This window comes from Bidens hawaiensis, unplaced genomic scaffold (genome assembly GCF_021521415.1).
Source record: "Bidens hawaiensis isolate Kalapana, Puna unplaced genomic scaffold, B.hawaiensis_p1.1 tig00016203_1, whole genome shotgun sequence".
In the NCBI taxonomy this organism is placed as follows: Eukaryota; Viridiplantae; Streptophyta; class Magnoliopsida; order Asterales; family Asteraceae; genus Bidens; species Bidens hawaiensis.
Genome location: NW_027492477.1, coordinates 84,528 through 141,604, shown reverse-complemented (window position 1 = coordinate 141,604; position 57,077 = coordinate 84,528). Strand labels below are relative to the sequence as shown.

The window sequence follows — 57,077 nt, the reverse complement described above, 5'->3', positions numbered from 1 at the left end:
GGGCTTTTACTAAAAAAAGGCTCCTAAAGATCCGATCCAAGGTTACAAAGATATTTGGGACGAAAATGTTGAGTTTTCCGAAAAAACAAGTGGTCGTTGGGAACAAATATGACGTTAGAATTTTGTTAATTGCGGACCATTGAGAACAAATATGATAAAAGATGGAATCATTATCAACAAATTCATTAGTTGAAACTAACAAAAAACAAAAAACAATAGCTAATATTAATAAAACCAATACACCTATATAATATCATCAAACTATCTCATAACTCATGGGCATTTATATATATAAAAAATGTATTTTGTATTATTTTAAAAAAAAAATCATTTTAAAGATTTCCCAATTCTTGTTTAGTGGTCCCATTGTGATGATCTTTTGGTACATATAACTTTGAAGATAGAAAACAGAATAAACATGTGTCAACACCATTCACAAGCCGATGATTTTAAATTGCAAACAAAGAATTAAAAGTAACAAAGAAGAACCTCCCATTTTATGAATCAAAGTCTAAATTGCAAACAACCAATGATTTTGTAATATTGTTCCATATATATTCTTTTACCATCCATGAACTTTGGGATTAGGTTCATTCCCCACTTTTCGCTAGTTCGAATACGAACAATGTATCGTTGATCAAGATTGACGGCTTTGGTCCTCTATGTAATCGAGAAAAGGTTGCCACCCTTTTGAACAATTAAACGTGTCTTTACGACTTTCTTATTGGATGAACAGGGATAAAACGAATAATACTATTGCACCGGCCTTCATACACCACATCGAGTTCAGTGAACGAAATACAAAACCATGCTAAAGGAACATTATCAAGAACAAATGCTTCCAAACTCCCACTAGCAAGAATTTTGATGGTTGAATTTTAGAAATAATGTTTATACAGTAAGATTTGTTCCTACAGTGTTTAACCGCGCTTTATGTTGTTGTCGAACAACTAATTATTCTTTCGACAACGAAATTTGTTTTTGTGAATATTGGACTCGTGTCAACCAGACCAACCCGAATTAATAACGGATTTTTGATATGGTCTAAATTATATATAACATTTTAAGTACTTTTGAGCCAGGTTTTATTGAATATTACTTATATGTGGCTAATATGTGAGTTTTAAATATTTCATGAGACAACGAGCTAATATAGAGTGTGTGAACTAAACTTTAGGTACTCTAATTTACATGATAGTTATTTATTAAATGCGTCGATATGGTTATAAAATATATTATATAAAAAATAGCTTTTATATATTGTTGGGTCTTGAGAAAACGAAGTGAAACTTTGGGGATTCTAGCATAGGTGGTTACTTGTCATTATCTGCATACAATCCGAGTCCTAAGTTAAGTCGTGTCTAGTTTTATTATTAGTTTAATCTTAGTTTTTAGTAAAACCACCCTTAATAAATATAAATTAAATAGTCGTGTCAATTAGTTGAGTCCAGATAACTATGTATTTTAAAGTCATGTGGGTTCGATAACCGGACTTACTTTGATGTACTAAAGTCGACCGGCACACTTGCCGGTTAGTAATTTTAGTTAAGTGAAGAGTCTATAATTATTACTTAGTGTCTAGATTAGCATAATTTTATAACTACTTTTAGCCATCAATTTTATAAAAAAAATAATAAATTGGATATAAAAAAAAAGTTGTTTAAGAAAACTTAACTAAAATCAAAACTCTCTAGCTTGTGGTCCGAACCAAGTAACACCCATGTCCTGATCTATGTATAACAATCATAGATGTGGGGCATTATGGCCTTGTGGGTTGGCCATGAAAGCTAAACTTGTTAAAAGTGATTTTAAATTTATTAATAATAATAATAATAAACAATACACTCCCTATAAAAATATCTTTAGTTTAATAAAAGGCTTTTTTTTAGTATTATATACTCGTGTATTTCAATAATGACTCGGTAGAAACCTTTAAACGAACACTTAGAAAACTTTACACCGAACCCTCATTAACCTTTCGACATCACTCCCGTAGAAATTTCTCTTAATGAACATCCGTTAAAAAACACTTAACGTCGTTAAGTTTTTTTTTCCGAATTTCAAACCGATGTATTAGGACTTTTGATCGGAAGAATAATACGAGTCGACTGGCGTAAAACTAATCTCGAAACGATGATCCAAACGACGAAACAATGTTTCAGTTTGGGTGTTTGAATTTCCAATTAACAAAAATCAAGTCATGTGAAACACCGTTTCAATATAAGTTTTACATCAGTTGACTTGTATCATTCTTCTGATCAAAAGTCTTAAAACATCGGTTTGAAATTCAGAAAAATAAACTTAACGACATTAAGTGTTTTTCAACGGATATTCATTAAGAGATAAATAGTCAAAAGGTTTGACCGTTGACAGAGATTTTTAAAGATGAAAATATTGTCGGCCAATACATAAAAAGTGTGATTAATTTATTTTTAATTTTTTTTAAATGAAAATCAATAGTTTAAGGCATGCAAGAATGACATGTTAACCTCTATGGTCAACATGCTACATGTAACATATATGTTTGACAATCTGTTGTTCATGATGGACCTCATGTGGGATGTTAAAAGACCCTCAGTCAGCAACTTGTTCTATTTTAATAATTTTCATGTGTTTAGTTAAATATAATGGTTATAACAAAGCATTTTAATTATCCACTTTAATTTTAGAAGCAATATTTTATAAAGCTTATACTATCATAATTGTTGAGCATTTCATACAACTTATATGAATTTGGACCCAATTTAACACTACTCAAAGAAATAATGGCTAAGGAGGAATGAGGAATGTACGTATCTATTATCACTGTATATCATCTATTTTAATAAGAGTAAATTGTGGTTTTCGTTCTTGTGGTTTGTTCAAACCTACAGTTTTAGTCTAATAGTTTCAAATTTGTGATTTTCGTCCATGTGGTTTCATTACAATTGCAATTAACCCCGTTAAGTCTGACCGTTAAACCTATCAGTGTGCCCCTCACGGGGCAGTTTTGTCATTCTTTTCCCCAAGCAAGCCCCCTCACGTCAGGGGTTGTGACGTATATGGGAAAAAAGGGACAAAATTGTCCCTCGCGTGAGGGGCACGCTGATTGGTTTAACAACCAGACTTAATAAGGTTAATGAATTCGGGCATAATTGCAAGTGAAATGAAATCACATGAACAAAAATCACAAATTTGAAACTATTGGATTAAAATCGTATATTTGGACAAACCAAAGAGACAAAATCCGCAGTTCACTCTTTCCATAATTCATGGATACGAGAGGAAAAAAAGACTTCAAACATTTTAGTTAATTTTAGTTCTTCGAACACATTGACCCGGCTCTGCCAGATTTAACACCAATATGTGTTTAATGAGCTAGGGGTGACAATTTTTATAAACACTTGAAAACACAAACAAAAATAATTAGGGCTTGTATCGATATATCTAACATGTTTGGGTTGAACCACTTTGGGTTGAACCACCCATTAACTATCTATCAACAAAAGGAATCCTTTATAACATAATTATAGATACATCACTTGCTATATTTATATAGATTCCGAATACGTCTAACTAAGCCAACCATAAATTCTTATAACTGATAATAGTCATTCGAGTTTCGTCTAAAACAGATCTAATAACACCCAATGTTCTAATTTTTGGTGATTCGACATTAGACACATGAAATGCCACAAAGGCACATATCAAAGAATGATTATGTGAGAAAAAGTGGGAGAAAAACAAAACATACAAACTTCATTAGTTTATATAAAGATGCTTTTTATATATAAAAAAGAACAACATTAAGTATTATATAGTCACATTAAAGTATTAAATCACGTTATAATATGTATTTCAATAATCAACAAATAGGTGGCATGCCGGCTGAACATGTGCATCTTTACTTGTGAACTACTACTTTTTTTTCATTTTTTTTTGTTTATGCATGGTAAAAGAAAAAAAGTTAATAAGTTAATAAGCTGTTTTCTAGTAATTATATCGTTAGTCAAGCTTGACTTGTAAGTAAATTTTTCAAACTTTTTTAATAATCATTTTATACATAACTAGTAATTTAATAGGGGCAAGTCAGTAAAACTTGGGTAATGATAAACTCAAGCGTTATCGATCGCAAGTGTTAAGGCGGTAAGTCGACGCGAATTTGTCTGATTTCGATTACGCGTGTTTATTGTACCGGAACTAAAACCAAAATAATAACAAAAAACAATAAAATTTGAGGTGGACCATCGGGTGGCGTCAGACGGTAAAACCCGAACGCTGTCGATATCTAGTGTTGAGGTGGCGAATCAACGCAATTTCGGTTGGTTTCTGTCACGTTCGTTACGTTACATGAACTAAACAAAAACAAAACAAAATTGGCATTTAGTCCGTTTTTGTTACGTTTGTTACGGTACTGGTACGGTAACTAATGACAGAACGATTTGAATCTCGAATTCGGTTGATTTTCGTCACGTTTGTTACAGTACCGGAATTAAAACAAAATTGACATTTGATCCGTTTTCGTTACGTTTGTTACGGTCCGAAACTAAAACAAACAAAAAATCGCCAATAAGTTGCCGCAAACTGGCCCAATCGAGACTTTGCGGCACCAAACTTCTTAATTGTATTATATAAATATAATAATTATAATCTTTTTGTATGTTTGTTTTGTAACAAATTATAAACGAGTAAATAACACACTTTAGATTATGATATCGTAGTTTGTTAAATAAGCTCATATACACTTCAGCTTGTGCTCGTTTAAACTCAACTAGATTCCATCTTTTAGCAAGTTGATATCAAGTAGCTCGTGAACATCTCAGCCTATTTACGCCCTTATTCGTAACCTCGCGTATCCATTTTATATACCCATAACATTAAACACCCAAAAAAACACACTAACTCTTTACAAATTTGTAATTAATTACACACATCAATATTACTCTCTTAACAAAATCACTCTACTTAACACCATAAGGGTCTCATGAACCCAAACAAGCTGCATTTACTAATAATATACAAATACAATAATCCTCTTCCCATAAGCTTCAACTAGAGGGCATTTTAGTCTTTTTTTTTCCTTTAGTTTGGTTCATCCAAAACAAACTCTACATACAAATTCTTGAGAGCTATAACAACTGTTGTTATTAACGGTCCCATTATCGCTCCCTGCATCGCCATATTCGACAGTTAAAAGTCGAAAAACATGTAATAGACAGGTTAGGAATTCGGATGGTTGACCGGGTCAACCCATTTCCGACTCGCCAACGCGTTATGATTTAGAATTTAAATTTTTTTTAAAAATTTCAAAATTTTAAGTTCGAGCTGCAGCCCGTTTACAACATTTGACCTCAACATCACACAGCTTAAAGATTTAATTTTTCAACACGATTCGTATAGACAGCAAAATGAACGGGCTCGGGGCAAACGCATGCAATTCTTTTGGTCAAAACATGTTTTAAGTCAATTGCAGAGTAACCTGTTAACACTTTTTGTTCATGATTACAAAAACTATTATTAAACATTAATAAAAAACTAAAATGATTTCTTGTAAAATATAGATTTTCGAGATTGAAAACATTTTCGAGTAACTTCTAACAAGTGACGGTTTGATTTGGCCCGTTACTAATAAAATACAACCGAAACCGATCCATTTAACTACCATGTACACAGGAAGTACGAAAGTAAGGGGTATATTAGTAAATTTACCTCGATAGCAGACGGGAACAAAGCGACCCCACCAATAATGCTGAGTCCGGTGAGATACGCACTATTGCCCGGTATGTCTTCTTGAATTTCACTCGAACCATATTCAATAAGAACAAAATGAATAACCGATAAGCAAACCGCAACAACATATTGACCTTCAAGCACCAACTCGACCGCCATGGGAATCGTCGAAATAAAATACGGAATAATCGGGAAAAACGGGCTAATAATCGCAAGCCCGGTCGACATATACAAAAAATGAATATCAAACAACCTAAACAATAACCAAGTAAGACACCCTTGAAAGAACGCGATCTCAACCGTGGCTAAAAGAACACCCGAAATCGCTTTATCGAGAACATCAACACAACGGGCCCGGGCCGATCATGAGATCGGGATCATAGACATAACCTGCTCAGTAACCCCACCTGAACCCGATGTTATAAGCGAGTACAAAACCCATGTGAAAACCATCATTTGTGAAACGAAGTTTAAAACACCCGCAGCACCCGAAACAACTGAATCAATGATCATAAACACGAGCTTACTACTACTACCGATAATCGATTTACTACTAACTAACATATTTTGAGCCACATTTTTTCCTTGAAAGGCAATTGCTTTTCCCCTTTCAATAATATCATCTCTACTAATCACAACTTCTTTAAACAACCCGCTAATCTCGGGATAAATCTCGGCCCATTCCCGATTAATAACCCGTTTCCTCAAATTTAGTATCTTTTCTGCATACGGGTTCGGTAAAGTCAACGCGGTCATATGAGCCGACGTGTTGGTAAACCTAGGCGAAACGATACTCTTAATCTCCTCAACAAACACCGTCAAGTTATACTGCATCGCTAAACTATCAATCTGTTCGTAAACCGTTTCACAAAACTGCGTCGTGTACCGGTCCAACATTCCCGACACATCATTCTCATCCATCCATTGCTTCAACCCGATCTTCTCCGCATAATTACTTTCCTCAACATGAGACTTAACCGTGTACACGACATGTTTCCCTTCCACCCCAACTTTATACGAAAAAAACAAAACCATCATCAACGACCCGACAATCATCCCAACAATCAATCCAATAGCCACAATCGTGTCGAGCCGTTTCCTAACGGGTCTAGTAAAAAACCCAGAATACGGGCTTCGTTTAAAACTCTTCTGCCTAAAAGACGAAACAAACGTCATCGTGGACTCCACATCACTAGAAGTAAACATAAACCCTAACCCCAACAAACAAATCCCCCCAAACCCACCAAAATGTTCATACACCATAACAAACACCCAGAACGACAACAACCAACGTAGGAGTATCGAGAACCTAGACCGTGACCTAGACCGTCTTCGTTTCATTTCGGGCTCAATTTTTTTATTCTTACGAATAACGAATTTTAAAAAAATGTCCTTGATTTCGACTAACGCTCCGAGGCAAACCTGAAACAAGGAAACGGGTACTGCGAGTACCGTTTCGGTGAGGCCTTGGTCTAGAGGCTCAGACCAAAACGAAACAAGGGTTTGTTGAATACCTTTAAGAGGAATTGAGCAGAGGACTGCCCATAATATTGGTCGAAGATATTGTTCGAGTAATTTATAAACACCGAAGAATATAAAGAAAGCGAATGCGAACCCGGCGTGTGCCATGGCTATGTATATAGCTAACCGGACTTGTGGGTCGCCGGAGATTGGTGGTGGGTCTTCGCCACCGCCGGTAGATGGTGATGGTGGCGACGGTGACTTTGACGGCGGCGGTGGTGGTTGGTGGTTTTGGGTTGAAGTGGAAGCTGATCGGAACATTTCTTGCCAAGGAGGCGTGGAAGAATTGTGTTTTGGATCTGTGTAGGTTACTACCTGCATAATAATAATAATAATAATAATAATAATATTAATTAGGGGTTTTGAAATTGAAATGAAACTAAAGTAGAAATTGATATTGCGGAATATTGATTGAACCACTGAAGGAATGAAAGACAATTGGTGGAGATAATGGTACACAATTACAACTGGTTGGCGTTTGCTAATGATGAGGGAACATTTTATGTAAGAGAAAATTGTTATAATAGCACATTTATAGAATGTGTTTTCAAGATTATCTTTACGTTCTAACTTTGTCTTTTTGGTATCTCGTCGTTGACGACATGATAGCAAATACCGACGATGCGTTACTGAAACAAATAGGATAACGACGCGTGGCTGGATCTCATGGCCGGCGACTTGTTAGGTATGACATAGGGTTGACGATGCGTTATGTTGCTAACATAGGGTCTGATCGATGCGTTATCCACAAACGCACCGTGGAACCCCTGCTTTAAACATATTTCGGCAACGTGTCGTTATTCTATTTGTTTTAGTAAAGCATCGTCGGTGTTCGCTATCATGTCGTCAACGACAAGATACCAAAGGGACAAAGTTAGAAACTTGAATTAGTGAGGATAATATTGGAAATACATTATATAAATGGGCTATTATGGGAATTTTCCCTTTATATAATTATATGACGGTAAAAAAAAAAAGAGACGTGGGGTCACATAATGGGATGTATTAAGTTAACATAGTTGAACTTCGGTGTCGGCAGATAGGAGAGTTCATATAGCAAGAAGTTGAATTTTTTTTTTATTTTTTTTGAAATGGAAACTTTTATAAACAAGCGAAATGCCAACAAACAAGCCACTTTCATAACTCGGAGAGAAGCCACCCACCAAAACAACACCAAAAAATTGCATGAATGAAAATTTACATCAGTTCAACCAAACTAACGATCTATTTTTAGTCCTATATTTGAACCAAAGAAAACCAAACGACTTAATATCTCTAATTAACTCTTGATTTTGTTGGCGATTTGGTTATATAGTGATTTTTGTGTAAATTTAAAAAATTCATATATTATTTTATAAATTTTTTATATTTAGAAAGTGGTTGTGATTGAAGGAAATAATAATGATAATGATAACTCAATATACCCCCTTACAAAGTTTTTAATATATCTTATATACCTAATAACTCAATAAAAGCAATTTAATAAATAAATGACCACATTATTCTGATTCAATAAGATGCGCTAAGTTGTTTACATAGTAGACCGTTCGATGCAATAAACATTCAAAGAGTTTGTGATTTTTTAAGAAATGACGAGATGATGTGGGCCCAAGTGTAGAAGACGAGGCCATGATGTTTCTGGAAGCCCAAGATCACGCTTCTAGAGGTGCTGCATGAAAATAGGCATAACTTGGGCTACGGACCTCCGTTTTAAGCGTGCTACCAGTCAAAACGACCGTTGGAACGTGGGCCACGTTGTGGTAACCGCTATAGGTGGGTTATACCATTTCCGAAATAAGCCTTCTAGATACACTTTTAGGCCACTTTTATGTTTTTGTGGCTTTTTGGGTTTTCTTTTGGGCTGTTGTTTGGCCTGTGGTTGTTTGTGTCGGCCAAAGCCCATTTTGGATGTTTATTTAATATGTTAACTTACTTTGTGACTAATTATTGATCAGAATTGAATAAAAGTAATTTGGCTTTTCAAATTCTTGCCTTTTGAGGTTTGGGAAAGATCTTCACAAGTATTTCAAGAATCAATGTGACTAGCCTTCGGTTTCTAATAGTTAGCTGCATCACAAGAGAGACAATTTGTTGTCATCAAAACTGGGAAACACCGCTCAAAAGTAAAATTATTAAATTCAAAATTTTAGAAAAAATAACAGCTGAACGATCAATTATTAAATTGTTATTAATGAATACGATGTTTATGATATTCTTAACTAATTTACAAAAACACATGATAATTTAACTATTTTGTAATTACATATATGATACTTTATGTTTTGCTTGGGTATATATAAATATTTATAATTTTTGTAAGTGTGTACACGAAACTAATCCTTACAAATATTATGATAACCCAACTATGAAAAACAAAACTTGAAAACCAAATGCACATAGTAATTAACCAAGTAATACCATGACAGAAATACATAAATTCAATACAGTTAACATAATACAACCATAGCCCGAAATCGATACAATGAACCAAACCCATATGTTATGAAACCCGAGATTCTTGTGTATTCTGCTTCCCTATGATAAACTTCATTTACTTCATGTATTTTTGAAGAAACTTGCGATGGAAGTCACTGCGGATGGTGTCATTTATGAAACGCTTTGGAGCCTTGGCTTCCCCGCGAGCCTGGTTCTTGAATACCACGTCATCATCCCACCTGAAATATTACACATCAGTGACAAAGTTAGCAAGTCTATTATAGCATTCAAAAAGTTCTAAAAACCATCTTGTTCCCGCTCACGTGTGAAAACACTAATTTACCCACTCCATAGTAAATAAAATAACATCGGTTACTTGTAATTTATGACAGTTTGTGTCGTTAAACATATGAAAAAGTTTATTACCATTAATCTTTTGCGTTCTACTTCTTAAAAGTTAATATAATATTATGAGGTTCGAAATATATATACGAAACTTTTAAGGTTTTAAATCGTATACATCAAATTGCCCCCTACGAGAAATTAGTGTCAGATATGAAAAGTATATTGCACCGACAATAATCTAATGTTTTGAGCATAAATATTTAGATGCTTTTACGCATTATAATACATTTCTAGGCGGCTTTCAACTCGTTTTCTTTTAGACCAAATTTTGTACTTAACTTGTTTGACCCCATAAGAGAGAATATATGGCCCGAATCAACCCATGCAACCCATACGTGCGGATATAGATAAGTATGAGCGTATGGAAACTAACCTTCGTTTAACATTGAAGGATGCTGGATTATTAAGCAACGGGTTTCCTCGTATTGTTTCTGCCTCTTTAAGTTGAAGTTCCTGTTCTCGCTCTTCACGTTCCTGTATAATAAATATTTCATTAATTTTGCCTTTGAAGTTCATTTTCTTATTTTCTTTGATGGGACCCTCAACCACAAACATAAAATGTTAGAAAAGGCCCAAAAGGTGACAGTATAAATGACAAGATGGGTAGGGTCTTTTTATGTGGTCAGTTGCTGATGCTTAAACAACTGAGAAATAGCCACTTTTTAGATGTTAGTGAAGATTGCTTTTTTTACCAAAATATCTATTTTTACTAACATTTTATAAATCAATTGTTAATCACAACCCTAAATGCTATGTTTATCAAAACCAAATAATTCAAGTGTTAATTATTATTTCAAAAACAACAGCATTAGAATAATTATGAAACTTGTTAATTGTATTTAGTTAGGGTTTTAGCCCATTTGGTTAGATAGAGCCCATGGGCCTTTTATGGACTGTTAGCTAGGGTTTAGTTGTGTATATATAGATGTAGTGGCTTATGTATTAGATACACCTTCAAGTAATAAACATTACTTTCCTACAAACCATTTCTTTACATGGTATCAGAGCTACGGCTCTCGATCCAAACCCTAGCCGCCACTTAACCTGAACCGAACCAGCCGGCCCTAGATCTGAAACCGAACCTGTACCTTCTATCCAGTTCTCGTAATTCTTTTTCGAGAAACTTTCAGCTGTCACCGCCGCTCCCACCGTCACCACCACCCTCCGAATAACAAACCCTGAAAAGCCGCCGTCGATCCACCGCCGCACGCGCCCCCACGCGCCGCCTACACACCGCCGCTGCCACTCACGCGCCGCCGCGTGACGGCGCGTGACACCCTTTTTGGCCACCGGATTTTTTCCAGGTCACTTATCTTTTACTTCCGCACCACCCTGTGTTGTTAGTTTTTCAATTCGAGGACTTTCTGTCTCAGTTCGTGTATTGTATTCGTTCGGATCAGAAACTTTCAGAACCAATGGCTGATAAAAAGGCTTCAGAAAATCAGATTGCTCCAGGTATTATTAATTACTCGTCTGTTCTTCGCATTCCGATCAAACTTGACTCAAAAAATTGAGGTTCGTGGAGTCTCTTTGTCCAAAAGGGTCTTGAAAGTATGGACAAAGACGATCATCTCACTAAACCACCCCCGGACCCAATTACCAAAGAATGGAAAATTGATGATAGCGGAATCTTAATGGCTCTATGGAATGCTATGGATACACAAATCCTCACTATTGCTCAAAACTTTTCCACCGTAAAGGAAATGTGGGATCACCTCTCTTCATCCTTTTCGGCTAAGGAATCTATCTCTCATGCTTATTCGGTGGTTCAAGCCTATGGTCGGGCCGAGCAAGGTGATTCTACATTTACCGACTATTTCACACGATTCTGCAAACTCCGAGATGAGCTTCGCACTATGTTTCCACCTACTACCGATTTGAAGATTCAGGATGAGCGAAACGCCAAGATGGATGTCATGACCTTCATTGCCGGGATCTCGCCTAAGTATTCAAGTGCCCGACCCCTACTGTTGAGCAACTCCGCTGCCACATCTTCAGTTGCATCAACTTTTCATCTGTTACGGCATTATTCATGAATCTTCATGTGCATACACATCTCAACAAAATGGTGTGTCTGAACGCAAAAATCGTCACCTATTGGATGTTGCTTGCACACTCATGATCCAATCACGTGTCCCTCATCGTTTTTGGGGAGATGTCGTTCTCACAGCTGCATATCTAATTAACCGTATGCCCACACCCGTTCTTCATGGTAAAACACCGTTTTCTGTACTATGTCCAACCGGTACTCCTTTTCCTCTCGCACCTAAAGTCTTTGGTTGCGTTGCCTATGTTCATGACCATCGTCCGAAAACAATCAAACTTGATCCCCGAGCACTTCGTTGTATCTTTGTTGGTTACTCACGGGTTCAAAAGGGGTATCGATGCTATAGCCCATCTCTTCACCGATACTTTACTAGTGCCGATGTCACTTTTAATGAGCCCTGTCCTTACTTTTCTGAATGTTCCGATCCTGTTTCTGATCCATTTCCTGACCTCGATATACCCACATCTCCCTTCATCCCCACCATTCCTGTGTCAGTTCCTTCTACCGATCCACTCTCTACTGATTCTGACCCACCGACAGAATCTCCGCCACTGCTTTTCACATATGCTAGGCGAGGTAGGGGTCAAACATCAGTAAATGAAGAATCACCACACCCTGGACACAACCCCGAACTACCCTCCGATACTCCACCTACATCTGAGCAATCCACACCTCTCACTACTACATCCTTACCCGATCCACCAACCTCCGATACACCCGTTTATGATCCTCCTGGTGCCCCACTTCCCGATATACCTATTTCCTTTCGCAAGGAGCCCCAGACATGTACTCGTTACCCGATTCAGGACTATGTTGCCTACACTCATCTATCTCCTGAATCTCATGCGTACACCACTACCCTTGATTCCTACCCGATTCCCAAAAATGTGACGAGCGCTCTCGCTCACCCAAGATGGAGACAGGCTATGGAAGATGAAATTGGAACTCTACGGTCCAATCATACATGGGATCTTGAAACACTTCCTGAAGGGAAGCGTATTGTTGGTTGTCGTTGGGTGTTTACGGTTAAACTACACCCGGATGGCTCCCTACACTGCTTAAAGGCTCGGTTGGTTGCAAAAGGGTATTCTCAGGCATATGGCATTGATTACGATGAAACTTTCTCTCCGGTTGCTAAAATGCCATCTGTCCGTATTTGCATCGCTCTTGCTGCCATTAATCATTGGCCGCTCCACCAGCTTGATGTCAAGAACGCCTTTTTTAATGGTGTTCTTGAGGAGGAGGTATATATGGAGCAGCCCCCAGGGTTCGTCGTTGAGAAGGAGGCCTCGAAAGTTTGTAGACTACGTCGTTCTCTATACGGTCTTAAACAGTCTCCCAGAGCATGGTTTGGCCGATTCTCTAGTGTTATGGGACAGTTTGGGATGACGCGGAGTGCCTACGATCACTCTGTCTTCTTTAGACACCAGAAAGGGAAGAGGATTATCGTAGTTGTTTGTGGATGACATTATAATCACAGGTGATGACGAGGTCGGGATTTCCGAACTCAAGCAGTTTCTTCAGTCTCAGTTTCAGGTAAGCGACTTAGGTCGACTGAGGTATTTCCTTGGCATAGAAGTATCCCGCTCTCCACAAGGAATACTTCTCTCCCAACGAAAGTATGTTCTTGATATGTTAACTGAATGTGGCTTACTGGGTTGTAAACCTATTGATACCCCAATGCTTCCGACAAAGAAACTCCTCCCAAAGGAAGGAGATCCAATGAAAGATCCTGAGCGATACAGACGGCTGGTTGGTAAACTTAATTATTTAACCGTCACACGACCGGATATCTCCTTTACTGTCAGTGTTCTGAGCCAATTTATGGCTACACCATACACCGGTCACTGGGATGCTGCCCTTCGTGTCTTAAGATATCTTAAGACCTCACCTGGCTTGGGCATATTATACTCTGATCAGGGTCATTGTCGTGTAGGTGCCTTCACGGAAGGAGATGGTCGGATATCAGGGTTCTCAGATGCAGATTGGGCAGGTTGTCTAATTTCTCGACGATCTACCACCGGATATTGTGTGTTTGTTGGAGGAAACCTTGTATCATGGAAGAGTAAGAAGCAACACACGGTCTCCCGGTCGAGTGCCGAATCAGAATATAGAGCCATGGCAGATGTAACATCAGAGATGACATGGGTTCGTCGTCTTCTCAGAGAGCTCGGGGTTGTTTCTAATGACTTGATGAGGCTATACTGTGATAATCAGTCAGCTATTCACATAGCCAAGAATCAAGTATTTCATGAGAGGACAAAACACAGTGAGGTCGACTGCCACCTTATCAGAGATCGGGTAGTAGGCACACAAATTGATCCTCCTTCCATTCAACCAGTTCATGTGAAGACAAATTTCCAGCTAGCAGACATTCTAACTAAACCGCTCCGGAAAGCTCAGATAGATTTTATTTGTAACAAGTTGGGCATGATTAACATCTATGCTCCAACTTGAGGAGGAGTGTTAATTGTATTTAGTTAGGGTTTTAGCCCATTTGGTTAGATAGAGCCCATGGGCCTTTTATGGGCTGTTAGCTAGGGTTTAGTTGTGTATATATAGATGTAGTGGCTTATGTATTAGATACACCTTCAAGTAATAAACATTACTTTCCTACAAACCATTTCTTTACAAAACTCAATGAGTGAAAGAATTTGGATTGTTGCGGCGTTAAGAATAAACTTTGAAGTCTGAACAAATTTCAAGTTTCAACCGGGTTTGACCTGTTCAACCAACTTTGACATGCTCGGATGTTCCCCTTTTAGCTTGCTTTTTTAAATGACAATAGATGAAAAGGCAACCCATATCAACCCATCTGATCAATATTGTCACCACTTCTTGGACTCTCAAAAAAGAAAAAAAATACTATAAAAGGAAAAAAAACTCACTTGGCGACGTTTCTCCTCAGCTCTTTCATTTCTTATTAATTCAAGCTCTGCCATGAGTGCTTCTTCATCATCCTCGTCGTCGTCATCTTCATCACTAACCACAAAAAGAATCGTTTCAGAAATATTAAAAATAATTAAGACCATTAAAATACTCCAATGGTTCAGTCAACCTTTCTAAAATATGTAAAAGAAAATGCCTTTAGAGCATTATCCCTCGGCCACATTTTCAGCCAATACAAATGGTAATCCATTAGTAAGCAAGTAATGGATCATGCCTTTTAAAAACTAAATAGCCAAGATGATATAGAAAAGCAGATACCTGTCATCATCACTTTTGGCATCCTCGTCAGGATCATCTGCATCTGCACTGCGTGGAAAAATCCGATCCTCAACTTCTCTCTTTGACCCTAATCATTAGCATACTCTTTAGACTTAAAATACTCACATACAACTATATATATCAAGTTACTATATATAATACCAACCTTCTAGTAGATGATAACCACCCTTCCTATTATCCCTGTCATCTGCAACCACAAAATATAAATCAGTTGAAAAGGTCAGTTGCTTGCATACCCACAAGAAAATTACAAATAGAGATAAATTAACAGTGACATTACCATTATAACCCTTGCCTTTGGATGAGAAATGCCTTCTCTCGCGCTCCTCTAACTCCTCTTTAAGATCTCTCTTTTCTAGTTCATCCTGTGTGTCTTGACCCTCCCTTCTGTAATAACAAGCAACAACAAAAAAAACGTGTTAACATTCAATTAAATAGAGATCGCACTATAACGGTGTGCATGAGTTACTTAATAACTGTTCAAAACAAGATGAAGAGAGTAGGTGTTACTTAGAGCAACAGCCTGAATAAATTTTAATACCGCCATGTAGATAAAAGTGTTTATGGTATTGAATAATTCATTGTTTCATTGAATAATCAAGATCCCTTTAAATAGGGTAAAGGATTACATAAAACAACTCCTAATAACTAGGAAACATAAATCAACTATGATACAACTTCTAGGAATAGATAATGATTAACTAATAATAATAATATAAATATTATCGGCTAAGACTCCCCCGCAGTTTGAGCGGGACTTGGACGGACGCTCAAACTGGATCGAAAAGACTGAAATAACTCCCGTGGTAACCCCTTGGTGAAAATGTCAGCATACTGAAGTGAGGAAGGCACGTGTAGTACACGGATGTGACCTATACGAACTTTCTCTCGAACAAAGTGTATATCAATCTCGATATGCTTGGTGCGCTGATGTTGAACAGGGTTATCGGATAAGTAGACAGCAGAAACGTTGTCACAATAGACAACGGATGCCTGTCGTAATGGAAGATGCAATTCTAACAATAGATTGCGTAGCCAAGTAGCTTCAGCAACAGCATTGGCGACACCTCTATACTCGGCCTCAGCACTCGAACGAGAGATAGTAGGTTGACGTTTTGAAGACCATGAAATTAAATTGTCACCAAGGAAAACACAATACCCGCTAGTAGATCGGCGAGAATCAGGACACCCGCCCCAGTCAGCATCAGAGTAGGCGACTAACGAGGCGATACTAGACCGAGTAAGCCGTATGCCATAGTCGATTGTCCCCTGTAAATATCTAATAATACGTTTCAAGAAGACAAAATGTGGCTCCCGCGGCTCATGCATGAACAAGCACACCTGCTGCACGGCGTATGTAATGTCGGGACGAGTAAATGTAAGATATTGAAGGGCACCTGCGAGACTTCGATATAGTGATGGATCATCGTAAAGAGGCCCATCCTTGGAGCTGAGTTTGGCTTTGAGGTCCACCGGGGTATTGCAAGGTTTGCATGCTGTCATAGAGGCCCGTGAGATAATATCTTTCGTATATTGCGACTGATCGAGGAATAAGCCGTGTGATGTGTGTGTAACCTTTATCCCCAGAAAGTGATGTAGTCTACCAAGATCGGTCATGGCAAATTCGCGGGAAAGCATCTGAATAATGTGCTGCAGCAGTTCATTGGAGGAGGCAGTAAGGACTATGTCATCAACATATAGCAAAAGATAAGCCGTATCCAATCCATGAGAGTAGATAAACAACGAGTTGTCACATACACTGCTGCAAAAACCTTGAGATAGCAGGTGGGTTGCGAAGCGAGTGTACCAAGCACGCGGCGCCTGCTTGAGTCCATAAAGCGACTTCTTTAATCTGCAAACAAAATCTGGGAACCGAGTATCGATAAAACCCGGTGGTTGATGCATGTACACGGTTTCATTTAGATTGCCATGTAAGAAAACATTTTTAACATCAAGTTGGTGAATTGGCCATGATTTGGAAACAGCGACGGATAAAACTGTCCGGATGGTTGCAGGTTTGACAACCGGACTAAATGTGTCCTCACAATCGATGCCAATAGTCTGAGACTTGCCGTTGACAACAAGCCGAGCCTTATATCGTTCCAGGGAGCCATCGGATTTGAACTTATGTCGAAATAACCATAAACAACGTATCACCGGTCTATCAATCGGGCGTGGAACTAGCTCCCAGGTATCATTTTCTTGCAAAGCACTAAATTCGGTCCGAATGGCTTGTAACCAATTTTGGTCGGCAAAGGCTTTGGCATAGGATCGGGGAATAGGAGAAATATTGGCGGACATGTGAATGTGAGCAGCTTTGGAGCGTGTGATCATAGGGTGTGTTCCTGGGGGTCGGGCTACAGGAACAGCTGGAATGCGGGTGGGAGGTGCAGGTGGTTGGGGGGAGGATGGGTGAGAGATGTTAAGAGGTAAATGAGGGCTGGTAGAAGGTTGGTTCATTTGGCGGTTCCGCCGGGTATAGTGAAAAGGATAAGTGGTGAGGGATGGTGGGGTGGGTTTCTGTGGGGAGGAGGGTGGTGCAAAAGTGAAACCGGTGTTAGGAACAAAGCGGCGCAGCGGAATCAACACACACACACACAAACGATATAAACACGCGGTATAGAAAAATAAACGACACAAGAATTTTACGTGGTTCGGTCCCAGTGGGGGACCTACGTCCACGGGCTGCAACCAGGTTATTTCATTAAGCTCAAGGCACACAAGATTACAATTACAACTAGGGTATTTATAGACTAAATCTAGGGTTCCTAACTTGTACTCCAAGTTAGGCCCAAACAAATAAGATGGGACCCATTAGGGCCGGCTAACCCTAATTAGGGCCGGCTGCCCTAATACCCTTTGTTCGAGTCTCCAACCCTAACAATCTCCCACTTGGAGGCTCGAGCAATCCTCAATCCACCATCCAAGCAAACCCTATACCTGTAACTCCAGTAATCTTAAAAACAGAAATCTTCCAAGCCTCCAGTTCCAAGAACAAGCTAAAACTTCACGGTCAGAAGTTCTCCAAGCCTCCAGCTCCCAAGAACAAGCTATGATTTCAAATAAAAGAAGTCCTCCAAGCCTCAGTTCCCATAAACAAGCTAAGACTTCAATCTAATCCTCCTAGTTGCAGCGGCCCGCTCCTCAATTACCTGAAGAGCCAGTTGAAGCTCCATTGAGCTCCAACCCAACAGTCATCAATGACCCAGCCATGGCAAAACCCGCCATTGACTCATCCTCAATCTCAACCGGCTCCCACTGATTCGAACTACCGGCTCCAGAGACTCCCAGAGAAAACACCACTCTCCAAAACCTGCAAGTACCCAGGAGAGATTTTCCCATTCGGAATTCCGGTATTCAAAACCCAACGGTGTTTTGAACTGTACCTAGAACACGGTTCGTGCTCCCACTGTTCCAAAACCCCTGACCTAGTTTAAACCTCCGAATGCACTCAGCTACATCCCGGTGGCTCCAGGATTCACACTTGCAAAATGAATCCACTTAGCTCTACCCGATGCAGCGAGCCAAGACTTTAATACTCGGAAGTTGGTTCCCTTCTTCCAGCGATACATAAACTTGTACCTTCCCAAAGTCTTCAATAAGATTCACCAATACTTCACTACAGTGGGTAACATGAAATGAAGTATACCAGAATCTCGAACCCAAGAGTCTCACTGCCTTCACTGAGTCCCAATGCATCAACCCAGACACATTCTCAGAAGCAGAATTCATTATCTTTTGACATTGACTCTAAAGAATGTCACGAACCTCCATGCAGCTCCACGAAGTCAACTATGCCCAGCTCCCACTGTCCCTGTTATCCCAACCCATTACCAAAACCAACATTCCATGAGATTATCCCCGATCGTACTTTTCCCGGTAAACGTGTTCACCCAGCACAAGATCCCGGATCCCCTCAAATGTCGAACTGCTGATCACCACCGAACAAGAAATAATTTCATAGTTCCAGACCAGCTAACCGGCAAACGGTTATAACTAACAGCAGTAGAGCTTTACCGAAAGCAAACGGTACCAAGGATTCCGCGATTGTACACCCGATCAGCTAATCCTAACCGAATAAACCTTTCAACCTGACTTCCCTTTTTTTTTCACTTATGTCGTCACCAGCACACCAGAATCAGAATACTTAAAACCCAAAGCATTCCAACCTGCTAGTTCCATTTTCACCTGTTTTATCCCACAGTACCACATCCAAGTTCCTTTGACAAAACCAACCAACCGAAATCCAAACCGGTCAAACCTTCGATCATACCCATCCCGTCTTCAGCTATAACAATAGCAATCAGGAAACAAATCGAAACAGTGAACACATCAATGGTACGAGCCAGAACTTGACGGATGTTCTCTACCGAACATTGTCAACTGACCGATTTGCTCCTACAATAAACTTCGCAGACAAATCTAAACCCAAATATTGATTTTCACGTAACTCGGTTCTCAAACAGTTGATAATAAACAGTCAACAGAAACTAACTAAATCTCTAACCATTATTCGACGAATCCAAGAGTTTTATAACCAAACCCTAATCGGCGGCTTCAAAGAGATTAACCTGGTACTATAAACAAAACCATTTATACCCGCGATGTCATAACCCGAAACACCTGACCCGACCTTCACCTGCAAAGCCCGAGTGAAACCTGCAACTCCAAGAAGTCCAAAACAGGAATTCTAATTGCAAAATCACCCGGAAAACCGTCCCAAACAGCCCTGAAAAACAGCCCCGAACAGCCCTGTTAACCAGAAAAACGAAGATCTCTGACAATACTGTTCACCGCCGGAATCACTGTTCACGGCCGGAAACACTGTTCATGCCGGATACTGTTCACCGCGGCACTGTAGCGGCGGCACTGTAGCAGCCCTTCTCAAACCAGCCTCTTCTACCTTTTTTCTCGATCGATACCCATGCAAAACCGTGTGTAAACAACGAGCCAAAGCTCTGATACCACTTGTTAGGAACAAAGCGGCGCAGCGGAATCAACACACACACACAAACGATATAAACACGCGGTATAGAAAAATAAACGACACAAGAATTTTACGTGGTTCGGTCCCAGTGGGGGACCTACGTCCACGGGCTGCAACCAGGTTATTTCATTAAGCTCAAGGCACACAAGATTACAATTACAACTAGGGTATTTATAGACTAAATCTAGGGTTCCTAACTTGTACTCCAAGTTAGGCCCAAACAAATAAGATGGGACCCATTAGGGCCGGCTAACCCTAATTAGGGCCGGCTGCCCTAATACCCTTTGTTCGAGTCTCCAACCCTAACAACCGGGTGGGGTGGCCTCGTCTAGAAAGGAGTAGGAGGCAGGTGGGGTGGGTATGGTGTAGGGAAAGTCATGTTCATTGAAGGTGACATGACGGGATATGGACACTTTACCGGTAGTGGGATCAAAGCACCGATAACCTCGGAAATCTTGTGGGTAGCCGAGGAAGATACAACGCGTGGCGCGTGGGTGTAGTCGGTGGGGCTGGGTGGCCGAGGTATTGGGGTAACAAGCACACCCAAATACCCGGAGATGGTCATATGTTGGGTGGCGGAGATATAAGGCAAAGGTAGGGGTGAAATAGTTTAGGCGTTTGGTGGGTAGGATATTGTGAAGGTAGGTGGCGGTGTGGATGGCTTCAACCCAGAACGTAGGTGGTAGGTGAGCATGGATAAGCAAGGAGCGAACAATATCGTTTAATCGTCGTATCATACGTTCCGAGCGCCCGTTTTGGGAGGATGTGTGTGGCCAAGAGAAGCGAAAAAGAAGGCCGTGTTGATGGGCGAAAGTTTTAAAAGCATGGTTGTCAAATTCGCCACCCAAATCACATTGAAAAGTTTTAATTTTTCTATTGAATTGAGTGGCAATTAGCTGATGAAATTTAGTGAATGTTGAGAAGGTGTCGGATTTGTATTTAAGAGGGTAAACCCACACAAAGTTTGAAAAATTATCGATGAGAACCATGTAATATTTGTATCCAGATTTACTTATAATGGGAGAGGTCCACAAATCACAGTGAATGATATCAAATGGTGTGAAAGTAAAAGACATAGATTCATAAAAAGGTAAACGTTTATTATTGGATAAATGACAAGATTGACAAAAAGATAAAGTGTTTGTGCGATTACAAAAGAAACCATAACGTTTACTAAGTAAATCTAGAACTTGTAGGCTTGGATGACCAAGACGATCATGCCAGGGTAATGTTGAAGTTGTAAGAGAGCATGCTTGTGGTGGGAGTGTTGGAGGAGTAACTGGATAGAGATCACCCTTGCTGTTGTGGCGGGAAAGCAGCCGCCCCGTTAGGAGATCCTTCACAGAAAAGCCAAATGGGTCAAACTCAATAGATACATGGTTATCTCGAGTAAAACGACGAACAGATAAAAGATTTTTGATAATGTGTGGGCTATATAAGATATTAGGAAGAATATAGGTTCTATGAAGAATGGGTAACGAGCCTGTACCGGAGGCCTGGATTGGTATACAGTGACCATTGCCGACCATAACTTTAGTGTTTGCAATAGATGAATCGGGGATAGTAATCATACCTTGATTGTTGGTGAGATGTTGTTCGGCGCCGGTGTCCATGATTGTATTTGGATCCGTGTACTGAAGTTGCATCGAAGTGAAGGCAGCACTAAGATCAGAGGGACTGAGCGCATCAAAGTTGCTGTAGGTGGGTTTGGGTGGGCCGTAGGGGGAATATGTGAAGTGGGCTGTGGGGGGGTTAGTGGTGGGTGGTGAAGGGTGGTTCGGCCGCCAGGTTGTTTGGGTCGGATAGGGGCAGGGGGGGGTGTTCCACCACGCCCATTGGGGGTAAGTAGGCTGCCCAGAAGGGGTCTGAAAAGCCCAGGTACTGGTGTTCTGCTGCCCGCGGTAACCGCGACCACGACCGCCACGAGTGGACTGGTTGCGGCCACGGCCACGTCCGCGGCTGCGGTAAGGAGGCTGGGATGGATTCGAGGTAGGGGCAGGAGGGTGCGGGGAGTGCTGCGGCTGGGTGGTAGTATCCGGGTTGGGCGGTGTGGTGTGGGAGGTGGCTGCATAGACCGAGGCAGGCTGGTTTTGGCGATTATCTTTGCGAATAACCTCATCCTGGAGCATAGTTCTGGCCAGATCCCAATCGGCGTTTTGAGCGTGGATTAATTGAGCGGTGGTGTCGAACTCCGGGGAGGAGCCGAGACCACGAACCAGTTGGAGTACTAACCTCTGATCGGAGATGGGCTGATCAACATCTGCAAGTTGATTTGCCAATTCTTTGAGCTGCTGACAATAGTCATCTACCGAGGAGCATGCCGAGAGGGTGAGGTTAACGAATTGAGTTTCGAGAGCTCCGGCTTTGGCCTGCTTGTTGCTGAGGAAGATTTTCTGCAGCTTGACCCATGTATCCCTGGCCGAGGCATCCATATCGAGTACACGGGACAGCAAGTCATCCGACAAAGTGCTGTAAATCCATTGAGACACGAGAGCATCTAATTCCTTCCAAGTTTCATATTCCGGATCCGTGGGGGACGGACTTGGGGTTCCATCAATGTGGTGTAAAACCTTGTATGCAATGGCATTAAACTTAAAAAGTTTTACCCAGGAGGTGTAAGAAACCTTCTTCCCATCTAGGGTGCGGATCTTGGATTGGATGTTGGTTACGGAATAAGCGGGATGCATGGACTGGGGTGGCGGCTTGGAGGAAGAAGCATCGGCTGCTGGTTTCTCCGTGGCCGCTGGTTTCTCCATGTCCGGTAACAGCCGGCGGCAGCAGGCGGTGGTTAGGGTTAGGTTTAAGGAATGTTAGAACCGTAGCTCTGATACCATAAAAGTGTTTATGGTATTGAATAATTCATTGTTTCATTGAATAATCAAGATCCCTTTAAATAGGGTAAAGGATTACATAAAACAACTCCTAATAACTAGGAAACATAAATCAACTATGATACAACTTCTAGGAATAGATAATGATTAACTAATAATAATAATATAAATATTATCGGCTAAGAGTAGATTCACGTAAAGAACAGTAAACTCAGATTGGAAAAGGCAATTTGAAAAACTTACTTCATTCTTGTTAATAATAAATTGGTTTGTTTGTATTAGTGAGTACCGAGTAGTTGTTTTAGTAGTTATTTCCAAGTAGTGCGTAGTTTCTAGCAGCACTATGTTAGTTTATTTATAATGTTTTCTATACATTGTTACAAACTAATGTGATTAGATTTCATGCTTTGAAAATGAAATCACAATTTATCAAGCATTATCTTCTCCCTCGGGATTCTATGTAGTCTATAGTTTGAATAATTTCTGCAACCCTTTACTATTCTCTCTCTAGGATTTGCTTATCTTACTGATAAAATATGTGTAACTTCATGGCTCTAAAAATCCTTTATAGCAGTCTATTTAGGTAAGAATCTAAACCAAACCATATTGTTGGTACCAAAACCTAGTTTATCTGATATATGATCTGCCATCTATCTCAATTCAGTAATTTCAACTGTCAATGTCAACACATGCAAATATACAGCCCTCTAATATTACTTTATTCCAATTAGAGGTGCAAAGGTGCCGAGCCGCTTGCAAGCTACTTGAGATTGGATTAATATTAATCTCGACACGAGCCGGGCCTGAGCCTCAAACAAAGCTCATTTAGTTATCGAGCATGAGCTCAAGCCTAGTATGGAAAGTGCGTTTAAGCTCGTCAAGCCTTAACAAGCCTATCGTATTTTTAAGATTTAACTCATTTGTACTTCTATGTATTAATTTCACACTACACATGCTATAATAAAACAATATAAAACCAAAACTAAATTCAAACAAAAGAACTAACCTAGGCTTGAGAGTTGTATGAGAAGCAATATCCCTCGATGAATACTTCTGTGACGGCCCAAAGATACGTGTGCCTCCCTGTTCGTTACCACCCTTAGCTGGCGCCCACGTAGGTCTAGCAGCCGTCGTCATATTCTCTCACAATTCTTTATCAACTAACCTGTATATCCAAATCCTAACACAATCAATCACCTAAACAATTAAACTTCAAACAACTAACAATACATCAAAAATTTGAAACCCTAACGCAGGTAATCTAACAAAAATACCCAATCGTAATGCGAAATCAAGCGGCGGATGAACAGTAACTGAATCTAATAGCGAATTAAAACAATCAATCACCTAAACAACTCAATTTCAATACAAATAACGATAATCAAAAATTCGAAAACCGAACACAGCTAATTTAACAAAATACCTAATCGTGACGTGAAATCAACTGGCGAATGAACAATAACTGAATCTAATAACAAATTAACACAATCAATCACCTAAACAATTCAATTTTGGAACCCTAACACAGCTAATTCATCAAAATACCTAATTGTAACCTGAAATCAACCAGCGAATGAACAATAACTGAATCTAATTACAAATTAACCGTCATAACACAATCAATCACCTAAACAACTCAACTTTTAAACAATTAACAATACATCAAAAGTTCAAAACCCTAACACAGCTAATTTAACAAAATACCTAATTGTTACGTGACATCAGCCAGCGAATGAACAATAACTGAATCTAATAGTATAAATTAACACAGTCATAACACAATCGATCACCTAAACAATTCATCTTCTAAACAATTAACAATATATCGTAACGTGAAATAAACTGGTGGATGAACAACAACTGAATCTAATAGAGAATTAGCACAATCAATCACCTAAACAACTCAATTTCAATACAAATAACAAAATATCGAAAGTTCGAAACCCTAACACAGCTACTTTAACAAAAAACCTAATCGGAACGTGAATTCAACTGGCGAATAAACAATAACTAAATCTAATAGTATAAATTAACACAGTCATAACACAATAGATCACCTGAACAATTCAATTTCTAAACAATTAACGATATAGCGGATGAACAACTACTGAATCTAATAGCGAATTAACACAAATTAATCACCTAAACGATTCAATTTCGAATCAATTAACAATATATCTAAAATTCGAAACCCTAACACAGCTAATCTAACAAAATACCTAATCGTAACGTGAAATCAACCGTCGGATAAACAGTAACTGAATCTAATTACGAACTAACACTAGTTTAATTGGATAAATAATCGAAACAATAAGAGAATTGAAAGCTAGAGTTTTACCTTGATACGAAGAAAGGCAAAAAGGGGTATCTGGTTTTTAATAATAATAATAATAATAATAATAATAATAATAATAAGTTTTAAAAATATACCTTGTTCTTTATATAATGTTCATGAATTACTATAAAGTTTGGGTTGTTGCAAATGGACGGTAATAACTTTCAATGGGCCAAAATAAGTTTGTGGTCTGGCCCGGCCCGTAATATAATAAGTTGTGCGTGACGTGACGGGAATTTAGTTTTGGTCGGTTTCGGCAGAGGTGTACAAAAAATACAAACCCAGAATCGGATCTGAAAATAAAAATTATAACTGGATTTTTTTAATACCCGGGTTTTTACAACCTGACTTTACCGGTAGGTTACGACAGAATATGCATTTCAGTACCAAAACCCGTACCAGAACCCGTCTATTTACAAAAGGCTAAAAGGGGGATCTGGTTTTGAATAATAATAATAATAATAAGTTTTATTAGAATGATGAAATATAAAGTTTTAAAAATATAGCTTGTTCTTTATATAATTGTTATTACTATAAAGTTTGGGTTTTTGCAAACAGACGGGAATTTAGTTTTGGTCGGTATCGGTAGAGGTGTACAAAAAAAACGAACCCATAATTGGATCTGAAAAAATAAATTATAACCGGGTCTTTACTACCCGTAGGGTACGGCAGGGTATGCATTTCAGTACCAAAACTCATACTGAGAACCGAATCCGATTTGTACTCGGTAATACCCGAAAACCGGAACTGGTTTTTTCAAATACCAGATATATACTTGAAAAATACACGAAAAATACCCCCAGAAAGGTGCAACCCCTTAAAAAACCTTGTATCTATACACGAAAAATACCTTGAAAAGTCCCATAAAAACCTGAAAATAGGGTTCTTTCAATACCCGAAATAGGATATTCATATACATGGTTTTATAATACTCGGTTCTATACCCGACACGAACCCCGTGCATAGGGTATGGCTTTTAGAGACAATACCTGGACCCGGACCCATACCTGACTGGGGTATTGCCAATACCCGATTTTTCAATACTCAGTCATACCCGAAACCGAATATTAGAAAAATCCGATTTGTGCACCTCTAGATATCGGTTTAGTATAGATTTTATAAAGAAACGAATTACGAATATATGGAATAATCATACACAAATGATCGAAGCACAAAATGTCATTAGAGTTACTCCATAGTTTAGGTGTTTATATAAAGTGACTTTGTTTACCTTTTGTTATATTAAAACAGTATAATATAACGATGTGCTTAAGTTTATTTACGTTTTGATAAATGTTTTATTCAAAATTGAGCGGGTCAAATATAATGTGTTCATATGTTTATTATCGATAACGAACTGAGCTGATACTGTCCGAACGACATCATGCCCACATTTGAATTTATGGTTTTCTCGACGTTTGGTTCCTACGAGTTTCGTGAAGAACAAAACCGATTTCGGCCTGTATTATATGAATTGCTACCGATTTTATGGTTTTCGATCGATGTAAAACACGTGCCATATGATGATTGGTATATCTTTTTCGATAGATATACTAAGTGTCGATATCATATTGTACTATAAGAAACCAAACGATTGCCACAACACGCAAGTAAATTTCAATGGTTTTATTTAAACTACAATAAAGTTACTAAGGTGGATGGGACTTAACCCACCGACGCCCTCCCAACACCCAATCATCATTGTGCACCTCAAATTCCCGAATTGAACCTGTCGAAACTCGCATCCACTGGAGGTGGTGTCCCGAGCTACTCGAGGCCTTGCGCAATCTTCCGTCACAAACACACAAACACATAAGATTTCTTTTTCAATAGCTCCAAACCGTGACCACAACTGCCAGCTCTATTCATAGGGATGATGTCAGTGTTTCCGTGATCACACTAGTACCCACGATGGGAACCCAAGTGGTGCCCATCCACCCTTAGAACGATACAAATACTAATGTCAATTTCCATGTGTATGTGGCATGTTAATAGTGTGAAACTCATGTTATGTGGGACACCCATGAATATGCCAATTGATTATGAGATGTGACATAGAAGCTATAAATTAAATTAGTTACATAGTAAGGACTAGTGGACCTATTTTTAACTCATTTTAAACATATCTTATAATACGTAATGCATGTAATGATATAAAAAGAAATATAAGTGTTTATACATGTTAAGTTATTCTACGCAATAAATCATAATATATAACACAATAACAATAAAAAAATAAAGTAATTGCGAAATTAAATAAAAAATACAATGACAAGTATAAACCATAATGATCTTAACAAAAAATTCTAGAATCTACAAGCTATAAGTCAAAAGGTGAAAATCTAAACATATCGTAGAGTCTGAAGATTATGTGTTTGAACGCAACCCATGCGTATATAGTTAAATACTCGTGCCATTCAAGAAGAATAAATTGCTATACATTGCGTATGTTATACAATATTGGAAAATTGGTTTTAAATAATCTCAACTATGTTTTATTGAGTTATTGATAATTAGCAACCCCAACTTTACTTTTGGCTGGTGACGGTTTCAACTAAAGGTGTATTTTTTACCAACGGTTCGCAGCTAACATAGCTAACCATTCATTAGTCTGTTGCTTACGTGGCACGCCTAGTTGTAATAATCATCTATGTGTCATCATTACGTGGCAGTAATCATATGTTTTCTTTTAAGAAAATTGGTTTTAAATAATTTCAGCTGTGCCACATTGACAAATAGCATAACTAAAGGTGTATTTTTTCAAAAGGTTCGTTAGGCATGTCACGTAAGTAACAAACTAACGATGTTAACCATCCATTATTCGTGAACCATTGGAAAAAAAAATATACCTTTACTTGGGAATACCACTAGCCCAATATGAAGTTGAGACTGCATGGAATTGTTTAAAACCAAATTTCTATAGTTGATTAAAATTTATCTATTATTGACTTTATAAATCTAGTTTCGTAGGCTATATGCATAATTGATATAAATACTTAAAAGTGTATTGAAGTGGTTATGTGTTTTAGTGATTTATAAATAGACGGTTATTTTTATAATAAGTTAGTTGTAATTTGTAAATCAGTAAATGTACGTAGAAGTTAATTGTTGAATATGTTTACTAAAGAAAAATGTTCCATAAATAGAAATGCGTAGGTACTAGGTAGAAAATGGAAAACAGTATTGATGGTGATAAACTTGCTCCCCTGTTTTGACTTATTGTATTTTTATAATTGTTAATTGTTAATTGTTAATTAAAATAATATAAAACAACCCATTCTCCATCAGACTTAAAATAATATACACATTTTATTAGGTATAAGTTAGTTATAAATATTTTTAAAAGTTAGATGCTTTTATTAAAGACAAATGAACGAATAAGAGAAATGTGTAGGCAGAAACTACAAAGCATTGTGATGGTGACTTGCTCCCCAATTCTGACTTATCAAAAGTAATGTTAATAAAGATAATGTTACTAAAGTTTGTACGCATATTATAATTTGCTCCCCTGTTTTGACTTATTGTATTTTTATAATTGTTAATTGTTAATTGTTAATTAAAGTTTATTAAAATAATATAAAACAACCCATTCTCCATCAGACTTAAAATAATATACACATTTTATTAGGTATAAGTTAGTTATAAATATTTTTAAAACTAGTGCACGGACGACATGTTACGGCAGCAGCGTTGATACATGTTAATCTGTGCGTCGTGATGGAACGTTGATAAAACATAATGTTACTAAAGTTTGTACGCATATTATAATTAGTTTGGTTTTAATAAATTTTATATCGAAATAAGTAGGTATATATGCAAACTTAAGTTGTTATGAAGAAAAAATATATATATTATATTTGACCCATTGTCTCATTGGGTGAGTTCAATATTAAGGCCGTTTTTGGAATTCCTTAGTTACACCTCCTTCTGACTTGTATAAGTTGTTTTTATAAGTTACTTTCTCCTAATTTATCAATAGCTTCTTTTTTTTTCTTATTTAGAAAACTAAAAAAAGTCACATTACCCAAACACCTTTTTAACTTATATAACTTAATAAGTTATAAGGTAAATTTAAGGAATCTCAAACACCCTCTAAATAAATTGACACATGTTTGATTCAAAATTTAAAGTAACATTACCTGTGAAAAAAAGTTAAAATATATTATATTAATCATCATTGGTGCTACACAAAACTTCTACTTAAATGTAAATATAAATATGCCAAATATTAATTATAGAAAGAAATAATGCAAAATAAAACATAAAAATGAATTAAAATCAATATGTATATTGAGAGACATAAACTAACATTAAAATCAAAGTTGAAAGTGAATAACATGTAACCAACTACTTTGAAAATTAAGATGTTATGTACACATGTAATAAACTAATTGGTTTCTCTCATAAATAATAAATTATGTGAGATAACTAACATATATTTTTTTAATATATATATATAGGGTAGGGTTAATGTAAAAAACAATATTTTTATAAGAAGAATAAGAATAAATCTAGGCCTTTAGATCTAGGATCTAGTGGTTGAGATTGGTAGTTTCTAAAAAAATGTATAGTTTTCTATTTACATGGTATAGTGTTCTATTTAGGTGGTTTTTTCATTATTTTAAAGCATTTTCACACTTCTCACAAAATAATTGTTTTTTATTTGAACCCTCTTCTATATATATATATATATATATAATTTCATTTTTATAATGGTTAACTAAAGCTTATTAATCATGATATTCCAAAACCCAAAATATGTCATACTTATAATATAACATGTCACTTAATCATGGACAAAAAATGGCATCTTAAATTACTAAGTAACATGAACTCACCTAGTCACCTACCTCAATTAGAGAGAATGTTTATGATGAAATTATAAGAACTGAATTAGTAGAAAAAGATTTAAAAACGTGATCCTATTAAATAGAATATTAGGATGAAAATTTAAAATCTATGAAAACAGACATGATTAGTAAAAAGAGATTAAAATATGATCTTACCTGAATTAAAAATAATATTGCTGAAGAATTTGTAAACATAATATCTACTTTGATCAAATAAATTTTGGAGTTTTTAATTCATACATCATCTCTATATACTATTATAAAATCTTTAATTAATGATTTGAAGTGCTTAACCTTAAAAGAAAAAATATCTAGTCAATAAATTCAAGATTAAAAAGTATTCAATTAAATCCAATCAAAACAATTAATCAAATTAAATTCAAGATTTTGGTATTTTAATATTTCGTACACGCCTGGAATACATATATTGAGAACTTTCATAATTATATGTAAAAAAAATAGGTCTAACCGATTATCAATCATATAATCAAATTGGTACTCGTACCGATTTGACCATTTTGGTACCCGTATCGATTCAATTTATTTGTAACTCGTACAAATATCATTACAACAGTACCAAGATCATTGAAGATTTGGGGAAAAAAGAAAAGGAAAAGCGGGTATCGTACTAGAATACTTGTACTGATACATGATACATGTAAGTCCGGTACAATAGTCAATATTTAATTATGACACTTATTTGACAAATTCCATTTTCCACAATAACACAAACCAATAATAATAATAATAATAATAATAATAATAATAATGAAAATGGAAAAGTAAGCATCGATACACCCAATGTCAGCAAAGTACTACTACACTACTAAACCTCTTGGCTTACAAATACCCATTCACTCTTCTCTCACACACACACATATCTAACTAACAGAATCTGTGAAGATATTGCTAACACAAATGGCTACCGATCTGAAGTCCAAGTTCCTAGAGGTTTACACTACTCTCAAATCGGAACTAATTAACGATCCTGCCTTCGAGTTTGACGACGATTCGCGTCAATGGGTGGAGAAGGTATACAATTAAACAAATCTCGTTAGGTTTATTGTTATTCAATTAGGTTAATTGTTGATAGGCTGTTATTAGATTTATGAACTTGCAGATTGAATAACTGATATGTTTATAGATTAGGTTAAAGGACTTATTTCTAGATATATAAGTACAGGTTTACCTACTACTACTACATGTATGTAGGAATTAATATTTGTTTCACTCTCAAGCTTACAATGCCTTATTATTATTGTTGTTGTTGTTGTTGTTGTTGTAAGGGGAAAGTTAACGTACAAATGAAATTAACCTGCTAACTGTGTGAATCAAGTAGTATAATTATATATACAACATAGTGTAATTACTAATTATAGTGTAGTGTAATTACACTACGATGTAATTATATAATTACACTATGTTGTATATATAATTACACTACTTGATTCACACAGTTAGCACGTTAATTTAAGTTGTACGTTAACTTTCCCCTAACTGTTATTATTATTGTTGTTGTTGTTGTTGTCTTTAAACCTTTGACACACACAATAAGTTTATAACAATTATTGAAACTTGACTTTAAAAAGCGAAAGGCGCACTGAGGCGATAGGGTCCCGAGGTGCAAGGAGTGTATATTAAAAAAAATTAAAATATATTTTTACAGGTTTTTAACATTCCCTAATATTTATTTCACTCTCAAGCTTACAATGGCTTATTATTATTATTATTCTTGTTATTATTATTGTTATTATTATTATCTTTAAACCTTTTGACTCACTCAATAAGTTTGTAACAATTATCGAAATTTGACTTTAAAAAGCGAAAGGCGCACCGAGGCGATAGGGACCCCAGGTGCAAGGAGTTTACATTAAAAAGTTTGAAATATTTTTCACAGGGTTTTAACATTCCCTACCCATGTTTAGAGCTAGATGTACAGTATTGGTATTCATAAAGGTGTAACTACTATTATCACCATTATGTTGTATATAAACAGAGAATGGGACCATTCATAAGATTTGAGTTTGAGAAGACCAAAATTAAGTATGCAAGAGACCTACAATCGAAAGCATTATTAATGACAATTTGCCCTTTCTCATCATTGATACCCTGCATACTTTGTTTTCTTTTTTCATAGACTTGTGTTATGTTTCCAGTTCATATTAACACACATGTATTACTAACAATAAGAAAATCTGGATGATATCAACAACAATCTGCATGCACTCCCTCTGCTCAAAATACGACTAAAAAGAGTTAATTTGTTCTAAAATTATTTGTGGGATGCATCATAATTTATCTTTTAATCTGTATTAACGAAATATTCTATAACCTTCTAAGAAAGGAACTCCTAATAATATTTGTGATTGATTGCGTTTCTTTACATTTTTTATTGTAGATGCTTGACTACAACGTACCTGGAGGTAAGGATATTTGCCTTTTTTTTCCTCTTTTTGAATTTTTTTATCGTGTATTATTTTGTTGTACTAACAGCCATAGTAAAATGTGAGTCTTGTAGGAAAGCTGAACCGAGGTCTCTCTGTTATTGACAGTTACCGATTGCTTAAAGGCGAAGAATTGACTGATGATGAGATTTTTCTTGCGTCTGCCCTTGGTTGGTGCATTGAATGGGTAATAACAATATTCTTTCAACCATTATTCTTTGATACTTGAACCAATTTCTTTCATCGCATGATACATGATGCACTTATGTTAATGGATCTTCAATATTGCAGCTTCAAGCATATTTTCTTGTGCTTGATGATATCATGGATGAGTCTCATACTCGCAGAGGTCAACCCTGTTGGTTCAGATTACCCAAGGTGTGAATCTTTCAACAAGAATCTGTTATTTCAAATACTTTCCATTTTAATAATTTGATATCTGAAAGTTTGATTATAGGTCGGTATGATTGCTGCAAATGATGGAATTATTCTTCGTAATCATATCCCAAGAATTCTCAAGAAACATTTCAGAGGAAAGCCTTATTATGTGGATCTAGTGGACCTGTTCAATGAGGTTTGAGTCTCTTCCTGTTCACCATATCAATGATTATTGGATAAAAGCTTTAAGCTTCTTTTTTCTTTTTAATAAATAATTAGTGTGCTTGTTACGGCTAAAAGTCATATTAGTATAATGATAACCTCTTTTCTGAATGAAATGATTTATGAGGTTTTATACATTAAAAATACACTTTGCGTGATATGCAGGTTTTCTTCTAAGTTAAGTTATAATAATTATTATTTTTATTTTACTTGTTTGACCAGTTAGAGATTAAAGATGACTTGAATTGACCTGCTCATAAGTCATAAGTGATTCATCTGTACTTACAAAGTAGTGTTTTGCGCTGTGCTTGAGCAGGTAGAATTCCAAACAGCCTCGGGACAAATGATAGATTTGATCACTACACTTGTTGGAGAGAAAGATCTGTCAAAGTATTCATTGTCTATGTAAGTGATAACCGTAAAATATTCTCATTGTACTATTCAACCAATCACACACACATATGTATGTATATGTAAGGGAATATGCATATTTCTAACTACAAAAGCCACTCAAGTGTCAATATTGTTCCATTGTTGTGAAATATATTATAAAATTAAGTTACCTAAATGGAACATATACGAAACTTGGTTACTATATAGTGATTATTTGTTTTTACTATAACATGAAGTAGAGGTACCGTGAAGAAAAAAAGTCACTAAATAATAACCAACTTTCATAATTGTTCCACTTAGGTTATTCAATTTGAACAGTTATGAAAATTTTTACAGCAATTGAGCAATATTAAAACTAAAATGCTTTTTATACTTCGAAAAAGTACGAGTGACTTTATTGGAACAATATTAAAACTTGGTTACTATTTCATGATTTTATCCCCATATTATGTGTATTAGTGTAAATCTATACTACATTTTTTTGAAGTACATTGTGTTATGTTGCAGTCACCGCAGGATTGTTCAGTACAAAACCGCTTACTACTCATTTTATCTTCCAGTGAGTAAATTTCTCCATTTATTCATTCATATATTTCATAAAAACATTATCATTAGAATGCATCTTTTCGTTACCACTGGTACCACTTTAAATAACGTCATCAGTGGATAATCTGTTCGGTTCTGTTGCATCAATTTGTGTTTTAAGGTTGCATGTGCACTCCTTATGTTTGGTGAGGATTTGGAGAAACATGAAGAAGTGAAGAACATACTTGTTGAAATGGGTACCTATTTTCAAGTGCAGGTATGTGATCATCACCTGCAACTATGTATTTTATTTATAAATGTCAAGTTGTGAGCCTTTTAAATGATTTCAGGATGATTATCTAGATTGTTTTGGGGCTCCTGAGGTGATTGGAAAGGTATGTTGACCCTCTTTTATTATTTATTTAGTTCTTGAGTTCGGTGTAGAGTTAAAACTCACGACATTTTATTAATTTCGTGACAGATTGGAACTGATATTGAAGACTTTAAGTGCTCCTGGTTAGTTGTGAAAGCGTTGGAACTTTCCAACGAGGAACAAAAGAAAGTCCTACATGTAAGCCCATACATGCATATATAACATATACCTACACATACACATACTTAGGCATTACATACATATAACATATACACACATACTTGGGCATATGTATAAATACACCCATACATGCACAAATGCATGGCAACATTTCTGATAAAATCACCGAGAAATTCTATGGACTTACGCTGAATTCGTATATAACTGGACTTTATTTTTGCATGATTAAATCATTTTATCTTTTTAAACTTAATGATAAAGTTATTTTGGTGAGCAACTTGTTAACTTTTCAAAATTTAATTTGACTTTTACTTGACCCGTTCTCTTTTAGCTTATTGTTGACTTTGACTCGTTAATAAGTAAACAAGCGGGTTGACATTGTCAATTCGTCATAAACATAAACAAATCGAGAACAATGTATTTTGAGAACTGCACACACATACTTAATTTGTATTTTTATTTTTTTTTTAATTCAATTTCGGATTTCTAGTTTTATAATCCAGATTTTTTTTTGTTCAACTACAATATATAGAAACATAGATATTACATCAATATTTTTATTGAATTCATCGCTAAATATCGCTATATAATTATAAATTGTCTGTCTAGGAGAACTATGGGAAAAAAGATCCGTCTTCAGTTGCAAAAGTGAAGGAACTATACCATACTCTAAATCTTCAGGTTTGTTGTTGTTGTTGTTGTTATTATTATCATTATTGTTATGAATTTCATCTTATATGCTGCCAATCAAACCAAAAACATGATATTTATGTGAAAAACTGTTAATAAATTATTATTATTATTATTATTATTATTATTATTATCATCATTATCATTATCATTATCATTATCATTATTGTTATGAATTTCATCTTATATGCTGCCAATCAAACCAAAAACATGATATTTATGTGAAAAACTGTTAATAAATTATTATTATTATTATTATTATTATTATTATTATTATTATTATTATTATTATTATCATTATTGTTATGAATTTCATCTTATATGCTGCCAATCAAACCAAAAACATGATATTTATGTGAAAAACTGTTAATAAATTATTATTTTTATTATTATTATTATTATTATCATCATTATCATTATCATTATCATTATCATTATCATTATCATTATCATTATTGTTATGAATTTCATCTTATATGCTGCCAATCAAACCAAAAACATGATATTTATGTGAAAAACTGTTAATAAATTATTATTATTATTATTATTATTATCATTATTGTTATGAATTTCATCTTATATGCTGCCAATCAAACCAAAAACATGATTTTTATGTGAAAAGACTGTTAATAAATTATTATTATTATTATTATTATTATTATTATTATCATCATTATCATTATCATTATCATTATCATTATTGTTATGAATTTCATCTTATATGCTGCCAATCAAACCAAAAACATGATATTTATGTGAAAAACTGTTAATAAATTATTATTATTATTATTATTATTATTATTATTATTATTATTATCATTATTGTTATGAATTTCATCTTATATGCTGCCAATCAAACCAAAAACATGATTTTTATGTGAAAAGACTGTTAATAAATTATTATTATTATTATTATTATTATTATTATTATTGTTGTTGTTGTTGTTGTTATTATTATTGTTATTATTATTATTATATGCTGCCAATCAAACCAAAAACATGATTTTTATGTGAAAAGACGGTCAATAACTGATATTTATGCGTAGGGTGTATTCGAAGAATATGAGAACACAAGTTACAAGAAGCTGATAACGAACATCGAAGGTCACCCGAGCAAAGCAGTACAAGAGGTGTTGAAATCTTTCTTAGGAAAGATATACAAGAGGCAAAAGTAAATGCTTGCTTGCATGCAGTCTCATGTTGTGTGTTGTGTTTTTTAGTATGTGTAATAAAACATTAATATCCATTGTTTGCTAATTCTTCCATTTTAGTTTTCATAACATGTTTTTGTTGGTATTTGGAACAATACATTCATATCCATTGTTTTTCTAATTCTTCTGCATTTATTTTTTATTGTTGAATTGGTATCCTTACTAGAGGTATTCATGATCTGGTTTGGCCGGGTTTGGTTAAAATATTGGGTTGATCTGGTAGCCGCGGCTTCAAACAACCACTAACCAAACTGGTTAGATTAGTTGGGTCGACCAAAAAAGTCGGTTGAATAATATATACATGTAACTCTGCTTAAAATGAAACAAAAAATAAATGGTTAAAAAATGTGAAGTGTTGTTTCGGTTTACACTTTACACAGTTGGCTTCAGGTTTCAAACAGTAAATTGAATTGTAAAATCGTCAAACCCATGCGTTATACAAGTCATATATTGAAACTGATCAAATGCAAGAGAACAAAGTGAGGGTTCAGCGGTTAAACTGTCTTTCTTAAAAAACAGTGTAAACTGAAGATCAAAGCTGGATGAAGTAGAAGTTACCGCTTTAATAGATATTTATTTTTATTCTCTAAAGTAGACTAATCGAAGTATTCATACAATTGCAACTTGTATGATATGGTTATTTTATGGTGTCTAGTGGGCTTCCCACATTACCCAAATTGACACAACTAGATGTACTTAAAATTAAGGCTAACAATTGGGTATATATTTAGAATATGATAAGACTTGTTAAACAAAAAAGTAAATATGGTTTTCTATTTTATGTTAGAGGTAAAAAGTACAAAACATTTAGATAAAACAAATAAATCTACTAAAAACTTTCATCACCAACATATACAAACGAACATGAACTAACATTCATGAACACATTATCGAACATTCACGAACACAACCGAACGACGAGACTCTGTTCATGTTCGTTTGTTTAAGTATTTGAATGAGATTTCTTGTTCATGTTCGTTCATTTATTAAACAAACAAACATAAACTAACTTCCCGTCAAACAGTTAATAATAATAATAATAATAATAATAATAATAATAATAATAATAATAATAATCATGTGTATTGGTTTTTATTTGTTCCAACTATCTCCTTTTGGTCGTTGCCAGTCCCAACTAATGAATTGGTTGCTGGCAGTCCCAACTTTTAACGTATTCGTTTATAACGGTCTGCGATTAACGGAATCCTAACACCATTAGTTGCAGGTTGCCAGAAAAACTTTTTGGTCGGAAAAGCCACATTCCTTTTTCCAGAAGACACCCACCCGAACACCGCCACCACCACCACGGCACCACCAATTGACTCACCACCAACCAACCACCACCACCTGAGCACCACCAAACGTTTCCGACGATGGTTCCAGGGTTCCGACGACCTCAATGACTGGTACTTTTACTAGAAAAATATTCCTAAAGGTCCGATACAAAGTTACAAAGATGTTTGAGGCAAAAATGCTGAGTTTTCCGGAAAAAAATGTGATTTTTCCGGCCAAAAACGTTTTTCCGGCAACCTGCAACTAACGACGTTAGGATTTTGTTAGTTGCGGACCGTTAGGAACAAATACGTTAAAAGTTGAACCGACACTTCGTCAGCAGCCAATTCGTTAGTCGGGACCGACGTCAGTAGTAATAATAATAATAATAATAATAATAATAATAATAATAATAATAAATTGTTACATAGACTGTGGTTGATTACGGATACACGGACCCTATCACCATCATCATCACCTCCAATAATAATTTTATAATTCTTCAACCTCATCATATATTCATAGCTTCATCTCTTTAATTTCAATTCAATTTGCTAATTTTGGTTCAAAATTCAACTCTCTACTTCATCATCATCCTGTTTTTCGCAAGGTTTGTGTTCATTTATGCATAATAATAATTATTATTAATCATCTTATTATTGCTTTGCGGATGGATCTACAACTGTTTATAGTTACTCAGTGTATCAGTTTCGTTGACTTACGGTTTAATTATTATTATTATTATTGAGATCTAAGAGCAAGTTTTAAGTTTAGGATTTGTTATTTGATGATGATGATTTGCATGTTAGGTTAATAATTAGTTAAGTTTTTGAGTTTGAGCCAAGGTTGCAAAAGTCGCTAGGCGGACCTTAGGCAGCCAACTGTGGAGTTGGGTGTACTCGGAGTACTTGGGAGTACTCGGAGAATACTCGGACATGGTAAATATAAATAAAATTAATTTTTGGATATTATGTATATGTCAAATATAATATGTTTACTAATATTTATAACAAAATAGGTGAATATCAATTTAAATAAAAGAAATACATTTTTAAATAATAAAATAATCTAAAAATTACTAATCATTAATTAAAAGATGATATTTGTTCGTTAATATTATTGAAATACGAATTTTGTTTTATTTTTTTGAGTCAAAATCGGTCCAAGTTCACCGATAAGATATGGTTCTGCTGAGGTTGACCACATTTGACGGATTCTTAGTAACTAGGCGGATTTACAGAAACTCACCTCGGCGACATACCTTGTAGCGAGTACTCGGAGAGTACTCGGCCTTGTAATCCTACTTTTACAACATTGGTTTGAGCTGCTTTAACTTTCGGTACTAGTTTGCGTTGTGCGGAGAGAAATTGTTCAGTTTTTATCAGTATTTGAACTAGAATTGATGTTTTAGCTGAAAACATAAGAATAGTCGAATATATCTAGAACTGTTTATAATTATTCGGTTACTAGTTTCGTTGAGTTAGGGCTTTGGTTATTGGATTTGAGATCTGAGAGCAAGTTTTATGTGTAGGATTTGCTATTTGATGATTTGGATGCTAAGTTAGGTTAGGTCTAAGTTTTCGAGTTGCTTTAACTTTCGGTGCACTTTTGGTTTACTTTTGGTACTAGCCTGCGTTGTGCGGAGAGAAATTGTGAGAATTGATGTCTTAAGCGAAACATACCTAGGTTTTGTTTTGATTATGCGTAATTTATGATTTTATTGCTTCGAAGATAGAATCTAGGGTTACGAATAGATCTGGAACTGTTTATAGTTGCTCAGTGTATTAGTTTTGTTGAGTTAGGGCTTGATTATTGAGATTGTTGAGGAAATTGAGATCTGAGAGCAAGTTTAAAGTTTAGGATTTGTTATTTGATGATGATTTGCATGTTAAGTTAGTGATTAGTTATTTTTATTATTTTGAGTTGCTTTAACTATTGGTACACTTTCGGTACTAGCCTGCGTTGTGCGGAGAGAGATCGTCCGGTTTTTTTCAGCATTTGGATGAGAATTGATGTCTTAAGCGAAAACATACCTAGGTTTTGTTTCGATTATGCGTAATTTATGATTTTATTGCTTCGAAGATAGAATCTACGGTTACGAATAGATCTGGAACTGTTTATAGTTGCTCAGTGTAGTTTTGTTGAGTTAGGGCTTGATTATTGAGATTGTTGAGGAAATTGAGATCTGAGAGCAAGTTTAAAGTTTATGATTTGTTATTTGATGATGATTTGCATGTTAGGTTAGTAATTAGTTAAGTTTTTGAGTTGCTTTAACTTTTTTTACACTACTAGCTTGCGTTGTGCGGTGAGAAATCATTCAGTTTTTCTTTTCAGCATTTGGACTAGAATTGATGTTTTAGCTGAACACATACCTAGGTTTTGTTTCGATTACCTGCATATATATCATTTTTTCCTTTGAAGATTGATTCTAGGGTTTCGGATGGATCTAGAACTGTTTATAGTTACTCAGTGTATTAGTTTTGTTGAGTTAGGGTTAGATTATTGAAATTGATATCTGAGAGCAAGTTTTAAGTGTAGGATTTGTTATTTCATGATTTGCATGTTAAGCTGGTTCGATTTTTGAGTTGCTTAAACATTTGGTACACTTGCGTTGTGGGGAGAGAAATCGTTCAGTTTATTTCAGCATTTGGATGAGAATTGATGTTTTAGGCGAAAACATACCTAGGTTATGATTGAAACTAGTGTTTTAGTGGCTTGTCAGCTTAAGTTGCGTTAGTTAGAGCCTTTTATTGGGAGGATACATCAAGGTCTAATTAGATGTTTAGGTGGTAAACATGTTATTTACTCTTAATTATGTATATAACTGCTTTGTATTGAAAGAATTTGTTACCTATGATGTCAATATTTGCTGTCAGTATTTGCACCGAAGTTCCATGTTTCAGCCTAAAACACACTCTGATGTAGCTACTGAATTGACATCTAAATAAGTTAAAAGTTTATGAATCATTTACATGTCAATTCAGTAGCAACATAAGTCATTTTAGACCGAAACATGAGTTCATGTGCAAACACTGATGTCAGTAGTAACAGTTCTCTCAATACAAAACAAGTATATGCCTTAATTAGAGTTGATAATTTTTTTTACCAATTAAGCATGCATATAATTAAAGAATGAAATCTATACTTTGTAGAATCTTGATGCCTACTTACAACAAAAGACTCTAAATAGCGCAACTTTAATAGATGAACCATTTACACACCGGTTTCAGTTAGAACTCATGTCTGTTTTTCACAGAAACATGAACTATGGTCTAAATGTTGAGAAAAACTGAACGATTTCCTTTACACGAAGCAGGCTCTACCCTGGACATCGCTTGGGGCTAGGGCTGTTCACGAGTCGAGCCCCAGTCAAGCCAGGGTGGTTTCGAGCTCGGGCTTGAAATTAAACAGGGCAACTCAGCTGGGCTCTAGCTCGAATTTGAAGTTAAACGAGCTTAAGATCGAGCCAACGAGCCGGGCCATGACCCGAGTCGAGCCTTGGTCGATTTTGGCTCGGTTACAAAAATGAGCCAACTCAGCTCAGGATGTTTCAAATCAAGTTTTTTTTAGCTAGTTTTATTCGAGCTTTTATCGAGCGAGCCACAAGCCCAAGTTGGGGCGTTACCAGAAACCTCCACCAAGGGTTTACTGTTGTCCCTTACTCTCTTTGAACCCCCATGTTCATTGGTGCATGAAATAAGAATAATCATGAACGAGTGTGTACTCCGCACCCCCTAACTCGTATCAATCTATAGTCTTACATCCCATTAGTCTTTAAGTAAACACGATTACCTAAGTAGCTAAAATCACCCACAAATCATGTTAGATAATTTTTCTAATCCAAATGTATGTAGGTAATAACTAAAGATTTTGAACTTCATGCTCATAAAAGATTGAACCAAACCAGTGTATGTTTGTTATAGAAGTAAACAAGCAGTTGAAGAATGGTTGATCATGGTCCTTGAAAGAACTGCTAGTCTAAGTACTTTTTATTACTTCTCAGTTTTATTATTATATATTTTTCTGATTTGGTGTTATTGCACTTTTAACAGTTATAGTTTGATTGCTCCTCTTATCAAGTGATTTGAAACTTTAAACTATAGCAGCAATAGGAAATGATCAAAAGGTTATTTCTATCCTTCATTTGTTTCAACCCTTTTTGTATGCATTGCATTTAAATAAAAACAATTTGACATTTTTTTAATTATTTTTGCTATTTGTTCAGGAACAAACATGGATCATTTTAACGTGAAACAAATACCATGTCTCAGTGTATAGAAGGGGTCAAGCATATATTTGCTTCCCTGCTACGCTGCTGTGATCTTGAATTGTATAAACGGTCGAGAGGCCTTGACGATCCTGAAATTCTAGCTAGAGAGACAGTGTGTATGCTACCAGTTAAACTTTATATAATTTTTATATAAATTTATCATTTTTGACGGGCACTCATCTTTGTTGATGATCTTAAATGTCATTTTGGAAAATAATTAAACATGCTAATATTTATCTTTGCTTCATTCATGATAAAACGAAGCTGACCTCTTGCTGAAAAAGGTTATTATTTCTGTAATACAGTTAGTGTAAGTGAAATTGAGGCACTTTATGAGTTATTTAAGAAGATTAGCAGTGCAGTTATTGATGATGGGCTGATTAATAAGGTAATTATGATGTTTCTTTTTCTTATTCTCCATCATTGTTTTCTATTTGCCAGCTGCAAGAATCTAACCTTGATATACGTTGCAGGAAGAGTTCCAGTTGGCATTGTTTAAGACAAATAAAAAAGAAAGCTTGTTTGCTGACCGGGTATGTGCTTTTATAATAACCGGTTATTTTCTCATAATATACTTTACAATTCGAAAAAAAAAACCTAGCAATATAAATAATTTTTATTTTCTATTTTCTATATTCTTATTTTGTTGTTAAGTTGTAAGAAAATTTATGAAATCCTTTTATTACTGGTCTACTTCAGGTGTTTGACCTGTTTGACACGAAGCATAATGGGATATTGGGCTTTGAGGAGTTTGCTCGCGCACTCTCAGTATTTCATCCTAACGCCCCGATTGATGATAAGATTGAATGTAAGTTAACTTTTTAGAATTAGTTTCATGTGTGTTAGTAATAAGGCACTTTCCTTCATGAATACACAGTTTTCAGTTTAGGATTTTGGCAATGCAGGAGTCATTATGTTAAGTGATTTCTGTCTACAGGATTTACTTGATCTGAATTAAAAACATTAGTTTTTTTTTTCTTTTACTTTTTCTCCTTTTTATCTTCCTTGCGGAAGGTATTCTTTTGATATTTGGCTAAATTGTTAAAACACAGGCATTAATATAGATGTAAAGCGACTGTTGCAATTGTTATGAGACTGATATTGTATGTTCATACACACACACACACACACACATACATGAGGGACATTCAATAGCTGATTTAAGTAGAGAATTGCGAGAACCATATAAACACGTGTATATATATTGCTTTAAAACTGTGATACGCATGGCGGTTACGTACACGCGATTATGCACAGTTTTGTACTTAAGTCTTGGTTTTGTATCAAACGCGCCCCTATATATCGTATGATGGAGAATCTCTTATTCTATTTTTCTTTGTTGTTTATATATGCAGTTTCTTTTCAGCTTTACGATCTTAAGCAGCAAGGTTTTATAGAGAGGCAAGAGGTAATTAATTTACTTTCTTAGATTAAAAAGCTCTCCTTTTTAGCCATTTTTCATTACTAAAGTCTGGAATTAGTTTTGGGCTTATGGGCTCTTATTATTGCTCCTGGTTTTCTTATAAACAACAACCCCCCCCCCCCCCCCCCCCCGGGCGCGTATATTTTTATATAAAGTAATAATCCTGTTTCAAAACTGAACACTATTGGAGTTCAATTGTCAAGTTGAAATGTTGAGTTTGCTTTATATTTGACTAGTAGTCTGCACACTGATGATTCAGTCAACTTGTCATCATGCAGGTCAAACAAATGGTGGTAGCTACCCTTGCCGAGTCAGGCATGAATCTTTCAGATGATGTCATCGAGAGCATCATTGACAAGGTGCTTTATCTGATCCTTTTTCTTGGTTCAAAATCCAGACACTTGTTTGTTTTAAACTTCTTATACTATGGTTTTGTTTTTAAAGTATACATGGAGTTAGACTGTTAGAGCCAATTTCATTTTACCTATTTGACCTGTAATCGATAAACATAGGGTTAATAACTTAAATACAATAAAAATAACACTATATTTTCTTATTTTTCATGAACTTGATAAAGCAAATTCATCATTTTTGCAAAAATAAAATAACATTATATCATCTTATTTTCACCAATTTAAGAGTTAGCTAGTTGTTCAAACTTCAAAACATAGTATTAAAAGCCGTCGCTTCTTGCGCCTAAGCATATTTTATTTTCTAAGCGAGGCCCAATATATGCGCTTTTAGTTCCTAGGCCCTTGCTTTTTGAAATTGACGACACCTTTGTTGGTATTGATGACCGATCAAGAACAATGATCATTTGAACCTTTACTATTTATTACGTTTTGAACACTTTGGTACTTTACTTTGAACATTTTGTTATTCAAATTTTGGAATTACATTTGAATCTTGACTCTTTTAGAACTTTTGGTAGTATTAGAAAATTTTAAATGTTATATCATAGCTCTTGTTTATTTTATAAATTTATATGAAGAATAGTATTATTTTTCTAATACATAATATATTTAATTTTATATTTAAGTGCACGTTTTTTTCTATTCGGCCCTCACTTTTTTCGCGCCTTGCGCCTAGGCGAGGCCAATGCGCCCTGAGTGCGCCTAGCGTCTTAGATAACTATGGTTCAGAAAAAAAAATAAAAAAAAAATCAAAAGTACGTGCATTTTAGACAAGGTTATGCACTTCCATATGCATATATTAGTTTAGTTACTTTTTTGCACATTTTCACAAGTTGAGGGACTTCGATATAAGCATGTATGTTGGTTTTTTTATCTTATTAACCCTAAAATATAACCCAAGTTGGCCCGTTTTTGCAAATAGGATGGAATGTAGGTGTGAATACCATGGAGACGAGTTTTGTTTATGTAACATAGTAATAAGTAAATAATAGAAATATTAACTTAAAAGTGTTACTTTGTTTAGACCTTTGAAGAAGCGGATACAAAACATGATGGGAAAATAGACAAGGAAGAATGGAGGAGTCTTGTACTGCGACATCCGTCCCTCTTGAAGAATATGACGCTTCAGTACCTCAAGTAAGTTCGTTCGGTTTTTTTATTTGTTTTCTAAAATTAAAAGATCTTACAGACGAAAGCTGCAACAATTTACTCTTGGTATAAACACGCGTACCTTTTATTTAACTTTTGTAAATTATTGAATAGGGATATCACGACAACGTTTCCGAGCTTTGTTTTTCACTCGAGAGTAGAGGATACCTAAGGGACCGAAGGTGGAGGTTTGTGTGGTTTTGTTGTATTTAAATTATTTTATGGTTTTGTTTTATAATGTCTCGAAACAGAGGTGACTTTGTGGATATACTTTGGTTTTTGATTGATTTAATTTATTTATGATTTCAACTAAGCGTGGCAAATTGGACGGGCTGGGCGGGTTAAGTTGACAAGTTAGAACGAGTTCGTGTCAATATGAGCTCTGAACAAAAATGAGATCGGGTTAAATGAGTTGTTTTTAAAGATACATTATTTTGGTTCGAATCATGAGTTCAAGCCAAAATAAAGTCGGGTTGAAATGAGTCGTTTTAAAAAAAGAGTATTAAAATAGACTGTTTTGGCTTGAACTCATTTTGATCCAAACCAAATTTATATATTATTAAAAACAACACGTTCAAAAGGGGGTCGCGGTGCAGCTTGTTGCCCGCTTATCCACCTCTCTATTGTAATTGGATCATTTTCTTTAATAATAATAATAATAATAATAATAATAATAATAATAATAATAAATTTGTACAACCCAAAAAATACAAAAAAAAACTCGTTTTGACCTGATCTCATTTTTTCTCAGAACTCATTCTAACTTGTCAGCTTAACCCGCTCAGCCCGTCCAAACCAAAAAACTAAGCCGTCTATAGATGAGCGCTCACGTAACGAAAGCCAATTGAAATGCTTTATTCAACTCTATGTAAATTGTGAGATTGACTTATCAATTTTTACGAACCATAAATTTAGTTGTTACACAACTACGTAAAGTGGCAACGAGATTGGTTCACAATCTCCGTCTTCATTGGCCGCTTTCTAACCATTCCCTATTAACAGCAACCTCAAGGATCAATCATCTACGCTCCTTCATATCCGTTGCCAAAAGGATAACGGTGTTTTAAGGTTGTATCTTTTAGTTTCTTTCTATTCTATCCTATTCTCGTTTCTACATGCTCAAGTTCTTAAATCCCCATCTTCGCCAATCACCATCGAGCGACCGACGACAATAGTACCGATTGGATTTTTTTGTTTACTTTTTTTAAAATTAAGACAACTGATTTGAGTCATGAGTTGGATTGAGTTGTTTCAAGTTACATGAAAACGTTTTACACATGAAAATCATTTTTTTTTTCTATTTTTTTATACAAAAGTACTTCTTGATTAATTATTATTATACAGTTTGGCATATTAAGTTAAAGGTATAATTAAACAAGTGAAAACAAGTAAATACATTATGTTATAAATTATAAAAAGGAATGAAAAAGTAGCAACAAACGAAAGTGTTTTTCTGGCTTTTTCTTTCCATGAAAACCAGGAGAATGCTTTTATAAAGATATTATTATATCCAAACCTACAATTACTAAATCTAGATTAAATGTTCTAGTCACTTGTACAATTTGCTTCAGAATTTGTGTTTTGCTTGATTAGCTTATAAACTAAAAGATTGGGCCATGGGCTGCCTTTCAAATAAATCATGACATTGGCCCAAAACATCCGTCCCAAATCAGATTTTACTGGATTTTGGACATCTGGTCCCTACCACTTATATGTGACACAGAGGTGTACAAACCGAGTATTTTCAGGAACCAGAACTGGTTATGGCATCGTTAATAAAAGTCAAGAACCGGGTCGGGTAGGAACAGGCTCGGGTATGATCGGGTATTTGATGGATTTGTCGGGTTTTTATCGGGTTCGAATCAGGTCGGGTTTTGACCAGGTTGGGTGGAACTGGTTCCCACGGATCCGAATGTTGTTCCCGGGAGAAACCAAGAACCCGGTCCGTACCCATGGGTCGGGTAGGATCAGGTCCATATCAGTTTTTTGTGCATCTCTAATGTGATGCACTATGGTGGTTTGCTTCAGTTGATCAATTCAGTTATCTATATACATATAATTATGGGTGTATAAAATACCCAAACCCGAATAAGCTAATTAGAGAGAAAATAATTTTTAAGTGACTTTATTGATATTTTTATTGAAATATTTTGAAAGCTTGACTTTTACTATATTTATCTTTTAAACTAATAGTCTATTATGTAAATTAACAATTTAATGGCTGCAAATATATGCAACACAATAATTAGGTCCTAGGAAAAATACTTTTAATGAAAATGAAAATCCACAACAATATTGAAACTTAAGTAGTTTTTTTTAAATACAGTGTTATTTAAAATATTATTTTATTTTAGAAAAAAGAAAAAGGATAATTTGGGTTGTTTATAAGGTGTGTTTGTCTCTTCTTTTGATAGTACTTGGTGTTTTTATGTATACTTTCATCTTTTAGGGGTTTCCAACTTTCCATCACTTTCTTTCAACCTTTTAGTATTTTTTTTTTCTTTTTCATATTTTCCTGTTTTGTATGTGCCTTTGGAACTAAGTTGTCCCCATTTTGTATATGAATCACATGGAATCCTTGGAAAAAAATAATTAAATATATATATATATATTCAATATTTATATATTTCATGTCTTATTATATAATATATAGATGTCTTGAATTATATAAAACCGACCTATTTTTGAGAAAATTAAGTCTAAAGTTCACAAATAATAATTTTGTATGTCTACTTTATTTCATATATCATCCATCATAAAAGACTCGGAAAGTTTTATGCACACCAAGTAGATTCGTGAAGATAAACGAAAAGTAGATTCAATATTGCATTCTCGAAAAAAAGTTGACGATGTACACGCTAGCTTTCATAGATACACAAAACTTATTCATGTGTTTAACTATATAATTATCACTACCAAAAAAAACTTCTAAGATAATCATTAGTATAAAACTAAACTAACATAATTTAATTTGACAAGGAGCTTCGAGAAGCCATCGAAGACATAGTTGTATGTGGAGGCCCGTTCTTTGGTGATCTTCAGTGGCGACTTGCATCCTTACCGATGCGCTTGGGGGGTTTAGGCCTTCTTTCGGCTCATGATGTTGGGGTTTACGCTTTTGTAGCGTCGATGGCTCAGTCTTAGAAGCTACATAATCACATCTTAAGGAATAGCGGAGTTGTCGACCTGGACTCAGACTACGTGCAAGCCCTGGAACTCCTAAATGGCGCTCTCCCAGACTTTGACATTGGCGGTTTCTCTAATAAGGACACCGCCCCACCAAAGCCTCAAAAAACTTTGGCGAATGCCCTTTTTGGCAAAATCGCTCAGAGCCTGGGAGAAGTTTTTGGATTGTCCCCCCGACAGAAGGCGGTTATTGAATGCTTACAAGGTCCTCATGCCCAAGATTTTCTGACCGTTATCCCGATTGATGGCTTGGGCCAAAGCATGTCCGCGGTCGAGTATAGGACCATTCTTAAGTACCGTTTGATGGTCCCAATGTACTCAGAAGACGAAACATGTCCGATCTTCCGTAAGACTTGCCTGGATAAATTCGGAGAGCATGCGGTTCATTGCAAGGAGATGCCTGGGTTCAAATACCGACATGATTGGGTGCGGGACGTTCTTTGAGACATCTTAAGGCGAGCTGGGATATCACCTAAAAAGGAAGCCCCCGTAAACTTCCTTACAGTCCCCACGGAAGGGAGATCCACTCTATGACCGGCATATTTACTCGTCTTTGGTTGGTCCGGGGGAAAACACGCTTGTGTTGACTTCACAGGGGTATCTCCCTTAGCTGGTTTGAGGGATAATGAGTTTGTAGCTGGGCAAACAATGAAAATAGTTGAAACGAAGAAGGTGGAGAAACATGCTAAAGTCTGCGAAGAGAACCAACATGTTTTTGTCCCTTTGGCTTTTGATACATTTGGCTCATTGGCTCCGGAAGCTATCCGTTTCCTAACCAGGGTCCAACGGGTTGTGCATAGCAATGTGTCGACTCCAAAGGGGCAGGGGTATGTCTTTAGCAGGTTAGGGTTTGCAATTCAGAAAGGGGTGTCGGCGCAGCTTGTTGCTCGCCTACCTGCTATGTTGATGTAATATCTATGTTTCTATATTATGAAAGAAATATATTATTAAGATTGATTTAAAACAAAAAAAAATAATATTAGTAGATACCTTTTTATATTGTTAATAAGAAAGATAGTGTATATATAGTCCGTGACCTAAGAATGCTCCACGAGGGGTGGCAGAGGTCGATCTAAGCAATATATAAAATATTAAATATAAAATATAAATATATAATAACTAATATTCTCATATTGCATGGAATTAAATTGTAATTAAAGCATTTGGTGGAACATGTTCCTCATTTATTCTCACAAAAAGCACCCGACAAGATTTGCATTTTATTAATTTATTAAAAATCCCATATTTTAATTTTCATGTAGAATAAATCTACTCTTTTGTTTTCCTTACAAAAGACACCATGAATTCTTTTGAATGGTTTAAATTTTATTAAAATCAACTTAAATTTACTAATGTTAATAAAGATACTATTATGCTAGTTAACTAATCGATCGTGTCTCAAAATCCTGATGTGCAACAAATGGAGGAGGCAAGCATAAGTAGGTTTTCACGGGTTTTGTTTGATCCGTTCAAAATTAGTTGATTCATTCGTGATGTGCCCGTTAACTCAACCGTAACAATGTAAATAAGGGTTTCTGATTTATTTTTACAGTCTGATCATTTAGTTTTTGAAACACTAAATAAGTTTAATGTGGAATGTGTCAAAGCAGTTGAAGGGAATGCATTGAACGACATTTTTTCAAAGATAGATAATTGTATACTTATATAGTTAACACAAAGTAACTAAATGTATGTGTTATATTTAAAATAAAACTTTATAGTAGTAAATCACTAAATTGTGCTCAAATTCAAGGTAAAAGTTGTTGTGGTATAATGATTAAAAGTTTAAAACTAATAATATAGATCAAATATATATGGAAGTGTAAATGAGGAAAAGTAAAGGTATAGTTATAACTTATAAGCATTTAACTTTTTTAAAAGAAAATTAACCAAAATCACCTTCCATTAAAATTTGAATTTCAAAATGCACTTCAAATCCAAAACTTTATACCCTTTTTTTAACATGAATTTTTTTATATAGTAAAATCTCTCAAACTTAAATATTTAATCTTTCTAGTTTGTGTTGGGGTCGCTTATTTTAAACAACTTATAACTTATTAACTTTTTGAAAACTAATAAGGTGTTTGTGAATTGTGATTGCTTATATTGTGAGAGAAAAAGTTTCATAAGTTACACATTTTTAACTTATTTAACATATTGAAAAGTTATAAGAAGGTAAAATAAGGAATCCCAAACACCCTCTAAAAACCGTTGGAATAAGCATGTGCTAAACATAATTACCAGATCAGGTTGCCCCACATCTATAAAAAAACACAATTTAGATCTAAATATTGGCAATAAACAATAATTAATTTCCATTCTTCTATCTCTTCTTTTCATTTCTTAATTCCTATTTATGATGTAAAGATAAAACAAATCCCTGGGATTAGGGTTAATTCTTTGCCATCTTTTATGACCAAATCTTCCTTTTCAAGTCAATTTATCCACCATAATACATAAAATTTACTCTTTTAAACCAAAGTAAAAATAATTATTCTGATATAATTACTGTGGTGTTATATAGACAAAATTAAAGAGGTGGGGGGAGGGGTATACATATTTTTTTAAAATTTTTAATTGTTTTAGAAAAGAAAATTTTATAAAACAGCTAGCCACATACCAACATAATACACCCCACTCCACAAGCCGAGAGAGGCCATACCAAAGAAAAACATCTAATTGAATTTACATCACTTAGAGCACTCTATGAATTTTTGGACCTATATTTGTATTACAAAATACCAAGAGATCTTATCTCACCAATAATATCTTCAAATATGTTATTTTGGGCCAATTTTCTTTTCTTATTTTACATGATAAAATTTTGAGCTCAAATAGCAAAACTGAAAAAACCGAAACCGAAAGATTTTCTCCAACAACTGAAGTTTCGGTTTTAGACCAAAACCGACTGAAACCGAACTTTTTGAAACTTATAGTTTTGCTTCACATTTAGAATAATAATAATAATAATAATAATAATAATAATAATAATAATAATAATAAAGAAAAGGTGTGAAACATAGATTTGTGATAAGTGACACCTTGGCTGTCTTTGTCTATTGGTTCAAAGCCAAATTCAAGTACTTATCAATGAAATAAGCCAAAAATATAGTAACATGGGGTATGAAGTATGAACCACCCTCACTCTTGTTGTGGGTTGTTTGGGTGGTGACCACACTATATATACACATTTTATGGTCATTGGACCACCACACCATTTGGCTTGTTTAAGCTTTCATAATTTCATTTACAAACAAAAACATACCATATCAACTGGACCATTATTCCCATGATATTCACAAGATTTATCGTATCGGTTCGTTCTTGTTAACATGTGTGTGATATCAATGTGGATACGATTCACGATTTTCTTTAGATGAAGGGAATGAGGGTCAGAGGAGGTCAGGAGTCAAGATGAGCGGATTGAATATGTTATATGAGTTTAGGAAACATACATTCGTTAAGTATTTAAATGGATGTTATAAAATAGCTACTACACTAATTGTACGAGTTAGAATTCCTGTTTCTACGCGTCCTTTTCTTTTTTTCAACTTTTTTTTTTCATTTGACTTGTTTAATCAATTTAATTAAAAAATAATTGTACGAGTGGTTACTAGTTACTACTAAGCATTGTATTGATGCGACGTGTAAATTTTCAGATAATGAGTTCTTCTTGACCTAGAGGTGTGCAAGAAACCGAAAAAACCAATCCAAAACCGAAAAACCAAAAAATACAAACCAAAAAAACTTAACCGAAGCAAAAAACCAAAGATTTGGTTTTATGTTTTTGTAAAAACTGAACCGATTTATGTTTTATTTTAAATAATTTATAAGAATTTAATAAATATGTAACTCATAATTTTGGTCAAATGTATAATGGTCTATCAGTTAAAATGAACAAAAGTATTTTATACTTGAATTCATTATTTTCAAGCTCAAATGGCAAAAACTGAAAAACCGAAACCGAACTAAAACCAAAACAAAAACAAAAACTGAAAAACCGAAATTGAAAAAACTGAAACTAAACAGTTAAAAAAATCCAAAAACCATAGATTTGTGTTTTGGTTTCATTTTAGCCAAAACCGTACCGAACCACACCACGTACCCCGTTCACGTTGCACACAAGTTTTTAACTTTATGGAAATTTAAATGGAAAATATATAGGAAATTGAGAATTAAAGTAAAAAAACATAGTGGGGGTCATTGAACTACATGTCTATTGCTGACATTTACTTCCCATGAAAACCATAACTAAAAACATGCAAGAAAAGATACCAAACCCCTACATTAACATGCATAAAGCTAAGTGCCAAAATACCTTTAATTTTCATGACATAAAAGGTAAAAAAATCACTCATATCTACCTTTTAGTAACTTTCATAACATTTAATAAAGATTCATCACATTTGGTGTAAACTTTAATAATAGAAAAGTTACACTTTAATGTATTGAACGGTTTTACAAAAATTAACCTCAACTTACAATTTTTAATTTATTTTTAATAATAGTCGCCGAATAATCTCTATTTGATCAAAACTGAAAACTTTATATATAAAGTTTACTATATATACATTATACAATATATATTTGAAAAGTAACATGTATGTTGCAATCCGATTAATCCATATTAATCTCGATTAATTGTTAGTCCATACCCGCCGTCAAATTAACGTCTAACGAATTTTACAACGTAAAAACTAATTCATAAGCAACAATGGTTATCAACAACCATTTTCTAAACTTTACAGATTCAGGTGGACGATCATGTACGTTTGTCTTAACATTAACGATTGTAAATGAACGAACATAAACATTTTCTAATATAAATAAACAGCATTAACGATTGCAAACGAACGAACACAAACAAACATCTTTAAACATAAAGAAACAACCGCGACGCGTGTTAGTTAATACAAACCAACTTTTCAATTTGTGTTCAAGCCTAACATGCTACACATACCACTTTTACAATACAAATCATAAAAGGACAGTAGGTTGCAATATAAATATTGTACACTAAAGCAACAAAAACATAAAAAAAACATAAGTGCAATGTGATCTAGATCTCTTCTTCTACAATCCCTCTATAAACAAAACATCCATCAACAATCCCCATAAAACACACCATCTCTTCTCTTCTTTCTCCTATTCTCTTCAATACAATAGCATCAATGCATGCATCCTTAAGAAACCCTAATAATATCATTATTATTACTATTACTTCAATCTTCTTATTCATCTTCACATTCTCAAGTCTTTCTTATGCCATTGACACACAAGGCCAAGCACTTATCCAATGGAAGACAAAGTTAACCACTCCAACAAATGTTTTAAACTCATGGAACCCATTAGACTCAACTCCATGCAATTGGGTTGGTATTACATGCAACACAAATTCCCATGTTGTAAATATTCATTTAAACAATATGAATATTCATGGACCATTACCTTCCAACTAATGAGTATTTAAATTCAATAACCCTTTCATCCTCGAATCTCACTGGGACTATCCCGAAGGAGTTCGGGGACTATCTCGAGCTTACAGAAATCGATATTTCCGATAATTCGATTACCGGACCCATCCCGAGTGAAATTTGTAAGTTGTCGAAGCTCGAAACATTTGCGGTTAGCACGAATGCTATCGAAGGCGAGATCCCGGATTCGATTGGGAATCTTTCGAGTCTTAAGAACTTGATTCTCTTTGATAATCAGTTATCCGGAGATATTCCTAAGAGTATTGGCAAATTAAGGAATCTTGAAGTGATCCGAGCAGGCGGGAACAAGAATTTGAAAGGCGAGATCCCGGAGGAAATCGGGAATTGTAGTAATTTAGTTACGTTAGGGCTGGCGGAAACCAGCGTTTCTGGCCAGCTTCCCAGAAGTATCGGGAAGCTGGCACGGGTCCAGACAATAGCAATCTACACATCACTATTGTCTGGACCAATTCCCGATGAGCTTGGGAACTGTTCCAATTTAAGGAATCTTTATCTATACCAGAACTCGATTTCTGGTTCCATCCCGAGCTCACTCGGGAATCTCAAAAAGCTTGAAAGCTTATTATTATGGCAAAACAATTTAGTTGGGACAATCCTGAGTGAGCTCGGGACCTGTCCCGAGCTCATAACCATTGACTTATCCGAAAACTCATTAACCGGAAACATTCCAATGAGTTTTGGAACCCTGGTCTACATTCAGGAGCTGCAACTATCCGTCAACAAATTAACCGGCGAAATCCCGGATTCGCTCACGAATTGTGTTTCGATTACTCATTTCGAAATCGATAACAATCAGATCACCGGCGAGATTCCGAAATCCATCGGTAACTTACAAAACATGTCTATATTTTTTGCTTGGAATAATAATATTACTGGCAACATTCCAACATCTTTATATAAATGTCACAATTTACAAGCAATTGATCTTTCATATAACCAACTGTACGGTACAATCCCAAGACAGTTATTTTCCCTCCAAAATCTAACCAAATTGTTGTTGATTTCCAACGGGTTAACCGGTTTTATCCCGCGGGAGATTGGAGGGTGCAAGAGCTTGTATCGGTTGCGAGTTAATAATAATCGCCTTTCGGGTATTATTCCATTGGAAATTGGAAGTTTAAAGATGTTAAATTTCGTTGATTTGAGCAACAATAAGCTCGTTGGAGCGATTCCGACAACCCTTTCAGGTTGTCGGAATCTTGAGTTTTTTGACGCGCATTCGAACGCGTTATCTGGTGGGTTCTTGGGTCAATTCCCCGCGAGCTTGAAGTTTTTAGACGTGTCGGATAACGGGCTTTCGGGCCCGTTGGGCCCGAATGTCTGGTCGTTGACCGAGTTGACTAAACTTAATTTGGGGAAGAATGGGTTTTCGGGCGAGTTTCCGCCCGAGATTCGGTTTTGTAGGAAGCTACAAATGTTGGATGTTGGGGATAATGGGTTTTCGGGTGAGATACCGAAAGAGTTCGGGCAAATTCCGTCGTTGGAAATCGCTTTGAATCTAAGTTGCAATCAGTTCACCGGCGAACTCCCGCAGGAGTTCGCCAGGCTAAGCAAGTTAGCGAGTCTAGATATTTCCCGGAATAAATTATCCGGGGAGTTGACCATTCTTACAAGGCTTCAAAACCTCGTATCGTTAAACGTGTCCGGTAACAACTTCCTTATTGGATGTAACCCTAACTGGGCTAGGCCCATTAGGGTACCATGATGTGGCCATGAGGCTCCCTATATAAGGAGGTCTCCACCTCCTTATTAAGGGTTGTTGTTCTCAATAAGAGCCACCACCATAACCATTTTTGTGTCTGTAAACAAAAGATCCTCGAGATTTCTTAGCAGTCACCTCCACACCCCCAAAAGCCATTGCAGATCTGAGCGGAGGAGAGCGAGATTTGGTTACATCATCCTGTAGAAGACGATCCGAACTATGCCTGGTACGTTTCGTGTTTCTTCATTGGCGCCATCCGTGGAACGGTAACGAACCACACCTCAATCTTCCCCGTTTCATGTCCAGATCTGTGTTTCTAGAGTGACGGAGGTTAGATCTGGTTCTAATTCCTTCAGATCTGATTCCGTTTGAGCAACAGTTACGTTCGATATTCTTGTTTGTCTCTCTAGACCTGCGTTCATACGCAATGGGTGCCGGATCCAGATCTGATTTTTCAGTGTTCAATGCTGGAATAAGTTCTAGATCTATAGTCACAAAGCAAAAATTAGGTGTAAAAAAGGAATACACAAAAGAATGACAGGCTGTGTACAGCCTCAAAATAATAGCCATCAATATTATCCATGCTCCGTCGCCCTACAATCCACGCGAAAACCACTATGCGGGTCGAAAGACAAATCCATGCCGTTGGTTTTGCGCAGAAGACTTCACCGCTATGCATGCGCACGCAACCCTCAGCCATGCATGCGCGCTCAACTCCCCGCCATGCATGCGCGCTCAACTCTCGCAACCCTTCGCCATGCATGCGCGCTCAACTCTCCGCCATGCATGCGCGCTCAACTCCCGACATGCATGCGCGCTCAACTTTCTGCCGCTATGCATGCGCGCCCGCGGATCACCACTCCGCCGCCATGCATGTGCGCCCACGAGTCACCACTCCGCCGCCATGCACGCGCGCCCGCGGATCCTCACTCCGCAGCTATGCATGCGCGCCCGCGGAAACCACCATGTGAGTTCGAAAGACGACTCCATGCCTTTGGTTTGCGTAGAAGACTTCGCCGCCTTGCATGAGCGCCCGCGGAAACCACCATGTGGGTCGTGCCTTTGGTTTTGCGCAGAAGACTTCGCCGCCATGCATGCGCGCCCGCGAGTCACCACTCCGCCGCCATGCAAGGGCACTACGGAGGATCAAGATTCTGCTACCATGCATGCGCGCCACCGGAGATCAAGTCTCCGCTTCCATGCATGCGCAGTGCCGAAGATCAAGACTTCGCCACCATGCATGTGCGCCCACGAGTCACCACTCCGCCGCCATGCATGCGCACTACCAAGGATCAAAATTCCGCTGCCATGCATACGCGCCATCGGAGATCAAGTCTCCGCTTCCATGCATGCACACCGTTAAGGATCACCCACCACCTCCGCCGAGGAGCCGCGCCTCTAA

At 36.0% G+C, this 57,077-nt stretch overlaps 4 protein-coding genes across 6 annotated transcripts; 2 read left to right on the top strand and 2 right to left on the bottom strand.

The window, feature by feature from the left end:
* Positions 1–4,970: 4,970 nt before the first annotated feature.
* On the bottom strand, positions 4,971–7,550 carry LOC143550939 (uncharacterized). Its single transcript, XM_077041484.1, has 2 exons — positions 5,689–7,550; positions 4,971–5,148 (listed from the first exon to the last, which is right to left on the bottom strand). Exon 1 carries the CDS (start codon positions 7,489–7,491, stop codon positions 6,073–6,075), a length of 1,419 nt encoding a protein of 472 aa, XP_076897599.1. The 5' UTR covers positions 7,492–7,550; the 3' UTR covers positions 4,971–5,148; positions 5,689–6,072.
* A 2,059-nt stretch (positions 7,551–9,609) lies between these two features.
* Positions 9,610–25,526, bottom strand: LOC143550938 (uncharacterized). 2 transcript variants are annotated; one of them, XM_077041482.1, is made up of 8 exons: positions 25,503–25,526; positions 24,171–24,329; positions 15,627–15,733; positions 15,492–15,533; positions 15,326–15,413; positions 15,007–15,100; positions 10,445–10,545; positions 9,610–9,905 (listed from the first exon to the last, which is right to left on the bottom strand). In XM_077041482.1, the coding sequence occupies exons 2-8, from the start codon at positions 24,299–24,301 to the stop codon at positions 9,782–9,784; spliced, it is 687 nt and encodes a 228-aa protein (XP_076897597.1). In that variant the 5' UTR covers positions 24,302–24,329; positions 25,503–25,526; the 3' UTR covers positions 9,610–9,781. The 2 variants fall into 2 exon arrangements, with proteins under 2 accessions (XP_076897597.1, XP_076897598.1); XM_077041483.1 differs by lacking the exon at positions 25,503–25,526 and having other exon boundaries at positions 24,171–24,347.
* A 5,653-nt stretch (positions 25,527–31,179) lies between these two features.
* LOC143550936 (farnesyl pyrophosphate synthase 1) lies at positions 31,180–36,824 on the top strand. Its single transcript, XM_077041481.1, has 12 exons — positions 31,180–31,381; positions 32,748–32,772; positions 32,868–32,980; positions 33,085–33,171; positions 33,251–33,367; positions 33,710–33,798; positions 34,294–34,345; positions 34,493–34,588; positions 34,662–34,706; positions 34,793–34,882; positions 35,474–35,545; positions 36,601–36,824. The coding sequence occupies exons 1-12, from the start codon at positions 31,268–31,270 to the stop codon at positions 36,727–36,729; spliced, it is 1,029 nt and encodes a 342-aa protein (XP_076897596.1). The 5' UTR covers positions 31,180–31,267; the 3' UTR covers positions 36,730–36,824.
* Positions 36,825–38,596: 1,772 nt separating this feature from the next.
* Positions 38,597–45,681, top strand: LOC143550914 (calcineurin B-like protein 3). Of its 2 annotated transcripts, XM_077041464.1 has the most exons (10): positions 38,597–38,647; positions 42,090–42,163; positions 42,263–42,423; positions 42,613–42,695; positions 42,781–42,840; positions 43,007–43,115; positions 43,663–43,715; positions 44,009–44,089; positions 45,168–45,280; positions 45,407–45,681. In XM_077041464.1, exons 3-10 carry the CDS (start codon positions 42,300–42,302, stop codon positions 45,462–45,464), a joined length of 681 nt encoding a protein of 226 aa, XP_076897579.1. In that variant the 5' UTR covers positions 38,597–38,647; positions 42,090–42,163; positions 42,263–42,299; the 3' UTR covers positions 45,465–45,681. The 2 variants fall into 2 exon arrangements, with proteins under 2 accessions (XP_076897579.1, XP_076897580.1); XM_077041465.1 differs by lacking the exon at positions 42,090–42,163 and having other exon boundaries at positions 38,627–38,647.
* Positions 45,682–57,077: the final 11,396 nt, after the last annotated feature.

What these genes read in the sequence shown, in the direction of transcription:
- LOC143550939 (XM_077041484.1), bottom strand. Translation starts at nt 7,491, where the DNA reads ATGTTCCGATCAGCTTCCACTTCAACCCAAAACCACCAACCACCACCG.
- LOC143550914 (XM_077041464.1), top strand. Translation starts at nt 42,300, where the DNA reads ATGTCTCAGTGTATAGAAGGGGTCAAGCATATATTTGCTTCCCTGCTA. An exon ending in GTTTTATAGAGAGGCAAGAG is followed by an intron (nt 43,716 to 44,008) that starts GTAATTAATTTA and finishes GTCATCATGCAG; the next exon opens with GTCAAACAAATGGTGGTAGC. An exon ending in TCGAGAGCATCATTGACAAG is followed by an intron (nt 44,090 to 45,167) that starts GTGCTTTATCTG and finishes TACTTTGTTTAG; the next exon opens with ACCTTTGAAGAAGCGGATAC.
- LOC143550938 (XM_077041482.1), bottom strand. Translation starts at nt 24,301, where the DNA reads ATGACGACGGCTGCTAGACCTACGTGGGCGCCAGCTAAGGGTGGTAAC. An exon ending in GCCAAAAGTGATGATGACAG is followed by an intron (nt 15,101 to 15,325) that starts GTATCTGCTTTT and finishes TTTTGTGGTTAG; the next exon opens with TGATGAAGATGACGACGACG. An exon ending in TCCTTCAATGTTAAACGAAG is followed by an intron (nt 9,906 to 10,444) that starts GTTAGTTTCCAT and finishes GTAATATTTCAG; the next exon opens with GTGGGATGATGACGTGGTAT.
- LOC143550936 (XM_077041481.1), top strand. Translation starts at nt 31,268, where the DNA reads ATGGCTACCGATCTGAAGTCCAAGTTCCTAGAGGTTTACACTACTCTC. An exon ending in TGACTACAACGTACCTGGAG is followed by an intron (nt 32,773 to 32,867) that starts GTAAGGATATTT and finishes TGAGTCTTGTAG; the next exon opens with GAAAGCTGAACCGAGGTCTC. An exon ending in GTACCTATTTTCAAGTGCAG is followed by an intron (nt 34,589 to 34,661) that starts GTATGTGATCAT and finishes AAATGATTTCAG; the next exon opens with GATGATTATCTAGATTGTTT.